General features: G+C 30.5%; 3 protein-coding genes, 2 long non-coding RNA genes and 1 pseudogene across 5 annotated transcripts; 3 read left to right on the top strand and 3 right to left on the bottom strand.

The window, feature by feature from the left end:
• Positions 1-10,590: 10,590 nt before the first annotated feature.
• LOC137822854 (uncharacterized) lies at positions 10,591-11,310 on the top strand. The gene is made up of 2 exons (XR_011083009.1): positions 10,591-10,890; positions 10,969-11,310. It is a non-coding gene; the product is annotated as an uncharacterized lncRNA (long non-coding RNA).
• Positions 11,311-17,758: 6,448 nt separating this feature from the next.
• Positions 17,759-38,836, top strand: LOC137822807 (isoamylase 3, chloroplastic-like; annotated as a pseudogene).
• Positions 38,837-40,023: 1,187 nt separating this feature from the next.
• LOC137821784 (uncharacterized) lies at positions 40,024-40,809 on the bottom strand. Its single transcript, XR_011082879.1, has 2 exons — positions 40,480-40,809; positions 40,024-40,387 (listed from the first exon to the last, which is right to left on the bottom strand). It is a non-coding gene; the product is annotated as an uncharacterized lncRNA (long non-coding RNA).
• Positions 40,810-46,578: 5,769 nt separating this feature from the next.
• Positions 46,579-49,350, bottom strand: LOC137822913 (probable LRR receptor-like serine/threonine-protein kinase At3g47570). Its single transcript, XM_068627938.1, has 2 exons — positions 47,265-49,350; positions 46,579-47,133 (listed from the first exon to the last, which is right to left on the bottom strand). The coding sequence occupies exons 1-2, from the start codon at positions 49,249-49,251 to the stop codon at positions 46,730-46,732; spliced, it is 2,391 nt and encodes a 796-aa protein (XP_068484039.1). The 5' UTR covers positions 49,252-49,350; the 3' UTR covers positions 46,579-46,729.
• Positions 49,351-57,604: 8,254 nt separating this feature from the next.
• On the top strand, positions 57,605-59,220 carry LOC137822908 (small heat shock protein, chloroplastic). The gene is made up of 2 exons (XM_068627933.1): positions 57,605-57,938; positions 58,638-59,220. The coding sequence occupies exons 1-2, from the start codon at positions 57,677-57,679 to the stop codon at positions 59,069-59,071; spliced, it is 696 nt and encodes a 231-aa protein (XP_068484034.1). The 5' UTR covers positions 57,605-57,676; the 3' UTR covers positions 59,072-59,220.
• Positions 59,221-60,217: 997 nt separating this feature from the next.
• LOC137822697 (uncharacterized) lies at positions 60,218-61,183 on the bottom strand. The gene has a single exon (XM_068627642.1). It carries the CDS (start codon positions 60,895-60,897, stop codon positions 60,439-60,441), a length of 459 nt encoding a protein of 152 aa, XP_068483743.1. The 5' UTR covers positions 60,898-61,183; the 3' UTR covers positions 60,218-60,438.
• Positions 61,184-72,089: the final 10,906 nt, after the last annotated feature.

The following is a 72,089-nucleotide window of genomic DNA, read 5'->3' as shown; positions in this document are numbered from 1 at the left end:
AGTTCAAAAAGTTAAAAATAAGAAGAATCTTATTGAAAAAAGAGAAAAAAAAATCTCAAACACAAAAAAAAAATGAAGAAAAGTGTGAATTTAAAAGAAAATGGTGATTATATAATATATATGTTTTTTATAATTGGATTGTATGTATGTTCTTCTTTAAGATGTGCATTTTGTTATCTGAAAAACCAATACTTTTTGGAAGCCCAACTTCATTCCAACCCTGGAAAAGATCTCAAGATTCATGTTTCTAATATGTTTGTGATGGGAAGATGAAATGAAAAGCAACCATGATTAGTTATGATTCAGTAAAAATAGAGAGAAACACTTACCTGTGAGCATATGAGAAGAAATTCATTGATGAATTCATTTATTTGTTTTGATTTGATCTTGGAAGTTGATTGTATCTATATTTTTTCTATATTTGAATTTGGAAGCATCATAAGTTTCTAATTTAATCTGTTGTTTAGTAAGCTTTTGATATTTAAATTCAAATACATTCATTTATTTTGCTTGAGGACAAACAAGATTCTAAGTTGGGGAGAGTGATAAGTGCTTAATTTCAGTACTATTTCATATCGAAATATAGACACTTACAAGTATTAGTTGTTAAAATACATATAAAATAATCTCTAATTTATGAATTTATACTTTTTTACATTTTTATGATCTTTATTTGAATAAGAGAATTTTATTCCCAAATTTGGTGTTAATCTAGGTTTCTAGGTAAGAATGGAGATTTGGACTAAAGAAGAATTTTATAAGCTAAAAGGAGAAAGCTGGAAGGCCTAGAGCATAAAAAGAGCAAGAAAGTCCAACTCTGCAGCGGAGTTTCTCACTCAAGCGAGCTCATTCTTGCTTGAGCGAGAATGCTCCAGTGAAGTTTTTCGGAAAACAACGCATTTCTCTCTCAAGCGAGATATTCTCGCTTGAGCAAGAATGCGTCAGACAAACTGGGTCATTTTTATGTTTTTATTAATAAGTCCATCAGTGCGAAGCATGAAGTCACCTAATCCTAGTAAATTAGGTTAAATAGGGCGTTAAGGGCTCAACCCTGGTGTGGTAGATTGAGAGGAAAACACCATTGAGTGACTTGTAACCCAATTGGGAGAATAGAAGGTGATAGAAGATGTGTGACTAATTCTACCCTGTGGATTTAGGAGTAATTTGTTCAAACTCTTATGTATTGGGGTGATCTTTGAACATAATATTTCGTTCTTGATTGATTATTGATATTGTTGTTTTGTTTCTAACTCTTGATCTAGAATCTTAAATCTAACTGAAAAATATTTTTAGTATTCTAACATAAACAACAATACTTAACATATTTGAGTGCTAGAAATAATAGACTTGAAATGTTAATTGCTATTAACGTCTGAGCGTGACTCTAAGTTGTTTTTATAAGTATGCGAGAAATCAATACTTAATAAACATTCTTAATAATTTTATATGCAAGAAATCGATATAAATAAATTTTATATGGACATCAATTTCAATCGAATAACTTAATGTTATCAGGCTAATCTAAATACAAAAGAGTGAGAAAGATGAAACTCAATCCCTATTTTTCCTCGTGAAATCAATATTCGTTTTTAGAGACAAATAATTACTTCTGACAACGCGATGCACTTACCGTAAAAAGTCATCAACAAGATAGGTCATTACATAATACACAAATATATAAAAGTATGTGTGTATATGTATTTTATTTATATGTCCAACAACTTAATCACATGTTCACTTGAGTTGAATGTAAAGAGAATACAATAACATACATTAATTTTTATTTATTTATTTAATCTCATAGAGAGCAAAAATATATATTATTATGATTTTTATACTTTTATTGATTTGATAATTTGAATTTTTTTATATATAAATCAATATCCAGGTATTATAATTGTTCTTGTATGGATTGAGAATGATACATATTTTCTGTTGTGTGAGCTCTCCTGCGTTCTTGATGAAAAATGTTCTTCAACGCCAAAGTCAGTACATAATATTTGGTTGTGAAGGGTAATGAATGTTATTAATTACGAACATTTTTATTCTTCTTGAGTGTTATTTATAAGGTCATAGGAACATCTTTGTGCTGGTGGACTTAGTTTGACACGAATTATCGAGGTATTATTTGTATTAGGAAGGAGTTTCATACACACAAATTATGTTAATCAGATAGTTAAGTCGCGGTTCAATTTAGTTTCCCAAAACGTACTCAGTTAAACTTCTGATAAGGTATCAATCATTAATGTTATGATGTCGATGTCTATGTACCATATAATAACTAAAAAACATTCTTAAAAAACTTAAAAAATTGATAAATTTCCACATTATAAAATAAATATATACGTTGTATTGTACATTTGCTTTCTTTTTATTAAATATAATATTATTTTTTTTCAAACTGAAAACACATAATTATATTTTTTGTTCTTAAATAGGATAGATGTATAAATTTGGTTCCTAAAGAGCTTTTACTCACACTTAGTATATTTTATCATCACAATCAAATACTTTAATTTTTTAATGATTACTATCAATCGTTAATTTTCATTCAACTAAAGGACATTGCAATTTTTAATTTGTGTCAAATCTTTTTAATTAATTCTAAATTTAAATTCGTTTTGTGTCAAATAGTTTTAATTTTTGTCTCAAATCACCAGTCATATACAAGCGTAAATATATAGTTATACAAAATAATATTTTTTAAAACACTTGTTTCTATAAATAAAAGGATTTATGTAAAATAAATTACTCAAATATTAATACTCACAATTAAATATATACTATAATTAAAAAAACACATTAAAATTTAAAAATAAAATATATTACATATAAATATAAAATTATTTAAAGTATATTAAGAAGGGGTTATTTGCATTCTAGAAAGGCTATAGAGTCGTATAACGGAATTTTCCATACTTTTGTTGTCATGCAATAAAATTTGGAAAAGGAACCTGCCACAACATTCTTTTCCACTGTCAAGGCTCGTCCAATCTTTACAATGACTAAATTTTTAAATCTATTTTCCAGATTGTATATATAGACTATTTTAGTTTTTAAATTCTTTGGAAATTACTCTTTTGACTTTTTGGAAATGCTATTTTTATCATATTTGACTTAAGGGAGAAGTAGAAAATACCATTTCACCAATTGAGTGATTATGTCATCTCTTGAGAGCCATAACATAGTTGTTCTTAGAAATTTCTAAAGTCATGAACCATGCTCATACTTATGCTTTGATTGACCACAAAGTTGTATGATTGTTATATCTTCAAAAGGAGAGAGAGTTTCCTTAACCTCTCTTTTGTTGAAGTTATAAGTTTTTGTTTGAGTTCCTCCAAATCACTTTAACATTCATATTATCGTTCTTGTGGCGATGAACAATGAAAGTAATAATTACATATCGTTTACGTGTTGTATGAGTGGCGAACCATCATATTTGAATGATATCTCTTTCCAGAATAACATTTATCAATTCATAAAGAATTTAACAACTAGAATAATACCTAAACTTACTCTAAATCACCCAACATATCATTTCTATTGAAAATCAACTCCAAGTAAATTACCATTATCATATACAAAAGTATACCTATCAACTTCCACATAAATATTAATCCAACTACTAATATTCATGCTAAACAATCATGCTATTAAATCATCCCTTATTTGAAGGTAACATATTTATTCAAAACAAATTCTTTGAATTTCTAAATTTTTATAGAACTTCATATACATCACTAAATATTAACTTCTACACTAATCACGAATGACATTTCTTCTTTACAAACACCCAAATGAAAAAAATATTCTTAATAAAATAAAAAAGAAAGACATATACTTCTATTCATAAAATTAGATCTTTCTATTATTTATCCTTTAATAATTTATCTGTATTAAAACTCGGGTCTTATGTTTAGAAACATATATTTATTATGATTTTATTTCTAATGTAATTTATATGTTTAAAAATATTCAATTATTATAAATTTCAGTAATGTAGAAAATATTGACCTTTTGTAATTTATAAGCTAAAATTCATGTTATTTAAAATGACAGTTATTTTTTATAAAATCTAAAATAACATTATATCCTTGTCATTGTATGATGTTTTTTTTTTTTATAAAAAATACCATTTTCTTTCAAATGGCGTTTGCAATTTGTTTCATGAGCTAGAAACTTTTACCTATCCATAATAAAACATTCTAATATATATAAAGTAGTAATAGTTTATAAAAATATGAATGTTCTGTTTATTTATTTATATATATATATATATCGCTACAAGAAAATCATCAAATAAAAACCAATTTTTAGAGACCAAAATAATTAGAGACCATTTTATAAACTAAAAAAATTGGTTTCTAAATTAGTTTCTATTATTGTGAAATAGTTTCTAAATTGGTATCTAATTAGCTACCAAAGTTTTAACTACCAATTATTTAGATTCTAAATTTAGTAGCAAAAACCTTAGTTGCTAATTAGATACTAATTTAGAAACAATTTAACAATAATAGAAACTAATTTATAAACAAATTTTATTTAGTCTTTAGAATGGTATCTAATTTAGTTACTATAACAACTAATTATTTTTTATCTTTAAAATTGGTTTCTATTTCACGATTTTCTTATTGTGATGTATATAAACTATGTTAAAAGTATCATTTTTGTTTACAATTCAAAAAGGCATACACTATTTCAAAAAAAATATTTTCATAACTCATCATTTTGTTCATGAGGAATTTATATAGAAATATAGGAGATTACAACATCATTTACAATTAAAAATCTTAACATAAAGAGTTTGTAGATTTATTTTTTTCTTATATTAATATTTTACTTAACTTTCTTAAAAATCTTAATATTTTTTTCTTATATTAAACTCAAGACTTAATTTTGACATACACAACTTCTCTTACTCAAACATCAAAGTGATTAGTTAAATGACAAAATTCATTTAAAGAGAGAATTGATACTCCTCTTTTAATGAAATCATTTTTATCCACACTTGAGTATCGACATCTTGCTTAAGCGACATATGATCACTTCACTCGCTTTAAGAAAGTTAACAAAACTCACAAACCGCTTCCAATTATACATAAATAACTATCTTTTCAATCCAAAATAGTTAATATTCCATAAACTAATCAATTTATTCAAATTTTAAACACTCAACTTCTTAAATGATACAATATTTAAATATTAATTTTCGACAACAAATCAAAATAACACCAACATACTTCAATCAAGTGAATAGCATCTCACAAACTCTATAAGATTTTACATTTATTAATTACATACTGTATAATATCACTTTAATTTGAAACACCCAACTTCTTAAATAATATAATATTTAAATATAAATTATAGATATCCACAAATCAAAACCAAATCAAAACAAGATCAAAATAATTCAACTCAAGTCAATAACATCTCACGTAAGACTTTAGATAAACTTTACATTTATCAATTAGATACTCATCATGTATATATAATATTACTGAGATCATTGATAATTCCTATAAAAATAATTCTCATTTCTTTATAAATACCTCATTAATCATATTCTAACAAATCTCAAAATTATATTATAAGATTTTTTATCTCAAAATTATATTATAAAGAGTTTTTTTAATCAGCAAGAGAATCCTAATTTATTCTTTAGAGAATCCTAATTTGTTCCTTTGAAGATTGATTAAAAAATTACACATGCACAAGGTGGGTGGGAGTGTTTAGGCGTGGGTGCTTATGTGTGTGTGCTTGTGATGCATGATTGCTTTAATAAACATAATTATATTTAATTATATACTATAATAAAAAACACATTAAAATTTGTAAATAAAATATATTACAAAAATATAAATATAAAATTGTTTAAAGTATATATTAAAAATGGTTATTTGCATTCTAGATATATAGACTATATATATATAGAGTCGTATAATGGAAGTTTCAATAGTTTTGTTGTCATGTACAATTTGGAAAAAAGGACCTGCCACAACATTATTTACCACCGTCTTAAGATGACTAAATTTTCAAATTATTTTTTAAATTGTATAGATTAATTTGATTTTTTTAATAAAAATTAGATATTAGTATGTAAAAAAAAGAAAATATGTAAAAAGAAAAATAAAATGGAGAACTAGATTAATAGACTAGACCTATTCCTATAGAATTTTAATAATAAATTAGATGAAAGTAGACTAATTTGGTTTTTAATTTTTTTGTAAAATATTCTTTTAACCTTTAGCAAATGCTCTATTTTTAATAAAAATAGTTGCTTTATGTAAAATAAAAGATAATATCTGTTTTTCAAAATTTTAAGTCTAAAACGTCAAACCCATATGCAGTCTAAAGATTAATTTCAGAATTTACACTAATGTAACTTTGTGTTCTTAGCTAGTACTTAAAAATAAAATAAAATTTATAAAAATTATTGAGAACATCTTTTCTTGGAATTCCCCTAAAGTTTGGGGTTTTAATTTTCTTCTCGTAAATTTTCAAATTAAATTTTACATAATGCATTGTGATTATAAGTTATAGTCACATTTAAATTGAAAAGATAAACTAACTATGTTGCTTTATTTTTCTTTTCACTAAACTTAAAATATCTTTATTTACAAACACGAAAGTTAATTTAATACTATTATAAAATTATTAAATTAAAATTAAAATAGTATTTAATTTAGTTAAGTAACTAATTATCTTTTATTTAATGATTTTCTTATAATATAAATATATATAATTAAACAAAGAATTGACCTTTTAAGATTTATATATGAAAACTAAAAGTGATCTAAGTATGTTTTTAAATAAAGTTTAATCATTGGTAAAATTGGTAGAAACTCTTTTTTATCAATAAAAATAATAATAATAATAAATGCTATATTTGTACAGTATATTTAAATTTATAATATAATCATATTCCATCCAGGTATTATTTTGTATTGTGCATTTATTATACTGACAACTTAACAAATGCAATAAAGTCACAACCTGACTTTTCAACTGTTTTACTGAGACCATTTCAGTCGACACGCAATCTAAAAGAATATTAGGCTACCTTTCAAGGTAGGTACTCGTGAGTATCCAACTAAATTTGTGTTTGGAAAATTTGTGTTTAGATTAGGCAGATTTGTGGGAATTTGAGTATGTATGAGAATTTGAGACTCTTGAGAATGTTTAGATGAAGTGATGAAGATTGGTAAAAATATCTATTAAAGTTTGTGAATAATTTTATAATTAGGTGAAAATTTATAAATTATTTTAAAAAGTGTAAAAATTATTTTAAAAAGTGTAAAAATGTAAGTTTATAAATTTATATTTATTATTAAAAAATATTTAAATAATAAATTATGATATTATAAAATAATAAATATTTATATAAATTCATTCTTTATAATTATATTTTATTATTAATAGTATAATTAAATATATTTGTTAATGTAATATTAATTTTTGTATATATAATAATATTAATATTAATAATGATAATAGTAATAAAATAATTTCTATATACATATATAATAATATTAATAATAATAATAATTATTATTATAAAAAAATCAATATATTTTAAAATTATTTTAATATATAAATATATTTATAAAATAAAATCGCAATTATTTATTACCTTTGATTTGGTCTGCATCGAAGAAGAAGAAGCTGCACCACTGGAAAATGAGAAGTGAATTGAAGTTGGTGGTACGAGAGAATTCACTACAAGAAAATCATGAAATAGAAACCAATTTTTAGAGACCAAAATAATTAGTTACAATAGGAACTAAAATAGAAACCATTTTAGAAACTAAAAGAAAAATTGGTTTCTAAATTAGTTTATATTATTTTCTATTATTGTTAAATAGTTTCTAAATTGGTATCTAATTAGAAACCAAAGTTTTAACTACCAAATATTTAGTTTCTAAATTTGGTATCTAAAACCTTGGTTGCTAATTAGATACAAATTTAGAAACTATTTAACAATAATAGAAAATAATAGAAACTAATTTAGAAACCAATTTTTTGTTTAGTTTCTAAAATGGTCTCTAATTTAGTTATTATTGCAACTAATTATTTTAGTCTCTAAAAATTGGTTTCTATTTCATGATTTTCTTGTAGTGATTCACAAAAGATACAAAATCGATTTTGGTTTAAACAAAATATACTTGGGAATAAAAACAATATGAAATAGAATCGATCCTACTCCAAATATAAAGAATGCAAAATCAATTTTCATTGTGTTTATACTTTTTTTTGGGATAAAATTGCTCTTCCCAAACCACAAAAACATAATGAAAGTAAGGTATATACGTAAAATAATGTTGGTTCTACTTTCCATCACCGCTAATCCTTGTACATAAGAGAAAAAATCAATATTCATGTTATCCGCTCGTCCATCCTCACCCACCCCCTTAACTCACTAGAACTAAACACGTTACTAACTCGTTCGTCTATCCGCACTCGAAAATCATATACGGAAGCAAACACTGCCTAAGGGTGTGTTTGGATTAAGGGAGAGATTGTGGGAGGAGTGAATGTGTGAAGATTTGAGAGGATGTGTGAGGATATGTGAGATTGTTTGGATTAAGGGATGTTATAATGGATTTGTGAGGATGATTTATTAAAATTTGTGAATGATGTGATGGTTGAAAGAGAATTATAATTTTTTTAAAGGTGTAAAATATAAATTTACAAATTTACCCTTGTGTTTTAAAATATTTGAATAATGAAATATGAAGTATTTTTTTTTAGATTTCAGTTTCAATTAAAAAATAAAATGATAATATTCACTTTTTAGATGGAAAATAATGAATATATGTAAAAATTGAAAATTGTTACATAGAAATAAATTATTGAAATATTCATAATTTTTAAAAATAAAGTATGAAATAATTTTGCATTAAATTTAAATAATAATAATAATTTTATAATAATTTATGAAAATAATAATAATTATTGTATTAATTTTTTATTATAATCTTATTTTTTTATTGGGTAATGTTTAATAATTTTATTTATATTCTTTTAATATTTTTTAAAATTATTTTATTTTATTTTTATTATATAATATAATATTATATTATATAATGAATATATTGTGTATATATAAGAAGATTAATAATAATAATAATTAAAATTATTATTATTATTATTAAAATTAATTATTATTAATTAAATTTTATTATTATTAATTAAGAATGGATTTTGCTTTTAGATCGAATGCATGAAAATTGATTCCACAACAAGTGGAGAATAGATTCTGCCTTCACAATAACTTCCTTTAGAATCGATTTTGCAAATCAACAATTACACACAACAAAATAGATTTTCCCTTCCTTATAACAGCTATGAGAATCGATTCTTCCTTCCTTATAACAACTATGATAATCGATTCTCCCTTCCTTATAACAACTATGATAATCGATTCTCCCTTCCTTATAACAACTATGATAATTGATTATCTCTCTGTTATAATAATTACAAAAATCGATTCTCCCTTCCCTGATATTTATTTCACTGACATGCTTTTCCTATGCTTTTTTCTTCCTCTTTCTTAACCTCATAACCTTCAACAAATCTAAGAACCTCTCATATGCATACACACCTGAAGAAATAAGGGTATTACATTAACTTTGAATGCATATACATGCACCCTCTCATTAGCGCTAATCCTCGCATATGAAGGAAGAAAGAAAAAAAAGACGCACTCCCTCATTCGTCTGCACACTCTCCTTCACATCAATTGATCCAAACATTCGAGTCACCCGCTCGCACATCCGCTTCAAAATTCGATCAGCGGATCCAAACAATGCATAAATGTCAAGAATATGATTTTGTGCCATGTTTAATTATTCTTGAAAGAGTGCCTGAATATTAATTTTTGTTTGAATTTTACTGATAGAAGGCTTAATTATTTTAAAATCTTGAATTTATTAAACTTTATTTATAAATATAAACTTTGATCCAAACCTTTTTTTTTTTTTATCAGCAAATAGCAATGAAATTAAATAAGACCACTTCAGGGGTGGTCCAACCCTTATACAACAAAACAGATTTTCTCAAAGAGCCTTTCCATCTACATATCAACCAAAAGACCTCCTACTCTCTTTCCCATCTCAATCAATAATAAAAGAAACCCAAGAAACAACCTTTTACATAAAAACTAAACAGAATACATACATACCAAGGGTTCAAGACACCAATCAGAGAATGAGAAATTAGCTGACGGTATCTTTGATGAGATCCATGACCAAACCTTAATCTGTGTTAGAGAGAAAATTTCAGTGTGATCAACCACTCCACCTTATACAACAAACCTTAAACCCTAAACCCTAAACTTTGATCCAAACCTACACAAAAGAAAAACGAGTGTCTTAAATAAAAGCATGTTCAGCTCGTGAAAAGTTCACCAAAACATGCTTTGACTAGCTTCACGAAAAGTCTTATGCATGATACTATGCTTTTTACTTCAAGTTCACATGCAACAACGTATGGCTCAACATTGATTTAGTCTTTCTGCATTTTTTCCACCTGTTGACTGCTACTCTGTCTATATTAGTTATCTTCCAATTGCAAGAGCTGTTTTAAGTTGTTGAATTAAATAATTAGTTGTAGCTATTAATCTATCTGATGGATCAACATATGATGAGGAATTAGGGTTTGGGGGAAGAAATAGTCAGAGACGGGATGATCACGTTTCTTAGAGATCATCACTATCTTCATCTCTATAAATACCAACTCTTTAAGTGATAAACTTCCATCCTCAAATAGATTTTGCTAAAATGGCCATCTATGGTGCCTCCAAGTTAATGACATTTGCTGTTGTTGCAGCAATAGTTTTACTCATGTTCTCTACGTTGGCAAGTGCTGACCAACCTGGTATTAAACTCGGTATGTTGCTGTTAGTTTCACAATATATCCTTATTCATTCATTTATTTATTTATATATTCGCCTTTTATACGGTGCAGGGAGAAAACTATTCCAAGATCTACCTCCTAGTTATGGTTCATATCCTGGTGGTGGAGGATATACCCCACCAAGCCCTCCTTATGGTAGTGGAGGATATACAAGACCATGAAGAAAGGGAGAAACCGATGCCGAAAAGTTCAATGTGCCTGAAATATTGCACATGTGTTATGGCATCGTTCTTTAATTCTACTATTTCATAAAGATATGATAGGAAAATAATATGCATGTCATGTTCATGTACTTAATTTCGGTGAATCATGTGTACTACTATGTCACCACTATTTAGTGGCTAGACCTGAATTGCCGCCAATAAAATTATATATACATATTCTCTGTGATAACTGTGTGTGTGGATACCAAAATGTTAACGCCTCGCGAAGATTGCATGCAGAAATCTCAGAGTGCCTCTACAGACAGTAGCTTAAATTACTTTTACTAGATATTATAAATTATGAAGTCGATTACACATTAAACACGATTTATTAGAAATTCATATATAAGCAAAGTTTACTTAGATTTTCTAAATATAACAGTTTTGTTAGATAAAAACGGGTTGCTTTTCTGAAGAAAAAAAAACTGAAACCACACTGAACAATCATGGGACAGAAATTGGTTGCGGCACCAAAGTTGCTCTTAATTGCGTAATATCTTCCATTAATTATCACCGTTAATAGATATGGTGTGAAGAACATAAATCCCCCTTCAAAATAGAATAAATTATATAAAAAGTTAGATAAGAAAGTAACAGGAGCTGACTTATAGATATAACACAAAAGTATGATCAAGAAGACGGAAGAAAGTTATGCCTAAGTTTATAAATACAACACAATCGGATAGTATTTTAGTGGCGAATGAAACTATAAAGGAGGTGAGAAGGAAGAAAAGATCTTGTATTATTATGAAGTACAACTATGAGAAAGTTTATGACTTAAAGTAAAATGAGAGTTCGTTTACTATATGATGGACAAACTTGACTTTTGTCCACAATGAATATCATGAATAAAAGGTTGTGTGGAGTCATCAAGAAGCTCACTTCTTGTCAATAGAAGTCCAAAACAAATTCAAACCATTGAAAGGGTTGAAACAGGGGAACTACTTGCACCGTTCTTATTTTTTATTGTTGTAAAAGGTTTGACAGTTCTAGTTAGGCAACCAGGGACCAAGCATGTTCTGAAAGGGGTCTTTGTGGGAGCTACCATGGTTATGGGAAACTCTGAAGAAAAAATATTATTTTATTTCACTGCTACTACTTCTCAAATGAGAAAAATCTTTCTAAATAGTCTTAACTTTTCAAATTCTCATTCTCTAATAACAGTTACATTATAGATTATATTTAAAATGATAGGATAAATGACATTTAAAAATAAAAATTAAAGATAATAATTGTTGACTCACCCATTCAAATTTTAAACAAAACTGATGATGATTTTAAGTTTAATACTACCATAAACTTGCTATTATTTGCTGATGATATCTTGTTTCTATGAGGCAAAGTGAAAAAATATCATGACTATAAAATGCACTATAATTAATGTTTTTCCAACTGACGTCAAGGTTTAGAACTAATTTTGCAAAGAATAAGTTAGGTGGGATAGATTCTAGATAGAAGTTTATTAGACACGTTCACTACCATCTTGAATTGTAGATTGATCTATTCCTTTCACATATTTGTGATTGCTAAGGGATATAAAACCCTAGAAGAAGCAAAATGTGAAAAATGGCAGGGGATAAATCATCCGAAAGATTGGCAAGGTGGAAAGGCATTAGTTATCTTCACCCTTTATTTCTTTAGAATGCCTAGTTTGGTTGAGAAGGACACCTGTGGAGTTAGGGTGGTGAAGGGAGAAAAATAGCATGAGTAAAGTGGAAGGTTATCTGCAAGCCTAAAGAAAATGAAGGGCTAGGGATAAAGGATATTAATTAACAACATATTGTATGCTTTGTATGGGGAAGAAGAGGAACAATTAGTCATCTATTTTGGGGTGTAATTAGTTAGATATGTTTGATCTCTCTGTAATAAGTGGACATGCATTGCTACAGTAGCATTATATCACCCTAAGCAATATCTAAATCACTTTTGTCTTTTAGATAAAAATAATAGAAGGAATCAATTGTGGATATGTATGTGATATATAAATAATGTAGTATTTAGGAATGCAAACGTGGATGAGGATGAAATATATGGGTTGACCCAAGTGAAAGCGGGAGATGGATGGAAAATTCAATTCAAATTCAAATATTTAGATTGAATTTTAAATTTTTCATATTTTTATAAAAAATTAATTAAATTTTAAATTTAAATCTATATTTTCTAAAAAAATCCAACATAATATTAATATAATAATTTGTAACAAAAAAAATTAATATTATATAAATATAAAAAAATATAATAAAATTACAATTTAATTATATAAAAAATTTAATAAATTTTTTATAAATATAAAAATACTTAGAATATAGAATATGTTACTGAGATGCTTTTGGAAAATTAAGAAAAAGTACACATTCAAGCATTCAGAATTCAGCTATTTTCAGTCTTTTTTTTTCTTTTGTTCATATCTCAACAATTGTAGAATCATTACCGCATTGCAAGTAACTTTTAGTGTATGTACACCTGCTAAAATAAAAATCTTAACAACTTTATCCAGATTGTCCCCATGAAAATGAATCAAATTCATTGGAAGATAATTTTTTTTGTCACATATCAGACACAAGAAAAAAATTGATAATTATGATTTATGAAACCTTGATCTGTCCAGAGTCAGAAATTCAGGAGAAAGGCAAGAACCTTCAAAGTTAGCCAAACACCAAGCTCGTCCAGGCAAAATATTAAAACACAAAAAGTCTTTGTTGTTCTTTTTTTGCAGACTCAGCAACTGATTTAGTAAAATCTGAACTTTTTAGAGTGAGTTCATGCTGAAAAACAGAATATCCACGGTTAATAACCAAAAAGAAATAATAAACTATGACTTGTAAATGAAATTGTGATTCTGACAAATAATTAAATATAGGAAGATGATAAGAGTGTAGAACACTATCATTCATTTCACAAAGAAAATACTCAATATTGCATTTAGTTACTACTTCAAACCAGTCAATTTCTTAAAAAAGAAAATAAGTTGAATCATTCATGGAATCATACCATCTCAAAACACAATGGAATTTATTAGGGTGCAGTGTTTTCAGATAGAGCATAGGGAGACCAACAACCATAATTTCAGGAACTGAAACCATAATAATTATAATTAATCCCTTAGAAAATAACAACAACAAACAAATTAAATACTTGCTATCTTGGTGCATTGTCTTGTCTCCACTCTAATCTTAAAATATTCCATGTATCATAAATGGAGAAATTATAAGAAAAACAACAAATGAAAAAAACACACAAATAAACTAAGAAAGAAGATAAGAAAAAACAGCATGAATGCTAAAAACAAATCAACTAAGAAAATAAATTCACATGATTTGGATATTTGCATATTCTTCACAAGACTTCATGCTTATAAGGACTAAAAAGTCCATTTTTGCAACTTGTATGCAACACCAACATTAAAAAAAAAATCAAAGAAAGGTTAACTTATTTACTTCTTGTGATTCAAAATCATTGGTGAATCATAACATCTCAACATCAAAAAAATCAAGTTGTGGTCATGAACCAAACACACCTCACATGTTAGCAACAACATATTCAACTTGTTGGGTTCACTCCAATATTTCTCACATTTCTTTTTCATTTTTCCAGCCATCTTATATGTAGCACTGCTTGCACTGTTGGACTTAAGCAAATGAATAATCACAGTCCAAATTTCTACCACCTCTAACATGTACATATTACTAGTAACATAAGAGGTACTGGAGATGCGCATAGTAACTTTTTACGAATACTCAAATATGGTAGAATAGATTCAACATACTCCCAATCTTCATAAGAAGGAAAACCAATTCCCTTTCCTAACTCATTAGCAAATTTTGTATTGTAAAACTCAAGCTCACCTAATGCCTTTTTATGTTTCAAAGCAACATCTAACATTAAATAAGTTTGTTAGAATTAGTGGCCTAAACAAGAGGGGGTGAATTGTTTTCATAAGATTTCGCAAAGTTTGAAAGTAGAGTGAAAAGTTTTGAAAAATCAACTGGATAAAGTTTCGTTTTAATGTTCTTTACAGAAATTCAACCGATTGTTTTCTCAAAACAACAAATTGTTTATACCAACAAAGAAAGAACAATGATTAAAACAGTGCAAAAGAGAAGGGATAGGGAGATTCGCACACAAAAGTTTATATTGGTTCACTCTTAACCAAGAGCTACATCAAATCCTCAGCTAAGCATTGAGAATTCACTATGTAATCAAACTTAGATTACAAAACACACACCAAGAGTGATGATGATCTTGAACCCCTCAAGAACACACACCACTCCTTGGCAACACCATAGTTTTCAAAAACACTTTTTTGAAACTACCTCACACAAGTGTTCAAAGAGAAGAGAATAGAATATACCTGGGCTTTACAAAGCTATAATACAAAAGTACACAAACACCCAATCCTATTTCACACACAAGTGATGATCCAAAGCTCTTGATTTCTTAATAAACATTTTTAATAATCATTCTTTCTTAGAGTCTTGAAAAGAATATCAAACAACCTTTATATAAACTCAATCAAGTGGTCAAAGTTGTTAGATTAGAAACCAAAAGCAGTTGAAAGCATTTAAAATAGTTTAAAACACATAACAAAATTTTGTTACAAAAACAACAAGTTGTTTTCCAAAACAACAAGTTGTTTTCCAAAACAACAAATTGAGATAATTTTTTTTAAGGATTTCACAAAAACAACAGGTTGTTTTATCGCAATAACCCATTGTTTCAGTTTGACAGAAAAGACAAAATAAAGGAAAGCTTTGAAAACCACTAAGTATCAAACAACTGATTGTTTTAACAATTTAACAGGTTGAAATTTCACAACCTTTTAGGAAACACATCTTTTCAAAAAGATAAAGAATCAACTGAGTTTGGATAAAAACAAAGAGTGAATTAACAAGTAAAAAACTACCAGACAACACACACATTGCAACGAGATCTTCAAGCTTTCCACATAGATTTGGAGGCATCAAAGCACCTAATTCAACAAAGTTGAATTCCACCTTGTTTCAACATCCAAATAGATGTGACCCTTATAATAAATGTTTTGTTTCTCAACACACTCTTTGAATTTCATAAATTTAGAAGGAGATGATCTAATATATTTCATTGTAGCACGAATTCTTAAAACAGAGTTGTCAATCTCTTTTAACCCACTACTCACAATTAAGTTCAAAATACGTGCACAACAACGCATATGGATATAGTCACCTTTCAAAACCAAGTTATTCCGAGATAATAATCTTTTCTTCAAGTGTTGAACTACTTTGTCATTTGATGTAGCATTATCTACTGTCAAGGTCAAAACACGATTCAAATTCCACTCATGCAAGCATGACTCAACAAATTTAGCCATGGGCACTCTTATGTATGACTTATTACTTGACGAAAATTCAAAATCTTCTGACAATGTTGAGAAAGAAACTTATTCAAATATACCTTTTTTGCATTCCATAATGATACAATATTATGTGATAAGGTATAACGTGATGGAATATTAAATCTTGGTTGCAAAGCATTTGAATACTTCCTAAAAGCAACACGCTCAACAAATCACGATGCACCTACTTTTTACCTCTTGTTTTTTTTCTTTATTAGGATTATAGATACAACCTATTAATTTTTGTACCCAAAATTTTTTTTGTATCCTCTACAATATGGCTACAAGAGTGTCCTCTATTAAACCTAACTCAACCCCATAAAACCGACTCATGAGGTGAGGTTTGCACCCACTTATATACAATGAAATGTCTTCATCTCTAGTCGATGTGAGATATCCAACACACCCCTCACACCGAGAATGACAGCTCGTGCGTGGGACAACATATTATGGATGGTCCGATAACGACCAAATAGCGGGTGACACGATAAACCCAATAAACACTCGCTAGGATAGGCTCGAAAATGGCTCTGATACCATATTATAAAATAGAACATATCTGAACAAAAGAGAACAAAAATGAATGAAAGAGTAAAAGGAAGGCAAAAAATATAAGAATGAATATCTCTTTTATTATATTGAAACCAGAATGAATAGTCTAAATATATAGAAGCTGTACACTCATTCTAGGTCTAGCCAAAGAGAAGACACAATTAATATTAACATTTTTCTATAACGTCTCTATCCATATCCTTTAATAATTTGTAAGTTGTTTTTGCTGGAGAGACAAAATGTTTTGATTTAAATCGATTTTTCAGAGGTGGTGGAGAGAGTCGGAGGCGGTGGAGAGAGATTCAGAGGAGGAGGAGGAGAGAAAGTTGAAGGCGGTGAAGAGAATCAGAGACGGTGGAGAGAGAGTCGAAGGTGGTAGTGTGCTTTCGTAATTAATGACTATATTTAGTTTTTTTATTTTGATAGGCTGCTTTTGAGTTTGTATGATTTGCATTTGTAGCATAAACATTTATATTTGATCAACTGTTTGATTATTTACGAGACTTAGACACATCTCTTAAATTTGGGCGTATCCGTGTCGGACACACGTATCGTGTCGACACTCGTGTGTCAGTGTCGTATCCCTATCTATGCTACATATTATTAGTTTTAATCTTTTACTTTCTTTTAGAGTAAATATTTTATGTATAAAAAATATTGCATTTTATATAGCATGACCAACTTCTCAGTTCTCATCGTCATCATAATATCACAATCTCAATTCTCATAATGCTCCTCCAGCCATTACTTTTCGGTTCAAAAGTCGCATCTCAATCCACACTTTTCGCTTCGGTGTTTTCTGCCGGAAACAACGCCGGCCGCTGTTCGTTTACCGAAAATTCGTCCGTCCGTGACGTGAGGTACTCCGCTTTCAATTTTGCATCCACTAACTAGCAAGTGTTTTCAAGAATTGTCATTTGGTTTTATTGTTAGACCGGTGAGGCTTATGAAGCAAGCATCGGGAAGCATAACGAACAATGAACGTGGAGTTCTTAGTGAGGTACGTTATAATGCATTCTTGAAGTTTCTTGGACTGGTTTCTTATAGTTATTGTAAATTTTGATTGAAAATTTTGGCATAGGTTAGATAATCGATCGTCCCAAGCTTAGAACACCTGATGCTTATCGCCGTCGTGCTCAAGAAGGGGTTCTTCCGATATTTAAGTCATTAATATGCGATGAAAACTTTTAGGTTTAATTACCTTTTTCGTCCCTATATTTATAGTCAATAGTCAATTTGGTACAGTGGTTTTTAAAAAAATCAATTTGGTTCCTAAGTTTTTTAAAATGTATTTAAAAAGGTCATTTCCGTTAAATATCATCAAACGACGTTAAGTGGTGCTTATGTGGCAGACACGTGTAAGTTACGTCGATTATGCTTACATTACTTTTGTGAATACTGAATTAGGGTTTAGGTTATTCAAATTGGGGATTTCGAATTTCTGATACGAGGATTGCTCCCCTGGTTGGATTATGTGGTGCGCTTCCCTACTTCGATTCCATTCGGAGGTGTGCTCCCCTCATTCGATTCTGTGGTGCGATCGTGAGTTACGATGGTGAGCTGCGTTCCCATGGTCGATTTGGAGGAACGATTATGTGGTGCGGTCCAGAGGTGGTGAACGGGCAGCGATTGCGATACAGACCGTGGTGTCGTTTTGTGGTTGCTCCTTTATAAGGTTAGTAATTTTTTGACTTAGTTTCAGAGTGGTTCTGTTATGTTTTTTATTACTTTTAGAGAACATATGCAGGTTGTTTATGATGTAGGGTCCACCATGTGCAACATTTTTTTATGTGTGGTCCAACATTTGGTCTCTGACATAATTTTGTGATGTGTGGTCCAACGTTTGGTTTGTAATTTGTTTGTCATTTGTGGTCCGCCACAGAATCGAATGAGGGGGAGCACATCTCCGAATGGAATCGAAGCAGGGAAGCACACCACAGAATCTAACTAGGGGAGCAATCCTCGTATTAGAAACCCTAAATCAGAAATTCGAAATCCCCAATTTGAATAACCTAAATCCTAATTCAGTATTCATTAAAGTAATGTAAGCACTATCCACATAACTTATACGTGTTTAACGCCGTTTGGTGATATTTAACAGAAAAGACCATTTTGAATACATTTTATAAAACATAGGGACCAAATTGAATTTTTTAAAAACCACGGTAACAAATTGACTATAGACTATAAATATAGGGACGAAAAAGGTAATTAAACCAAACTTTTATTTCGTACAATAAATGTCAGAGAGCGTGATTGTAACACAACTGGAATTGGGAATGCAACTTGGTATTTAATGTATGGGTTTGTTTAGATAGATTTCTTTGTAAGCTTTCTAGGGATAAATAAAACGATTTTCTCCCAAAGCTAAAATTGGATCTGATACGTAATTTATAGAAGTTCTGTTATATTAGCTTCTCTAAAAGTTGATTTTAAAATTATACGTAAGCTATTTTATGTTTCCTTATTATTTTTTTCTCCAATGAATAATGACTATGAAAAAGTTTACCCAAACAAAATTTATGTATATAGTCTGTCCATGTGATATAAAAGAGAGCAAGGTTCACGGATAGGAAGTCTTTTTTAAATTTTGTTGACATTGAATAAGTTCAAATTTTAATTGTAGAAGCAAATAAGGTGGGATGAAATTGATGTAATTAAAGCAATATTGTATTTTCATAGGTTTAGTAGCCTGTCTAAATAGCACAACTTGAAAGATTATATATCGCATACCAAAAAGTTTTTCCTGAGTATCAAATAGAGCACTTCAACTATGATAAGTCCCACCTTGCATATCTACTTACAGGAAGAATCCTCCAAAGTGATGGAGAGCAGACCATCATGGAAAATTTTCCCAGGCCAGGCATTTCCATTGGGTGTATCAGAAGTTGACAGTGGCATCAATTTTTCTATATTTTCAACATGCAACTGCTGTCACACTTTGTTTAGTCCTTCCTGAGAGGTAAATTTAGATATTCTTTATGTAAGATGAAATTGGTACAAACTTTAAAATATTTGACAGAGTTGAGTATATATTTGAAAGATGTATTTTTGTTTAATTTGATTTTAGCTACGTGTAGGCATTCTTGTCATGATTATTTAGTTTCTAGCATTGACTATTTTTCATGTTTTGTATACTTCCTCAAAACTGTAATACATGGAGCTAGAGCTTTATCAATAAAGATTCAATTTCTCATTCATTTTGAGATCAATTTTGAAAGCTTAAAGCATTTAGGCTCAAGATTTTGATGTGTGTCACAAACAGTTTCACATGGTTATATTGATTGGGTTTCTTTTGTGAGGACCTCATAACACTGAAGCAACTTAAATAAATACTAAAACTTTGGATATTGTTCATACTACATGCTATCGGTGTTTTTATTGTAGCTTTGGTTTATGGGTGTTAAGGTTGTATATCTACAATAACCATTCATTGACCCTAATTTATTAACTTAGTCTTTTAGGTAGTCTTTATTGACAAAATGGTCTACAGTTAAAGCTTTCTTGCTCTCGGTCAATTAAAGATTTAGCTCCATCTTGTATAAGTCCAATTTTTGAGGATTTTCTTTTTCATTAAGGTCCTGACCTGATTAAATTTGGAAGAGGATGCAGACTGCTAAATCTTTCTAATATTTTTTTCATACTTTGTAGTTCATACTTCATACCTTTTGATCAATTTTGAAGACCAACATATCTCTTGCATGCATTATCGCTTCCATTATTTGGATTTCTCTTCTGGTCATGATTATATGTTTTTTTTTGGGGGTGGGGATCGGATGAAGTGCAAAGTGATTGTAACATAAATGTTCTTTGTATTGGTAAGATATATTTGCAATATTGCCTGAGTTATCCAGCCATTAAACTTTATGCTTTGACTCTAATTTTTAAAAAAACGATTAATATAGCCACAAAATTTATTGGCTTCCTTTTGTTTTGTACACTTATTTTGTTGTAGGGGAAGTATAGACACCATGAATGGTGGCATGATAGAAATGGTTTTGGATCCTGATTTGAACAAAACTGGGGACATTTGGCACATATGTATTGAGTTATATTATATAGACTACCTGGACTTTTGCCTTGCCTTGGTCTTCTATTGAAATTGTTGTTATAGATTCTAACTAGGGGTGTATATGAATATAGATTCAATCCAAATCCAAATAAATGGATTGGATTTAAAATCCATATTCACTTTAACTAGATCAAATATATTTGGATTTTTTAAAAATTCATTTAAAGTGGATTGAATCTAGATTAAATCCACTTTGTTAATTATATGAAATCTACTTTCTCAATTACATTAAATTTATTTTGATATGGATGCAGATCAACTCGGCTCTACATCGGTCCAGACCCAGACGGCTCGACATCAGCTTGGGCTTGGACGACTCGACATTGGCCTGGGCTCAGACGACTCGACATCGGTCCGGGCTCGGACGACTTGACATCGGCTTGGGCCCGGACAACTCAACATCGGTCCGGGCCCGAACAACTCTACATCGGTCCAACCCCGAATGACTCGACATCGGGACGGGCTCGCTCTGCTCGACATCGGCCCGGGCACGCTTGGCTCGACATCGGCCCGAGCCCGCTTGGTTCGACATCGGCCCGAACTCGCTCGACTCGACATCGGCTTGGACCGGTTGGCTTGACATCAGTCCGGGCCCGCTCGGCTCGAAATCGACCCGGGCCCGAACGACTCGATATCGGCCTATGCCCGTACGCCTCGATATCAGCCCAGGCTTGCTCGGCTCGACTCGACATCGGCCCGGGCTCGCTCTGCTCGATTTCGACCCAGGCGACTCGACATCGTCCCGGCTTTGCTTGGCTTGACTTTTTCCTAGGCCTGCTCGGCTCGACATGGGCCTTAGACTACTCGGCTCAATATGGATTCGGGCCCATTCGGCTCGACATCTGCCTGGACCCGCTCGACTCGACGTTAGCCCTGGCCTGGTCATCTAGATATCGGCCCGAGCCCGCTTGACTCAATATCGGACCTGAAAGATTATGCTTGGCATGGGCCAACTCGGCTTAATATCGACCCCGGTCGACTCGGGTCGATTTGGCCGAGGGTTGACTCGGCTTGACTTTGGCCCAAAATGACTTGGCTCGACTTTTGTTCGTACCAACTCAATTCGACTTGGACTCGGACGACTCAGCTCGACGTGGACTTGGGTCGACTTTGCTCAACCTGGGACTGAATTGTCTTGGCTCAACCTGGATCGGGCCAAGTCAAAATCCAACCCATAATGCAATTTGGATAATTAAAAAATGTATCCAATCTATATCTAATCCATATCCAATTAAATGGATTGGATTTAAAATCCAAAAATATGGATTTGGATTTGAGATAAATCCATTTAAATGGATCAAAACCAATATGATTTTGAATAATTATGGATTGGATTTTGTAATTTGAATTTTTTCTCACCTTTAATTCTAACAACTTCAAAAATACAACTCCTGCACAATTAGTGAGTAGCTTTCCAAATTGTTTAAATAAATAATACTGCTGCATATTTGATCATAAAATTAGTATATTTCTTTGCAATACCTTACATTGTTAATTTTTGTCAGAAATGTTGCGGTTAGCAGAAAAAAATCAACTTTATTGTTCTACTACCTGCCTTTTTCTAAAATATATTGTTAGTGAGGTGGGAATTGTATGGAGCATGTTTGTTTAGATAATCACCTCGGATTCCCACATGATTTACTTTAGTGTCAAGTGGTTATGTAGATTGTTTGAAGTTTTAAACGTAATTGGACTGTATGTATTAAATTCGTGGCTGTTATACCTTGATGACTGTATAGATGAAAACATCTATTAAAAAATTCTTATAAGTTTTTTACTTACTCCCTCGTAATTTTTATATTGAAATACGTATCTGTAGAATAAATTTGTTTAAGGAGGAAATAACCTGTTGAAAGAGGAAAACATCTGTCAACAATGTCTTTCATTGTTAAGGATCTCTTCACTGCCCCCTTGTTATAATTTTCCACTGTCATGTCTAATAAAGATTTTGTTCCTATTAAAAGACATGTCAACACGCTCATAGAAAACTTGATTTATTGATTTTTTTTTTGTGTCACTTAACTTGGTTGATCTTGAACTTGTGTGGTGATTATTGAGTTTTTGATTTTTTTATTGTAAATTAACCTTGCTATAATAACATCAAACTGATTCATGGTAGATCAGTTTTTGAATTTTTTTCATGTACTCATAAGGGTTAAATAATGTAGTTCTCTGGCATAAATAAATAAATCTACATCAAACTTTTCTTATTTAACCTAGTACAAAGTTTAGATAATGGCATCATCTTTTCCAAAGCTAAGAACCAACTAAGATACAAACCCATTGGCTTTACATTTTTATTTCTTGAATTGTCTAAGTTCAATTGCTCCAATTGCAGAGTTGGTACGCGTTTCTAGGTGACACATAATTTTGTTCCCAGAAACTCCCAGAAATTATTAGGTTTGTTAGTGTTAGATATTTGCTATTAATTGCTAATGAGAGATTTGGTTGGGCTATAAGATACATGTTGCTTTTAAATATCAGAGAAGTTTAGAGAGATTTATCTTGTCATTTGGAAAGGATTGGAGTCTTAAAAGAATTGGGAGAGGTTAGCCCTGAGTACTACTGTAAGAGAATAATACAGTTGTATCTAGCTATATTACATGAGAGTTGCACTCTTGTACTGGAGAATAATAAACGTTTTTAGGTGGTAAATAATTTTTTTCCCAGAAACTCCCATAAATTATTAGGTCTATTAGTGTTAGATATTTGCTATTAATTGCTAATGAGAGATTTGGTTGGGCTATAAGATATTAGAAGATATAAGGCATGTTGCCTTTAAATAATCAGAGAAGTTGAGAGAGCTTTGTCTTGTCATTTGGAAAGGATTGGACTCTTAAAAGAGTTGGTTAGCCCTGAGTACTACTGTATGAGAATAATGCATATGTATCTAGCTATATTACATAAGAGTTGCACACTTGTACTGGAGAATAATAAACTTTTCTATAACTCCATCTAGTTTCTTTATTTTCTTCTGATGTGACCTAGTTCAATCAGAAGTTGACTAAAATAAGCATTCAAGTATATTTTCAACTTTTAATGGCAGGATCTTCCTCGAAGCAATGTTCTATACGGATATCGCATAGATGGACCTCAAGACTGGAGTAAGGGGCATCGATTTGACAGCAGCATTGTGCTTGTTGATCCTTATGCAAAACTAGTTGAAGGTCGAAGATATTTTGGGGATATTAGCACAAAGTTGTCTAAGTTTCTTGGCACATATGATTTTGACAGCTTGCCTTTCGATTGGGGAGAAAATTACAAGCTTCCAAATATTTCCGAGGTATTTTCCCTGCACAAATGCCTGTCATTGTTTGTAAGTGATATTTATTACAAAAATTTTGCTAGATCAAGGCTTTGTACAAGCTGATTTATGCATAACTATGTCTGCAGCTCGCATTCTACCTTTGTTTTGCGTGCTATTAGACCTGATGTACAACTCTTCATTTGAGTGAGAATATATTTCTGGTTGAATGAAGTCTAATGTTTACTTCCATTTTCATTATTTTTGTTGCTGCTAATGCAGAAAGATCTTGTTATATATGAGATGAATGTCCGTGCATTTACAATTGATGAATCTAGTGGTTTGGATAGCAACATCCGTGGTAGCTATCTTGGTGTGATTGAAAAGGTAATATTTGTGTTATAATTAAGAATAATATGAAGAAGCATCACTTTTATGCATGAGTATAAATTTTTTAAAGTTGTATTTCCTTCCGAAGTGTTTGTCCAAAATGTATCAAAGAGTAGCAGTTTTTGAACCTAATGAAATCCTTGTGTCATGAATTGGAGCAAAACAAGTTTTGCTTTGCCTCCAACAGAAATTCAGTGTTAAAGTATAAACAACTGGGAAAAAAATGTTTTACTGACTAAAGTGGGGATTTGAATATTGGGATTACATTACTTTCGTAATGTAATGTTGAAGTTCTGTAGTACATTTAAACCCTCGATGAAATAACATTAACTTTTTGCTAAAGGTAATAGAAGGTACCTCCTTCTCCCATCTCTAGATTGATGTAAGAAAGTTCCAATCCTTTTAATCTTACTTTGTCAGGGATATATAACTCAACTCAAATCCAAAGGATAGGATAGACTTTCCAAGGAGGACTAAGCTATATTGGGCTTATCGAATATTTCTTTGATATGTCATAAGAATACATGGCACAACAACTCTTTATTCACAGTAAATTTATTCTCTTTCTTTATTTAAACTTATTTTATTGCTTGTCTGGTAGATTCCACACCTTCTAGAGCTTGGTATCAATGCAGTAGAATTGCTGCCTGTCTTTGAGTTTCATGAGTTGGAATTCCAGAGGCGTCCAAATCCCAGAGATCACATGGTAATCGATAAAAGTATTTTGTTTTGTTTTTTTTTTTACTCAAAGTTAATTTATATGCAATTATTGTATGCAATATTTGACGATATTGTACCTAATTATATGCAATTAATTTAATAATTATAGAATCTCATTATTAGTATCCTATCTAATTAGATTTGTAATTTGGGAGAGAGAAATTCCCTATACATGACTGATGTAATATACACATAACAGAATAATAAATCTTTTCTTCTTACCAATTTTTTATCATTTTCTTATATGGTATCAGAGCACCGATCTTGGTGCCCTGACAGCCTCTCCATTTTTATCCCCTAAATAAAAAATCATGTCTGGCAAAGAAGGCACCAGTAACGAGTCCGATAGAAACCTCGTACAACACTTCAGTGCCGAACAAATTCAGCAATTGGCAAAGATTATTTACTCGCTCAACAATAACGGTAAAAGTGACACGTTTGTGAGCTCTGCAGGTCTGCTTGCCCATAACTCCTCTTCTAATTCTGCTTTTACGAAACCATGGATTTTGGATAGCGAAGCAACCCATCACATTGCATCTGATTCACAATTTTTCACACACACTTCATCATCATTTATTTGAAATGTTAATCTGCCCACAGGCTCAACTGCGCCCATCTCATCTACAGGCACAATTAAATTCAATGACAAAATCACTCTCAAAGATGTTCTTTGTGTTCCTTTTTTTAATTTAAATCTCATGTCCATTAGTAAGATAACCAATTCACTAAATTGTTGTGTCGTTTTTACTCTGTTGCGTTTTAGAGGACTTGGCTACGGGGAGGATGATTGGCTCGGGTAAACAACACACAGGCTTATACTACATGTCCCCTCTTCCAAACCAAGCCCACACATCTCAAATATCGACCGATCCTAATTTATGGCATAAGCGCCTTGGACATTCTTCTCCAGCGTGTCTACAACTTGTATCTTCCCTACTACCTATCTCTATCAGTAAAAATCTCATTCCCATTCATAATCATTGTAGTATTTGTCCCAAAGCTAAACAGACAAGGCTACCCTTTCCTTTAAGCACAATAAAATCTCATTCTCCATTTAATCTATTGCATTGTGACATTTGGGGTCCTCATAAAACCCCAACTCATTTTGGAAAACGTTTTTTTCTCACTATAGTCGATGACTATACTAGATGTACTTGGCTATTTCTTATGAATCACAAATCTGAAACCCAACATCTCTTAGAGTCATTCATTACATTTGCACAAAATCAATTTCAGGCATCTATTAAAACCATCCGTGTTGACAACGGATTGGAATTTATTTCAATGTATGATTTTTTTTCTCAAAAAAGGTATTGAATGTCAACGCACTTGCGTTTACACTCCTCGACAAAATGGGGTAGTAGAACGCAAACATAGACATGTTTTAAACACAGCACGAGCCCTCCTATTTCAGTCCAATTTACCATTAGAATTTTGGGGAGAATGCGTTTTAACCGCCACATATATCATTAATCGCTTTACTAAAAAATAAATCACCTTTTGAGCTACTATATAATCAACCACCTTCACTTTCTCACCTAAAAACTTTTGGTTGCCTTTGCTACGCAACTGTTGTTTCACCTAAGCAAAAATTTGATCCGCGTGCCCGACAATGCATCTTCATTGGTTATCCTCACAGTCAAAAAACATATAAATTATTTGATATAGATGCAGACACTTTTTTTACAAGTCGGGATGTCATCTTCCATGAAAGTGTTTTCCCATTCTGCCAACCGTCACAGACACAATCCTCACCTCCATTACAAGGTATTTTGCCCACTATTGACATTGACTTACCCACTCCTGTCCAACATTCACTCGATCAACCTTCTTCTCTTACTCATCACAATGCACCTGAACCTCCATCAAACCAACCCTCTTCTCCTACTCGTCACAATGCACCTGAACCTCCATCAAACCAACCTTCTTCTCTTACTCGTCATAATACACCTGAACCTCCAGTAGACCAACCTTCTTCTCCCATGCCAAGAAGTTTAGCACCCATTACCAAACCTTCTCCAACCGATCTTCCTGTTCGACGATCCAGTCGCACATCAACCCAACCTTCCTGGCTTCAAGACTACATAACGGGATCCCAAGCCAATCATTCGACCACTGCCCAAGACCGACCGAATGGAACCAGGTATCCTATGCATCATTTTCTTTCTAATTCACGATTTTCTTCTACACATAGTGCATATCTTGCTAACATCACAGCCACCAAAGAACCTCACACTTATGCTTAAGCTATCCTTGATCCAAATTGGCAAAAAGCAATGGACGAAGAGCTTTCCGCCTTGCAGCTAAATCAAACGTGGACCTTGACATCGTTACCCGCTGGACAAAAACCCATCGGATGCAAATGGGTCTATAAAATAAAGTACAACTCAGATGGTAGCGTTGACAGATATAAGGCGCGCCTTGTCGCAAAGGGGTACACTCAGATTGAAGGTGTCGACTATTCTGAAACTTTTTCACCAACAGCAAAATTAACAACTTTGAGGTGTCTCCTCACCATTGCAGCAGCCAGAAATTGGTTTACTCACCAGCTAGATGTGCAAAATGCCTTCTTACATGGCACATTGCATGAAATTATTTACATGGACTTGCCACCCGGACATCATCGACAGGGGAGAACATTGTATGTCGACTCAACAAATCCCTTTATGGTCTCAAACAAGCATCTCGAACATGGTTTTCAACATTTTCTCATGTGATTAAATCTGTAGGATTTCAACAGTCCAAGACAGATTACTCTCTATTCACAAGACAGAATAACTCATCATTTACTGCCCTTTTGATTTATGTGGATGATATTCTTCTGACAGGAAATGATTTGACAGAAATTCAGCGTGTTAAAGATGGTTTATTACAACAATTTCGCATTAAAGATCTTGGAGACCTAAAATATTTTCTAGGGATTGAATTTTCTCGTTTCAAAGTTGGTATTTATATGTCCCAAAGAAAATATGCGCTTGATATTTTGCAGGATACGGGACTCACAGGTGCTCGTCCAGACAAATTTCCAATGGAACAATACCAAAAACTCACACCAGACGATGGAGAGTTATTAAAGGATCCAGTCAAATACAGGCGACTCGTGGGACGACTGATATACCTCACGGTTACTCGGCCTGACATAGCATTTTCGGTTCGGACCCTAAGTCAATATATACAGGATCCACGGAAACCTCATTGGGATGCCGCAATTCGAGTCCTAAAGTACATCAAAGGATCACCAGGACAAGGATTGTTATTGCCATCCGAAAACAATCTGACATTGACAGCTTATTGCGACTCAGACTGGGGAGGTTGTCAGACAACTCGGAGATCAGTATCTGGATATTGCATTTTTCTCATGGAAGTCAAAAAAACAGACAAACGTATCAAGATCATCAGCGGAAGCAGAATACCGCGCAATGGCCAATACTTGTTTGGAGATAGTTTGGTTGCGATATCTGTTGCAGGATTTAAAGGTGCCATGTAACTTGCCAGCTCAACTTTTCTGTGACAATCAAGCGGCATTACATATAGCAGCAAACCCAGTATTTCATGAACGCACAAAACACATTGAGATAGACTGCCACATTGTGCGAGAAAAATTACAAGCTGGGATAATCAGTCCTTCATATGTACCGACACAGTATCAGCTCGCAATGTGGCAGTCTATCTCAATTATTGTATGCAATTATTGTATGCAATATTTGACGATATTTTACCCAATTATATGCAATTAATTTAATAATTATAGAATCTCATGATTAGTATCCTACCTAATTAAATTGTAATTTGGGAGAGAGAAACTCCCTATATATTTCCTATACATGACTAATGTAATATACACATAAGAGAATAAGAAACATCTTTTCTTCTTACCATTTTTTATCATTTTCTTATATAATCAAAGTTAATATTTGAAGCTCTTCCTTATGTACTGTGTATTCTCAATAAATAAATAAAAGTAAGGGGCTTCTGTCCTGCTGTTTTTATACATGATCTCTGAAGAAACTCAGTGCATGATAACTGAATATATATTGGAAGCACAAATTTATTTTGATATTCAGAGTTAATGTGCAAATCTTTAAAGACCAACTATGTTTGGGATATGTATATTTCTTTACTAAGTGGCTGTTATTATATCATATATGACTCTAATGGTTGTATTTTTGCTTTCCAAGATTAATACATGGGGTTATTCTACAATAAATTTCTTTTCTCCTATGGGTCGCTATGCTAGTGCTGGTGGAGGATCAGTTAATGCTTCTCGAGAGTTCAAAGAAATGGTTAAAGGCTTACATTCTTCTGGTATAGAGGTAGTAATGTTAATATTACAGTATCACAACTTTCAGTAGAACTCTGCTTGATATTTTTATTTCCTGGTTTTGTCTTATTTTATATTATCCTAAGTCTTATATATACCTCTTGACTCTTTCCCTAAATATTATCCATACACAGGTTATTTTGGATGTGGTCTATAATCATACTAATGAGGCTGATGATGCCAATCCTTACACTACCTCGTTTCGTGGCATAGATAATAAGGTAATTTCAATTTGCAACTATTGTTTTGACCGATTGTGTTACTTGCATGTTGGAATACTTGAATTAAAATTAACTCTTACAGTCCGATTTTAACTATCTTATGCATTAGTTAGTCCTATACACAGTCTACTTCAGAGATATTATTTTTAAGTTAACAATAATTGGTAATAATCCACAATAACATAAGCTATGTATATAGGTTAAACATAAAAAGAGGTATAAAAAGACAAGAAGTTTTGTTTTTAATCAGCAAAAAAAAGAAGAAAAAAAGTAATTTAAAAGGAGATAGATTATTCAGTTTCCTAAGAAAGTTTTCAGGTATAATGCCAATTTTCTCTCATTATATAATTCTATTCCTGGGGCGTTTCTCTCTCAAGTACTTATTTAGCTTTGAGGTCATCTATTCACCAACAAAATTGTTCTGTGATGTTAGTTATAGAATGTTAAAAAATGATTTGCTTTTTCTTTATGAAAACTTTCTTCATTTCTACAGGTTTATTACATGCTGGACAATAATGGGCAATTGCTGAACTTCTCTGGCTGTGGTAATTTTATATTTTGTTCTAACCCTTAAGATTCTATCCTTTTAGCTTTATTCATACAAATTTACAACTGCATACACCTATTTTTAAGTTATACTATTGAATATATTTTGTTATTTTTTCTATTTTAATTTGATCAGACTTGTCAATTTGACTCATGACCCACCAATCAACTCCAACCCACCCTTAAAATAACCTCCTTTTTACTGATCCACCCTATAAGTGAGTTGAAAAAAGGCCCAACCTTCATATAAAGTGTGTTAGGTTCAGGGTTAAAGGGGGTTTAGTCCACTAGAGAGGCTACAACAAGGGAAATAGTAGACATCATAATATTAATTTTCAATTGTTGACTGTAAAACTGTGTCATTGAGACATTTCAACTTTGAATGTACACTAGAAATTGGACAAAATCCAGTCAAAATTTGGGAGAGCCACTACTTATGCTTGGAGCATGAGTAGTGATTTTCATTTGGATTTCTCAATTTTTAAGTAAATATTTTTTGGAACTCTTATTTTTAAAGAATATTATTTAGTGGTCCACGTGTTGGCTCTTGTCCAAAGGGCTTGTGGCCATTTTGATCCTATGGGCTGTTTTGGCCCTGATCCACATGGATTAGGGCCAACCCCTGTTGACTGGACTCAATTGACATGTCTAAATTTGATATTGTATATGCATGTGTTGGCACTTGCTCTCCCTTAATGGGTAGAAAATCAGCCAACAATGAGTTTGAAGAACTGTTTTTGTGAACAAAATGGGCTACATTCATATGATATGGTGTAACAAAGTACAATGGCTATTGGTACGGTAGTATAACATACACAAGCAGGAAACAAAAACACATTATTGACAAATGGCTGTAATAGATAGCACGTAATGAATGCTATTCATGGACTGTCAAGCTGTCCCCAAATTTCCTATGGCCACTTGCTAAGGTTCAGGTTTGGACCCATGGTTTTGAATAATTCAGGCATAAAACCATACAAATTGCACATTTTATACCAGGGAAAATTTGAAGCAATTTGGTGCAAATTGCAGTCGAAGACTTCTCAAAGGGGAAAAAAGCAAGGCAAAAGAACTAATGCATTTCAAAGTAAATATTTTTTTAAAACAAGAGTATTTTCTTCGCTAATCCTAATACTCACATTTTTATTATGCTTTAGAAAGTGGATTTAGGCTTAACATAATTCTACAAAATTGATTTGTAAGAGATTCGTATCTATTTATATACTATAATTTGATAATTTTTTAGTTGATGATCTTAAATACATTTCTTTATATTGAAGATTGAACATATCAAGTGCAATACTAGATATTTATAGATAGTTCGAAAATAGACAGTATGATAAACCCAACAAACCTCCCTAGGATAAATTTGTAATTTAATTTGACTAAATTTCTAGTTGATTTTGAAATCTTCATCACTTAATCTTACAAAAATAATATATTTTGAGAGAAAACTAACACGAGGGACAAATGCTAAGAAAAAAAAATGAAGAGGACAGATCATAAATACTCTTACAAAGTTGTGTAGATATGTAATAGTGATAGATTGTGCCTTCAGGTCAAGTCTAGGCTTACCTGTAAAGTGGTCTATGCCCAATGTTTGGGCTGGGACTGGAGTGTGTTAATTTCAAAGCTAGGCATGTTGGGGTAAGCCCACTAAGCATGCAGGTTGTCGAACTCCAGAATCCACAATTATCATTACAAGAAATCTACTGGAAAGGAACCACAATTTTAACCAAATTGGACTACTTTTTGTTAATATATTTAATTTTCTATTTTAAATTATTGGGCTTTGTTTGTTTGATCCAACTTTTCTTTTGTTTCAGCTAGGTCTTAATCTTTTTCTTATATATACACCATGTATTTTACTCTCTAATATACAAGTGAATAAAAGTTTTTTTTATATTTATTTTTCTCTACAATTAGGGTTCATCAAAACCTCTCTTTCTTCATTACGATTACGTGCGATTACGTACGCTACACTAAAGCATTACATCAGACAAGAAATATTCATCTTCATTTACTATAATATGGTATTAGAGTCATTTCGACCCTATCCTAGCGAGTATTTGTTGGGTTTATCAGGCCACTCGTTATTGGGCCGTTATCGGACCACCCATAACATATATCTTCAAGCACAAGTTGGTAGCCTCGGCGTGAGGGGTGTGTTGGAGATCTCACATCGACTAGAGATTAGAATCTTTCATAGTATATAAGTGGGTGTAAACCTCATCTCATTGAGCCGGTTTTATGGGGTTGAGTTAGGCTTAAAGTCCACTTCTTAACATGGTATCAGAGTCGGTTTTTTTTTTTTTTCTGTTCTTTCTTAAAATCTTGATTGGTTTTAAAAATCTTTTAGGCAATGTTTAATAAAAACCCCAGTCTTCATAGTCTTAATAGTAGTCACTTTGTTTTCGCAAAGTGGGTTTTCCTTCTGGTAATGTTAAAACCTCAAAGTTTTCATTTACTAGAAAAGTCTGCACTTTTTGTAATCGTCTTGACCACACTGTTGACACCTGTTATAAAAAGCATGGGTTCCCTTCTGGCTACAAATTCACCAATTGGACATCCCAAGCCAATAATATGATTACTACTGACACTTTTTCTGAGCTTTTTCCTAAAGAACAGGATGTAAAGGGGATTCAACTTACATCACAGCCGTGTCAATTCCTTACCAACATTTTGCGTCAGCAAAACCTTGAGGATCCTGCCCCTCACACTCAAATTAATCAAGTCGGCACCATCTCTACGGATGAAATCCCCAATATTGAGCATTATTCAACAGGTAAGTTTCTCTCTTCACTATCTTCTATAAAAGAATCTTGGATTATTGATTCTGGTGCCACTGATCATGTTTGTCACAATTTGAACGTTTTTACTACTTATACTAAAATTAAACTTGTCTTAATTAGTCTTCCAAATGGCCAAACTGTTTATGCCACATATTCTCGTTTAGTACGTTTTTCTGATAAGTTTTATTTGTCTGATGTGTTATACGTGTCTCATTTTCAATTAAACTTAATATCTATTTCTAAACTCACACACCAACTTAAATGCACTTTAACTTTCACTTCAGTCCACTGCATTATACAAGACAATCTCACTCAAGAGAGGATTGGTACAGTTAAAGTCACTGCTGGCTTGTACCTTGTCACTACCTTGCTTGCTTCTAGTCATTCTAAACCGCATTGTTTTGCTCCTTTTATTAATTGTAATATCACAGACAAAACACTATGGCATTATAAACTAGGACACCCTTCACATGAAAGATTACATGTCTTAAGCAAACAATACTCTTTTATTACTGTTGATACTCATCATGTATGTGACACTTGTAGTCGTGCAAAACAGAGAAAACTTCCTTTCACTTTAAGTAATATTGTTACCTCTGCTATTTTTGATCTTGTACACTTTGATATTTGGGGACCATGTTCCATAATTTTTATGCAAACTTTTCGTTATTTCTTGACTATTGTTGATGATTACTCGCGTTATACTTGGGTTATTCTGCTGCATAACAAATCTGAAGTGCGTCAGCACATCATTAACTTCACTGTTTTCGTTCAAAATCATTTCAAAACTAATATCAAAATGATTCGTACTGACAATGGTGTTGAGTTTGCTATGTCAAATTTTTATGCTTCAAAGGGAATTATACATAAAAAATCTTGTGTTGAAACGCCACAACAAAATGGCATTGTAGAACGTAAACATCAACACATACTAAATGTAATCCGGGCTTTACTTTTTCAAGCAAATCTTCCTCCTATTTTTTGGGAATTTGCTGTAAATCTTGTTGTTTTCTTAATAAATGTTAGTCTTACTACATTACTTAATAACATCACTCCTCATGAAAAGTTGTTTGGAAAATCATATGACATTTCCTTTCTAAAAGTGTTTGGTTGTCTCTGTTATGCTAGTACCATTACTGCACATAGGAAAAAAAATTAGATGATAGATCTATCAAAGGTATTTTTCTTGGCTTCCCGCAAAATACAAAAGGTTATATTATATTAAATTTAAAGTTTCATAGCATAGAGATATCAAGACATGTAATCTTTCATGAAAACCACTTTCCATATAATTGGACAGTGACTTGCCTAAAGACCCTAACACTTTATCTCTCACTATTTCTAATGCATATAATTCTGTTTTTGATTTTTTTTTCTGATACTGCACCTCCTGTCGAGCCATGTGCCTCTACTCCTGCACCCAATACTGTTCCTCCACCAGCCTCATTATACTATGATCTTCCAACAAATAGTGCCTCTGCTCCTGCATCCAACATTGCACCTCCATTAGAATTATCACCGCCTGCATCTCCAGGAAGCATCTCACCCCAATTTCCAAGAAGATCAGCTCGTCCTCACTGACAACCTGCCTATCTTGCAGATTTCCACACTGCAATCAACACTGTAAGTAGTAGATATCCTATTCATAATTACTTGTCTTACAATTCCTTATCTTTCAATTTTAGAAATGTTATTTCCTCTATCAATTCTCATCCTGAACCTCGGACATATAACGAAGCCTCCAAACATTCTTCTTGGCAATCTGCCATGCAAGATGAGCTTCAAGCTCTTGCTGCTAACAATACTTGGCAACTTACCCCTCTCCCTCCAGGAAAGAAAACTATTGGTTGTAAATGGGTATATAAAATCAAATACCATTCTGATGGCACTGTTGAGCGCCACAAAGCTAGAGTTGTTGCCAAAGGGTTTACCCAACTTGAAGGACTTGATTTCTTAGACACTTTTGCACCTGTTGCTAAACTCACTACCCTCCGCCTTCTGCTTGCTATTGCCACTGCCAACAATTGGATTTTAAAACAACTTGATGTCAATAATGTATTTCTCCATGGTGATCTCCATGAAGAGGTATGCATGACCCCCCCACCTGGCCTCTCTCTTCCTTCTCCCCGCATGTTTGCAAGCTTCAACGGTCTTTGTATGGCCTTCGTCAAGCTGGTCGACAATGGTACGCCAAACTTTCTACTTTTCTTTTATCAAATAATTACTCTATTTCTGTTGCTGATCACTCTCTTTTTCTTAAATATAATAATGATAAACTCACTGTTATTCTTGTTTATGTTGATGACTTGGTCTTAACTGATGATGACACGGAGAAAATCAATACAATTGCATCCCTTCACCATCACTTCAAGATAAAAAAATTTAGGTAATCTTACTTACTTTTTGGGACTGGAAATTGCTCGCAACAGTACTGGTCTTCATTTAAGTCAACGCAAGTATACTCTTGATCTCCTTCAAGAAATTGGCATGCTTGACTCTGTATCTGTGGCCACTCCTATGACTCACACCTCCCGTCTCTCTCACGACCAAGGCTCATCTTTTGATGCTGATGCCACTTCTCAATACAGAAGACTCCAACACGCGACCAAACATTGTCTTCCCTGTTCACAATTTAAGCCAATTCATATCTGCACCCACAACTCATCATCAACAAGTTGTCTCACGTCTTTTGCGTTACCTCAAGGGCACCCCAGGTGAAGGACTATATTTTTCTCACACTAGTTCACTTCACCTTTTTGGTTTTAGTGACTCTGACTGGGCAACATGTCCTACCACAAGCAAATCTGTCACTGGATATTCCATCTACTTAGGAGACTCCCTAATATCATGGAAATCAAAAAAGCAGCCAACTATCTCCCGCAGCTCCCTTTGAAGCCGAGTATAGAGCCCTTGCCACCACCACATGTGAGTTACAATGGTTGTCTTACCTCCTTCAGGATTTACATCTTCCTCTCTCCCATCCTGCAACCCTGTACTGTGACAACAAATTTGCCCTTTAAATAGCTTCCAATCAAGTTTTTCATGAACGAACCAAATACATCGAAATTGATTGCCACCTAGTTCGTGAAAAACTTAACCTGGTCTCCTCAAACTACTACCCATTACTTCTGCAATGCAAGTTGCTGACATATTCATCAAGCCCCTTGTTTCCACACAATTCTCTACTCTCAAATCCAAGTTGGGCCTGACAAATATCTACTCCCCAACTTGAGGGGTGTTAATATATTTAATTTTCTATTTTAAATTATTGGGCTTTGTTTGTTTGGCCCAACTTTCCTTTTGTTTCAGCTAGGTCTTAATCTTTTTCTTATATATACCCCATGTATTTTACTCTCTAATATACAAGTGAATAAAAGTTTCTTTTATATTTATTTTTCTCTACAATTAGGGTTCATCAAAACCTCTCTTTCTTCATTACGAGTACGTGCGATTACGTACGCTACATTAAAGCATCACATCAGACAAGGAATATTCATCTTCATTTACTATAATACTTTTGTTAATGCGCGGTGTGAGGGACGTACCTTCACTTTCACCTACACATGACCTTTTTGAAAATCAAGATACCTGAAGCTATGTAGTATTATTCCTTTATTAACCTTCGATGGAACCTTAATTGTGCAACACTAGGGTACTCTTAAATTTTATAAAAACTTCCAAACTATTTCTTATTTTTCACATCATTCACTAACCAATCTATTATGTGGAGTTGTACCTTTTTATCTGAGGACATTTAATATGCAATACTTTCTTTTAATTTTAGTATATTGATGTCAATATTAAAGACTTCTCACTTCAATTGAATGTTTATCCTCATGAAATACATTAAACTGAATTATATTTACGTTGTTAGTGAGATCTAGTGATATTTCGTAATATGTCGTGACATCTCACTATATCTCGTAATATGTCGTGAGATCTCGTCATAACTCGCGATATCTTGCGACATCTCGTCATATCTCGTGATATCTCATCATATCTCGCGAAATCTCGCGATATCTCGTCATATCTCATGATTTTCTTCTACACATAGTGCATATCTTGCTAACATCACAGCCACCAAAGAACCTCGCACTTATGCTCAAGCTATCCTTGATCCAAATTGGCAAAAAGCAATGGACGAAGAGTTTTCTGTCTTGTAGCTAAATCAAACGTGGACCTTGACACCATTACCCGCTGGACAGAAACTCATTGGATGCAAATGGGTATATAAAATAAAGTACAACTTAGATGGTAGCGTCGATAGATATAAGGCACGCCTTGTCGCAAATGGTACACTCAGATTGAAGAGATTGAAGGTGTTGATTATTCTGAAATTTTTTCATCAACAACAAAATTAACAACTCTGAGGTGTCTCCTCACCATGGCAGCAACCAGAAATTGGTTTACTCAGTAGCTAGATGTGCAAAATGTCTTTTTACATGGCACATTGCATGAAATTATTTACATGGACTTGCCACCCGAGCATCATCAACAGGAAACATTGTATGTCGACTCAACAAATCCCTTTATGGTCTCAAACAAACATCTCGGACATGATTTTCAACATTTTCTCATGTGATTAAATCTGTACGATTTCAACCGTCCAAGACATTACTCTTATTCACAAGACAGAATAACTCATCATTTATTGCTGGATGATATTCTTTTGACGGAAAATGATTTGACAGAAATTCAGTATGTTAAAGGTTGTCTATTACAACAATTTCGCATTAAAGATCTTGGAGACCTAAAATATTTTTTAGGGATTGAATTTTTTTGTTCCAAAGTTGGTATTTACATCTCTAAAAAAAAAATATGCGCTTTATATTTTGCAGGATACAGGACTCACATGTGCTCCTCCAAACAAATTTCCAATAGAACAATACCTAAAACTCACACCAGACGATGGAGAGTTATTAAAGGATCCAGTCAAATACAGACAACTCGTGGGACAGTTAATATACCTCACGGTTAGATGCCGCGCTGCAATTCAAGTCCTAAAGTACATCAAAGGATCTCCAGGACAATGATCGTTAGGGGAGGTTGTCAGACAACTCGGATATCAGTATCTAGGTATTGCATTTTTCTGGGTTCTTCTATTATCTTAAGGAAGTAAAAAAAAACAGACAAACGTATCAAGATCATCAGCAGAAGCAGAATACCGCGCAATGTTAAATACTTGTCATGTAACTTGCCAACTCAATTTTTCTGTGACAATCAAACGACATTACATATAACAGCAAACTCGTATTTCATGAACGCACAAAACACATTGAAATAAACTGCTACATTGTGCGAGAAAAATTAAAAGTTGGGATAATCCATCCTTCTTATGTTACGAAGGCCCTGGACAAGGAACGATTTTTTGACGCTACGACACAGTTGTGGGTTCATGATCTTCACCTACCAACTACTTGGGAGTATTAAGGAAATAATAATTATCAAATTATATGTAATTATTGTATGCAATATTGTACTCAATTATATGCACAATTAATTTAATTAATTTAATAATGATAGAATCTCATGATTAGTATTTTATCTAATATTGTAATTTGGGGAGAGAAACTTCTTATATATTTACTATACATGAAAAAGTGATGTAATATACTATAATCTTTATCATTTTCTTATAGGATGACGTCCAGATTTTGAATAAGGGGTAATCGTAGACTTTGACGTCTTTACAAGAATAGTGGAACTCGATTTCTTCAATCCTCTCTTTTTCCATCATCTTGGTTTCGAGTTCTTTACGATCTTTTCGGTTGAAGATCAAGGCGTAAATTCACATTCAAGACAGAAAATAAAATGTATATAATTTTTGAAATTTAGATAGTGAAGTTTTACAAAACTGAAAACTTAATTATAAAATTCACTAAATTGAAAGTTCAAAATTCCCGAAATAGAAAGTTGATCGACAAAATTTACAAAAGCGCAAGAGTTTAATTTGGCAGCAGATAGAATGATAAAATTAGGAAAAGTATAAAAGTTTAACGATAAAATATGCAACTATGTTTTTTTTTTAATTTTTTTTTATTTTGCATAAACTAAAAAATTAAAAACAAAAACAGTTTAATCTAATAAGTGATATATTTCAAGTAATCCAGTAATTCAAAATAGATTAATTCAGCAAGCATATTCAGAAATGAGTAATTGAATTATTTAGTTTTAAAATAACTTATAAATTACAAAAAAAATGTAATTAATAAAAAAAAATCATCTTTTCTATTATAATGTTTTTGAGTGGATCAGAAGGTGTCAGAAATCCTACAACTTAATGGGACATGAATTGAACGGGTCAAACACAGTTTAATATTATCTACTAAATAATTGCACTGGTAATGACTTCTGCGTGAAATTATCTACTAAATATGTGGTTCTGCAAACTAGTTCTCTTGCCAAGATGTGCGACCATTCTTCCAAAACCAAAAATAAATCCGATAGCTACTGATCACTGTGTTATTATTCGCCCAAAAATCTACGTTGAGGATAACTATGATTCAATTACCAAATGACAACTTATTGCTTCAAAAACTCACTGTCTCACCTAACATAGGAGTTAATAAATCCTGATTTGATGAACATATTCATTCCAACTAGCAATAAAGAGCATATTTTTTTTATCGCAACAAGTTTCTCTGACATAATTGTGCAGTGTTTTGCTATCAGCGTTTAGAGAAGGAAACGAGAATGGGAATTTTATTGGCTGAATAGAGATCTGGCCACTACGTGGTTGCCAGATAACACTAATACACACAGAGTTGGGGGAAATTTTCAGTATCCAAGGCATACCTATTATTATTGCAATTACATAGATGTAATGACTTATATGCTTAAAAGTAATTTTACAACTGGTATGAAATCACATAAATGAAAACGATGGCAACATCTCCAATAGTTGGATGTAGATTGGGTGTTGGGTATTCATTATTTTCCCCTCCGTGGCGGGGGTTAATATCCTCTACGGCCGGACAGAGGGACGCGTTAAGCGAACAGGCAAGGGGGAGCCGCCGCCACATTGGAAAAGTTTTCGCCCTGCACCAGTAAAAAGTGAACAAATAAATAATAAGAACATTCTTAACCTTCTTAAACTTCTTAGTATTGTAGTAAAATTAACAGTAACGTACCAGGTTTAATGTCAGGTTGGGCAGCAGCTCCCAGGTCGAAGGAGATGAGCAGTAAAAGAATTGCTAAAAGAGCAGGAAAAGACATGAGTTTGGAGAAAGCAAGGAAAGCCATTTTTGTGTGTGGCTAATTGGAAGTTTGAGAATTGGAAGGTTTAATAATGAGAAGAGGTATTTTTGAAGATGATAGAGAGACGCGTGAAAATCCCGTCGCTGACTAGGTCTTCACCCTACAGCACTGGACACAGTATTGGAGAAAATAAAACTCGTTAGGTGGTGTGTCACATCGAATCAAATTACTATAAATTCTAAACAAATAGCCAAGTCTGGCATACAACTAAACAAAAATAAAGTAAGAACTTTAATGTGTGGTTTTTCTAACTTTACTGCTAAAGTCAGAGTCAAGAGTCAATAATAAGGTGGCTTGCACTTTGAAGAACAGTTCCTAAAAACTAGTTATAAACAAAAAAATTTCTTCAATTTAACCAAAATATACGTCGGTTAACTAAATTTAATAAGTTTCTTGGATGTTTTTTCAATGCTTTTAGCCAAATTTTGAAAGCTTAATCACAACATTAGTTAAAATGTTAGAAACTACGACGATTCAAGTAATAACTCTTGTCGTATGTCAGTTTTTTTATATTATAATTATTTTGTGTATAATTCACAAACCTATAAACAGTATCACCAGACAAATTCAGATAGACATATGAATTTTGATATTGCAAACAAATTAACATTATGCACAAGTACTTAAATGCGTAATAAATATCTCAAACTAATTGTCATCAAAGTTTGAAAATTAATAAAAGTTTAAAGAATTTTTTGAAAAAATATTTTTTTTTTATAAAAAGTCAAATTTTGGGGAAAACTTGGTGCATTTTTTTTTTTAATTTCGCAGAGATTGGAGCAGTACATATTGTGAACATTATGAAAAAATTCAATTGAATTTTGTTTTTAATTTAAAAATATTTCATGGTCTTTGAAGGAATGTCTGGAAGTGGAACAAATTCAACTAGGAACAATTTAAGTGCATCTTCATTTATTAAAAGTAGAAGTAAAAATGCTTCAAGAAATAAATCGGATATTGGATGGAAGCATGAGATAGATATTAATGGAAATGGTAAAAAGGTGAAATATAATTATTATTCAAAGACTATATGAGTGGAAGAATATTTAGATTCAAGCATCATCTTTCTAGAACTAAGGAGAACTCTAAAACTTGTGCTTTTTTTTAAGAATAAATAAAAAATTTGATGATAAAATTGTTGTAGAAGATAAGCAAGCTTCATTAAAGAAAAGAAAGTTAAATATAATTGATGAAGATCATGAAGAAAGTGAGGGAAAAGAACATATTACACCAGTTCCTCTATCAAAGTTATCGCTCCTCTTATGGTGGTCCTAAAATTAATGGACTCAAATATGAAGCATGCAATATTTTCATATATGACAAGATGGATTGTGCAAATGAGAAGATTAAGAGCAATTTTAATTTAAGAAAAGGTAAAAATTCTATAGCTTTTATCTTTCAAAATTTAATTACTTATTTGCGAAATTATTTCTAATATATGATAGTTGGTATTGTATGAAAATATTTGAAAAATAATTGATGCAAGATGGAACAATCAACTTCATAGACCTTTGCATGCAGCTACATATTATCTCAATCCCCACTTTCGTTATGAACTTGAGTTTAGAGTTGATAATTCTGAGGTGAAAGAATGATTGTATACGTCCATGAAAAGATTGGTTAAGGATGTTGCTGAAAGAAAAATTAATTTGCAACTTGTTGAATTCCATTATGCTAGTGCTAGAGGACTTTTTGTTATGCTAGAGTCGTAGGTAAATCTAGTTTTACCTACATTTGTAACTAAATTTTACATTATCCACAAATTTTACTCACGAATCTATATCCAAAAATAAATTCAATATTATAATAAATTATTAATATAAATATTTTTATTAACAATATTAATATTAAGAATATAAATAATCTTAATAGTTTTAAAATTTTTAATAATATAAATAATATTAATCATAATAATTATATACATAATATTAAAAATATTATTATAATATAAAAAATCATAATTAATATTCATAAATAACAATAATAAATAATAACCATTACTAATAATAGGTATACATACCATTAACATTATAAAATTAATAATATTAATAATAATATTATTGTTAATGATATTAATAATAATAATATTGTTAATGATATTAATAATATTATTAATTATCTTAATAGTATTAATTATATTGATAATATAAATAATAATAATAATATTAATGATATCAACAATATTAATAATATAAATAATATTAATAATATTAATAATATTAATGATTTTAATAATATTAATAATAATATTACTATTATTTATAATATTAATACTATTAATAAGATTAATACTATTTATAATATTAATAATATTTAATAATATTTACAATATTTACAATTATTTTCAATGAGTTCTTGTACTGAATGTGACAAGCATTAGAGTTAAAGGTAAGAACACAAGATAAATTATCAATCAATTTTGTTATTGAAAGAAGATTAAAATTGAAACAAGGAATATATAGAACATTGTCTATGACATGATTTTGATTGAGAAAAATAGTTCTAGAATAATTGGCAATGAATTGATTTCCATTTGGTAATTTGACATAAATAGGATTAATTTGATGATATAAAGTGAAATGAGTTAAGGATGAACAAATGTGGTCAATATCACCACTATCAAGCCAAGAACTGAAGGAAGAAAGAAATTTATTATCAGATTGTGTTGTCATGTTGGAAGGAATAATAGAGACTTGATTAGATATATTGCCACTGGACTTGGACTATTGCAAGAGAGCTAACAATGTTTGATACTGCTCAGGAGTAAAACCAATTTGTTGAGACTACAGTTTTGTCTTTGAACCTTCAATATTCTACTCATTATTATTAAAATTTGTATTATGAAAAAATACATTAGTATGACTCTAATCATGGTTCTGATTTTTAAACTTGAAATGAGGTGGAAAGTCATGTTTTATAGCATATATCAATGGTATGTCCTGTTTTTCCATAATGACTGCAAATTTTGAGAGTATGTCCTCTTCCGTATCCAGCGCCTCTACCATAGGTTGTAGCATTTTTTTATAACCTTTACTAGTAGCAATCATTGTCTTGGATTGATCATCATAAATTTGTCTCTCTTGTTGTGTAACAAGAGAACAAACTCTATTCAAGGATGACAAAGAATTATCTCATGAACTAACATGATAAGGTGAACAAAAATCTTGTGAGGGATCAACAACTTCACCCATGGATAAATGTAGCAACCAGAGCTCTGATCAGAGCTCTAATACCATATTATAAAATAGAACATAGATGAACACATAAGAGAATAGAGATGAACAAAAGAGTAAAAGGAAGGCAAAGGATGTGAGAATGAATATCTCTTCTATTCTTCAATTGAAAACAAAATAAATAGTCTATATACAAGCAGTACACTCATCTAGGTCTAGCTAAAGAGAGAGAATGGAAAACAAAGAGTCAATCAATCATGACTATAATCAAAACAGACAAAGACAAAATAAAGGTCATTCACCTCTTTAAAGTGAAAGAACTGAGAATTAGAAAAGACACAATTATTATTAGCATTTTTCTATAACTCTTGTATCCATATCCTTTAATATAATTGCATCTAACTTCCTATACACAAGTCATGAATAATACTTACCAAGCTCAATGCAATGTCCAAGTGTAATTTGAGGTAATTGCACTTTGAGCTAAAGACCAATTCATTTTCTTTTGGAATGATTTTTCTTTGAACTTTTAGATATTCCAATAGTTCAAAATTTCACACATTTTTCTTGGAACTCTTTACCCTTGTTTTGCTAATTTTTCATAAAGGCGCTTTCTTACTTTTGACTTGTAGACCTTTCTAATCTACCACTCATCATGATGGGGTCCAAGTCACTCTAGTCTAGAAAAATGAAGAACACATAATTTAATTTGATCATATTGAAGAATGACTAAATTGTAATACCTTCTAATTAATAATTTAACTCACCTTAAATTCAGTTTACCATCTAAGTTGGGCTTCTTCATAATGATGGTAGGGAGCCCTAAATTGTGACCTAATTGCCTGTTTAATCGCCTCAATAACATGATGATTAGGTGTCCATCTACAAAATATACAAACCAAAATGTTAAGCATTATATTTTTAAGCATGAAATATGAATAAGATAGTAAGCTTAACCTTTACCCATTGGTCGTATGATGATCTTTCCACTAGCTTCACATAGCACCTCCTTAGTAGGAAGATCATAATCGGAAGTAGCAGGGGTGAGATGGACTCAACATCATGCATTGAGGAGCATGGGTAATGCGCACTAACGAGGCAAGGGTGGATTGCACTGGGGGCCCAAGTTGAGTGCAGATTCAAAGTAGTAATGATATGCACTAATGGAGTAGGGGTGGTCTGGACTGAAGGCGCATAAGTGTGTTGTACTGTGCAATCCAAGTTTGGTGGACTATCAAAGCATAATAGGACTGAACTAGTGGACCAAGTGTGGGATGTAATAGTTGAGGAGTGGTTTCATGAGATGATACCATAGATCTATGATAGGGTGATAACCAAGACAGAGACCAAATAAAGTTACAACATTGCACAATATGTTCCCCAACAACAATACGAGGAACTGAAGTCCAAATTGTCTTTGTCGTTGTAGTCATGTTCTTAATCAACTTTGTTTGAGTGGTCGACATCTTTTTTATACTCATCAAACATTGGTTCGATGTCATTACGATCAAGTATTTCAAGAAGGAGGAAGTCAACTAGGTCTTCTACAAGTTCAATTTTTATTATTGGTAACACATTAGGCGTTTCATGAGCTTAATATGACAATTCATTTTGCATGTTGTCAATTTCAACATGACCTCGGACTTTTGTTGTGAATCTAACCATCTAATGGACTGGAAATCAAAGCAAACCTAAAATTGATATTGCAATTGAGACAAACTGAAATTGAAAGGAATTAAATGCATGAATTGAAATGTAAAAGCAAAAATTAAAAGGAATTGCAGTAAATGAAAGAAATTTTCATTTGAGAAATTCTAAACGTCAAACAGAAACCATGGTCAAGTTATCTTCAACCTTAAATGCAAGAAACTCATATTTGAATTCCTTGTTTAATATAGAAAACACACAACAATCAATTTGTATATTCAAAGAAAACAATTCTTAATCAAGAACTTAATTCTTAAAGAATCAAGAAAAAAAATTGAACAAAACAATCGTCTAACACCATTTGTGACTTTAGGAAACACTGAACTAGACAACACTTATATAATTGTTGCTTAAACATAGAAAATTCAATGATTTTACAAGTGTGGTTTAAGGACTACCAAATACCACATTTGTAAAACCGTTGTTTATTTATACCACATTTTTTAAGTGTTGTCTTTAGAATGTGTGAACTAAACAATAAAAGTGTGGTCTAAAAGTGGCCACAAACATATAAATGTGACCTAAAAGTGGAAAATGTAACCATTTTATAAATGTGATTTATAAATCACTATAGACCATATTTTCGGACCATGAATAAAGAAATATGGCCTAAAGTTTACAATAAAAAGTGTTGCCTAAACATTGACAAAAAGTGTTGCCTATTCTACTAGTCTAAGGCAATAAAAAAAATGTTACCTATTCTACTAGTCTAAGGTAACAGGCAAACAAGTGTTGCCTATTCCACTAGTCTACAAATCGAAATTCAAAGCAAACTTTGGTTCTAAAATCAAAATCCAAATTATTATTAATATTTTTATTATTATATTAATTATAATAATAATCATCATCATAACAATAATAATCGTAATATGACAACAAATTTGACTAGTATAGTGGTTATATTATTATGTTTACTAATGGAATTTGAGTTTGATTCCTTCTAACAAACAAATGGTTAATAATAATAATGATAATAATAAGAAATACAAATACTCCTTGAAAATTTGTGGTCAAACCAGAAATTAAATTGCATAAAACTATAAAAAAAAACTAAATATCTAAAAAAGAATCATAATTAAGATAAAAAGGTAATTCACTCTGAAGTCTGTGTCCAGATGTTGGTTTATTGTACTAGTAATTAAAATGTGTGAACAATTAAAGTCAAGTCCATTATTAGAACTTAATATAGAAGCTATAGAAATGCATCAAGGTAAATGTAGGTTGGTGGTCCAGCCTTATTATCTCAAAAAGGCAGCATAGAGTGGTTAATGGCTTGCAATTTTGATAAGGCCTCTCTCATGCTCCATCGTTCTTTGGGTTGATAAGCTGTGCAACTCAGACCAACTCTTATCACATCAGCGATGCACTCCTCAGCTTTACGCATCCAATGTGTGTTGCTGTCAAAGCCACTGCTGTGATCATCACTGTTTGAGCTTTGTTTTGAATATCCATAATCCTCAATCAGCCTTCTAGCACCACCCATCATCACTACTTCATTCTCATCCATAGCTGAGACAAATTTGCTGAGGCTTAATCCTTCTTTGAACATTTCATCAGTTGGTCTTTTTCCTGTGAACATCTCTAGCACTAGGATCCCAAAACTGTACACATCGCCCTCGGTTGAAGCCTTGCTTCCAAAACCATATTCTGAAACATATCACCCTATTCATATAAGTGCGTGTATCTCACTTATGCACAAATAGCAAGTAAAAGGAAACTACAAAAAAAAAAAAAAAAACTCGATTATTCTTTATAGAAAGCAAAGTGTTAATGTGTACCTGGGGCAATGTAGCCAATTGATCCTTTCAGTGCTAGAGTGCTACTCTGCTTCTCTGATGTGTTTCGAGACAGAAACCTTGCCAATCCAAAATCTACAACATGTGCAGTCATGTTTTCATCTAGAAGGACATTGGCAGGTTTCAGATCACAATGAGCTATTGGTGAATGACAGTCATGGTGCAAGTACTCCACAGCTGAAGCAACATCAATGGCAATGCTCAATCTTTGCATCAAGGTTAGAATGGATCCTGACTCTTCATCTCCTGTGTGTATTTTCAAGTCCAAGTTTCCATTGGGCATGAATTGCATGACAAGGGCCTTAAATTCCTCCCCATTATAATCAAGGCTGGAGCAAGAAGTGATAACCTTCACCAAGTTCCGATGCCTAACATTTTTCAAAGCTTCACATTCCGCATTAAAACTCTTAGACGCTTTGCTTTGTTGCAGGTCCAGGACTTTGACAGCAAGGGTGGCGGTTTCCCCAGCGCTTAAGCTGAACACACCCTTGTACACAGAGCCAAAAACTCCTTTTCCAATTAAGTTTTCAGCTGCAAAATTGTCTGTAGCTCTCCGAATGTCACCGTAAGTTATATTTTGAGGCAACCCCCTGAAAGGTTCAGATGACACACTGGTTTTCCTCTCCTTTCTTTCCTTCTTTATTGTCCAAAACAGAAAGAGCATTGAAATGAACAAAGCAGTAGCACCAACTACTGCAAGTATGATAGGGAGTAAGATTTTTCTTTTCTTTTTTCCAACAACACACCGGAGTACTCCCGAATTTTGCACAATTTCCTTGTTAAGGCTACATAGTTGATTGTTACCTCGAAGATCAAATTTGGTAAGGTTCGTAAACAGACCTTTCACAGGAACCTCCCCTTCCAAATGGTTGAAAGACAAATTTAATTTCTGTAGATAATGGAGGTTTTCTAAACTTACCGGAATAGGGCCAACGAGATTGTTTGATGATAAATCCAAGGTCTCAAGTTGTGTCATGGTGCCGACCTCGGGAGGAAGCGAACCATGCAAGGAATTTCCTGCTAAATTCAAGGATGTTAAATAAGAAAGCTGAAAGATCTCCTTTGGTATGGTCCCTCTAAGCCTATTCATTCTCAAGTCAAGAGAAAATAACACCTTGCATTGTCTAATACTTGTGGGAATTCTTCCCGAGAACTGATTATTTCCCATTGCAAGGGTATACAGATTTGTTATATTGCAAAAAATGTCTGAAATTTGCCCGGACAATCTGTTCCCGTGTATGTCAATATTCTGCAGCCTCTGTAGAGCTCCCATTTCTGATGGTAACTCTCCACTGAAAAAATTATTTTCAAAGGACAAGGAGAGGAGATTTTGAAATTTCTTAATTCCTGGTGGAATGTTGCCGGTTAACCAGTTATGTCCAACATGGAATAGTTTGAGATCGCTAGACATATTCACTAAAGAGCTTGGAAGCTCCCCAGAGAAGTAGTTGTCTGAAAGTGCTAGGTAGGAAAGACTAGAGAGATTACCGAGTTCAGTTGGAATCTCACCCTCAAAGCGATTCCTTGCCAGGACAAGACTCTTCATAGAAAAGAGGTTACCTAATGATGGAGGTACTTTACCTGTGAGCTTATTGTTTGACAAGTCTAAATTTTGTAGACGTTGGAGATGACCCAACTCGTGGGGAATTTCACCATGAAGATTGTTGCCGGAAAGGTCGAGCGAATTAAGGTAAGTGAGGTTGGAAAGCCGAGCAGGTAGTTTGCCAGAAAGGTGAAGTTCTGATAGAGCGAGATATTGGACCCTCTCTCCAACTTCGGAGCAGGTGACACCGTTCCAGATGCAGGGATTGGAACCTGAAGTCCAACTAGACAGGTAATTCTTTGGATCTCTCAATTGGGATTTGAAAGAAAGAAGGGCATCTCTGTCTGAATCAATGTTGCATAGGATGTCATGAAAATGAGGAAGGAGGAAACATAAGATCAAAATGAATCGAATGAAGCCCATCATGGTTACCTGCAACTCAAGGAGTATGCAAATATTTCATAACTCCATTTTTCCTGCACATGTTTAGTGGCTGCATCTTATTTCTTCCAAGCCACTTGTACTATTATTTTTATGTGCTTCAATCTTTCTTGTACAATAATCTGTCAGCTTATTTTATTTATTGATTGATTGATTAAATTATTTAATTTATATTTTAATTAAATATTTTAATATTAAAAAATAGTTCTCCTTTGATTATTTTTGAAAAAGAAAAATAACTCATTGACCACATTCTTTTTCAAGAACTGAGGTTTTGTCTACCTGTTTATTTTATATAATCATTGCACAATTAATTTGAATTTGAGTACTTATATATGGAAAACCACAACAATTTTATAACTATAATTTTTTAAGTGAAAAAAAATATTGCAGTACTCTCTCTCCAAACATAACTTATAGTCGTATATTTTTTTTGCTCTCATCATTTATGCTTCGTTATTAAGTTGTAATTTCTTTAAATTTTAAATAATATTTTTTTTATTTACACACTTATTATCTCACTTAAAATATCATATTTTATTATTAAAAAAGTTTTTCGTATGCTTATTTACAAAACCTTAATTGTCAAGAGATATTTTTCAAACAATTGCCTAACAATTCTTTTTAATGATAAAATATTATATTTGGATGATAATAATAAATATAAATAAAAATTTAAAATAAAATAATAATATATTTTGTTGTATATTAAGTATATGAAATGATAATCGTGCAATATAATGACTCTCCTTAGAAAACAAGTTTAAAAAACAAGTTAGATGTCCGTTTATTTCTTTCAATATTTTTTCTACAGTCATGGACGCCGAGTTGTCAACTAGGACTACATCCACATGAAAAAAAAATGCACATAAGAAAATAATTTTCGAACGCTTAACTGTTAACATAAATTTAGAGAAAGAAAGAAATTATTATAATAAATAATATAGTATTGTAATAAGATAAAGAAATAAATAAATTTCAAAAAAAATATTTTATAAAAGAACGAGGAATGTAACATGCAATAGAAAACAAAAAATATACTAATTATATATACAAATTATATTTCAATATATATATATATATATAACATTTATAATTTTTTATTAATTATTAATATTAAATTTATATTATAATAAAATAAATAATAAATTAATTTTAATTTTAATTATTAATATGTATTTTTATTGATATTTAATATTAATTTTTTAATTTAAGTTTATTTTAATTCTAATCTATATTTCTAAATTCTTTTATATTTTTTAAATTTTATTATATTTATCAAATTTGTAAACTTACATTTTATACATTTTAAAAAAATTTAAAAATCTTTCACAATCATCACAACACTTACAAATTTTATAATATTATTTTACAAATTCACTTTAACATACTCTAATCCAAATAACTCTATTTTTCTCTTTAATCCTCACGCATTCATTCATCAATCCAAACAATCATTTTCTTAATCCAAACACATATCTCGCAGACAACATTATCCGGTTTTGTATGTTATAATAATCACTTTTGACTTTAACACACCAAGATCTCCTCTTTTGTTCCTCTTGAGTACCTAACCCTATGGACTACACTCACTAGACACCTTTATGCTTTGTTTGGATTAGATAGTGGATTTGAAAGGAAAGTGTAAAGAAAGTTAGGTGTTTGGATTAAGGTAAATAAAATGGAAAATTTATTAAAGTTTGTGAATGATGTGATTGGCATGATTGAAATTATATTTTTTTAATTGATAAAAATTTAAGTTTACAAATTTATTCTTATATTTAAAAATTATTAAATATGTAAACATGAGATATTTTTGTGTAAATTTTAGTTAATTAAAATTTTATAAATACATATTTTTTTATAAAACCAAATCAAAATTAAAATTATTTTTTATTATTGTTATAATATTATTATTTAATAAAATTATTTTAATTATTACAAAAAATATAATTTATATTTATATTTATTATTATTGTTTATAATTTATTTTTATTTTTTTTAAAAATGTAATGCAAAAACTAAATTTTAAAAATGTAAACAAAATTAAAATAAATTGTAAATTAAAATAAATAAATAAATAAATTATTATAAATTTTAATATATAAAAATTTAAACTTTAAAATGATAATAAATTAATTTAAATTTTAATATCAAATAAAGTACTTTATTTTAATATTTAATTAAAATAAAACATTAACATTTATTCATTATTTTAATTATTTATTTATAAAATGTAATTATTAATAAAAGTAAATTATATTATAAAGATTAATTTATTAAAAATAGTATTATTATTTTTCAACTTTACCTTAAACAAACAAACAGTACCTTAAACCTAGTTTTTTTCTTTAGGCTTTGTAAGTGTGGCATAGTGACTGTTTTCTTGCATAAAGTTTTTCTCTTCCTTTGTCTTGAACATTATTTATTGATTTAGACTAGTTAAAATATGAACACCACTGACCAAGCCACTATATTTTGCTGCATCCAAGTCGATTTAGTATTATAAGCAATCAATAAGTGGTCATCTCTAATCTTAACCCCATCAATACCTAGTAAACTAGGTAAGACAGATGTGTCATTAATGCACAACATAGACAAGTAGCAAAAGAATAGACAAGTAGCAAAAGAATGAAGGGATACTTGCTAATAAAAAAAAAATGAAGGGATACTAAGGGTGTAGTAAAAAACTTCAAATATGATCAACTTAGTAAAGTTTTTACTATTCAGTTAAAATTATTGTCATAATTATGCAGAGTATGATCAACTTACTAAAGTTTTTACTATTCAGTTAAAATTATTGTCATAATTATGCAGCAGAACATTGAAAGCAAAATTATTTTAACATTTTGTATTTTGCTTATATTTTTATTAAGGAGTTTTTATTTTTTTTTAATTTTTTTTATTATAAATATTAGTATTTGTTGTGGGTGTAAGGTGAAGTTGAGTGTGATATCATGAACTTATTTTCTATTATCTGTGTAGTTAAATTAATGGAAAAAAAAAAGGAGAGAAACGTAAAGAGTGTGAGGGAGAGCAAGAAGATGAACTGTAGAGCACGTGAGTGAAGTTGACCTTTCATTTAACTATTATTGTTTTGTGAATATTTTATTTATTAATTTCTATTCAACTTGTCTCTAGAGAGGCTCATGATTTTTTTCTTTGGTATTGATTTGTGGATGTGTTGACATGGTTGCATATGTTTCTCCTGCTGGCTGTGCTTTGAATCCAAAGATTAAAAAAAATAGAGATAACTTTTTAATTCTTTGAGCAAGCAGGATCACATGTTACATGTTTTGCAGAGGAGCATGCATGTCCAAAACAAAAGTTTTCCGTAACTTTGGTGAGTCAGGTAAGAAAACTAGTTAAAATTCATAACTTTCAGGGCTTTTTGAGCAATGCAAGTGTGTCCATTGTTCTGTTTTCTGTTTGAGAGATGTTCTTCTTGTTATCCACTTCCAGAGGGGTATCATGGTGGTGACTCCTTTTCAGATTTTTCTTGTCTTTGGATCATTCCAAGAATGAAGAATGAAAAACTACTATAATTTAAACTTTTCTCTCATTATTTCAGCTTATGTTAATAAAACATAGGACACTTTTTTATATCATAATAAATTTAAGAGAATAGTTTGATGTTTTCATTCACTTTTTCCTTTGCCTTTCACGTTGTTGAGAAAAAATATTACAAGATGGGTATGAGAAATATTTTTTCAGTGGAATGATTTTCATATAACATTTGACTTCACATGAATATAAATAATTATGATATATAAAAATGGATAAAATATATTTGTTTTATCGTAAATATTCAAGAAACTTCGATTCTCATAATCCAACGAAAACGATTTTATTTTATTTATAGTAAAATGTTGTTTTAATTCACGAAACTTTGGATTCTCACTCCAATGACATAAATTTTATAAATCCCAAACGATTGGAGAAGAATAAAGAAAAGCAAGAAGGTAAAAAGGAAAATCTCTTTTTATTTCTATTGTATATATATTTGTATATGTGCATTTTTTTTCTCAATATATAATCTTTGTTTTTTATTTTATTTTATTGTTTATTTAGTGTCGATTAATTTTAAATACAAAAAATAATCATTTACTTTATGTTGATTTAGCTGATACTACATTTTCATTTTGTATAAGGTTAACGTCACATTAACTGACTCTAGTTGTGTCTCCTTTTACTGTGATTCTAATGTAATAACGTCCATTAAGTGGTTTTTTGACCATCATGGGTTTTTTGTTTTTTTTTTTGCTTTTTACCAAAATGGGATCTATTTAAAAAAAATTACAAATTTGGGCAAGTCGTGCCAATTTGGCACGACTTCATATGCACAACTCGTCCCAATTTGACACGACTCTGCCATGTCATATTGAAGTCGTGCCAACTTGACACGACTTCTGCCACGTCATAATTTTTTTTTTTTTTTTTAAAATTTTATTGTTTATATATTGGTAGTAAGTTATGAAATGTTAAAAATTAATTTGATGCATAATTTTCTAAGAGTGTTAGTTTTAAGGAACAAAAAATTGGATAATCGTGTATGGGTCATGTTTGACGGTAATGTAATACAATAACTTAATTATTTGATTAATTGAAAAATGAAGAAAATTGTTATTGAATTTGGAAATAAATAGATAAATGAAAATTTATTGTATTTGAAAAATAAATAGAGAATTATTGTTTTGAATTTGTAAAATAAATAGCTTGAGAGTGAATGATTTTACATAACACGTAATGATGAGAAAAGATTAATTAGAACTAAACAAATTAGTAAGATTCATTACAAAATATAAAATAAAAATATAAAGTTAAACTAGAAGTAAATTATTTATGGGAAGACGTGCCACAATGTGGTCTTCGTATTTGTCGTTGAGGTCTTCGTGGAGGATGATGATCAAGATATCAAATTAATTTTTAACATTACATAACTTACTACCCAATATATAAATAATAAAATTTTAAAAATAAAATAAAAATATGATGTGGCAGAATTCAGTATGACATGACAGAATCGTGTCAAATTGGGACGAGTTATGCATATGAAGTCATGCCAAACTGGCACGACTTGCCCCAAATTTGTAATTTTTTTTAAACGGACCCTATTTTGGTAAAAAGTAAAAAAAATAGTCCCATGATGATAAAAAAAACCCCATTAAGTTAGTGTCCATTCATGTTGGGACGCCAAAACAACGCTTTTGACCATTTAATGTTTGTTTCTTCCTCCTTGCGTGTCTTTGACTGACACTATCACTCTTTATTTTTATTTTTGTTATTGTATATCACACTTACAACAAAGAGTTGTTCCCCTTTTTTATAGGGTTTTACCAAAAACTTAAAACTAAAACAACAAACTGGATATATAATTGTATATGTGTGGATATGTTTGTTACTTTCTCAATATAACCTTTGTTAGATTTATTTTATTTTATTGTGTATTTAGTGTCGGCTTAATCTTCTATAGATTTTAAATAAATAAAAAATCATTTACTTTATGCCGGTTTAGCCGATGCTACACTTTAATTTTGCATAAGGTTAACGTCACATTCACTGATTCTAGTTGCGTCTCCTTTTACCGTGACTCTAACGTAATAACGTTCATTAAGTTAGTGTTCATTCATATTGGGATGACAAAACGACGCTTTTGACCATTTAGTGTTTGTTTTTTTCTCCTTCCATATCTTTGATTGACATTATTACCATTATATTTTTGTATGTGACTTTCTAAAAACAAATACTCACAAATATAATCATTTTATCTTATACCCGTAAAATGTAGATTTTATTATAAATAATATTTATAAAAAATACCCATTTAAAATAATTTAAAAAGTTGTGATTAATCCTTTTTAAAATATATAATATTTTTTTTTAAAAAGATAATTTTATAAGATTGAATTAGAGACAAATTTTACTTTCTTAAAATAATATTTAAAATCTATCATAATCTTATTAATTAAATTTTATTAGAGAATCTATAAATATATTTATATATATATATATTTTACATTCGAGACATCAATCTTCCAAGTAAAAAAAATGAAATAAATTAAGATTAACTAAATGTAAATTAAACAAACTCATCATATTCTTTTTTAATTCCCAAGTTCATTAGAAATTTAATAATTAACTCCAATCATAAATCGACAAAGGAATAAACAAATGCATAAGAAAGGAAGCATGAAGCGAAACAACTTTTTGATATTTATTTTGTATTAGGAATTAAGCCCAGACTTACGTTACATTGACGAGCAAAAGTAAGATAAACAAAGAAGAAGGCAAAAGAAGAAACTTAATTTATTTTTTCGGATGAGTAATTTTTTTATAATCACTTTCAGATCAAAATTTGTTAGTCAGTTATATTATCAAATACAAAATCCAATAAAATTAGCTAATTATTAAAAATGGCTTTGGCATGTAAAAGAACATAACTGCTTTCTTAGCGGCTGAACCCAATAACGCTTGGCCCAGACAACAACTCTTATTCGACAACTTCTTCCTGCACCTCTACAATCCAGAAATCAAAATAAAATGTGTTATGGAAAACATGTTCTAGAATGATTTTTTATCTTCTGGATTTTCTATTTTGGAAATATTTTTTGTTTACGGAACCACTAGTCTGGAAACACCAAAACTGTAAAGAGTAATTTCGGTATTTTTGAAGAATATAGAGGTGCAAGAAGAAAAATGTAGAGGTGTAGGAAGAAACACTCATCTTATTCTCTTTCTTGTATCTTCATAGTTTCTTGTGGCAACTTATATTTTTAAAAGTTTTAAAAATATTTTTACTGGTATTTTTTATTTTAAAATGAATGTTTTGAAATTTTTTTCAAGATTCTTTAATTCATAATAATTTTTTAAAAAAATACATTTCGGATTATGAAAATTAAAAGATACTTTTAGATTATAGAATATAAAAGGTATTTTCGAATTATAGAATATGAAAGAAGAATTATAAAATCTAGAAAGTGTAGATTTGAAAATAATTTTACATTCTAGAAGGTGTAAATAAAAAAATACATTTTTTAATTTTAGAATTTGAAATGTAAATTTTAATAACAATATAACTTTTTCCGTCGGACCCATAGGATGTCCAATAAGAGGTGCAGGAAGAAACGACCCTGATTTTGTCAGCCTTGTGTTCTTCTCGTTGCCAACATTATTTGCTTTTCTGATTCCTTTTTATTTGGGAAATTTCTTTCTATACCTCCAATGCTTTCTCCTGCACCAACTAAATATTAAAATCCCTACTTTATCCTTATTATAAGAAGGTTTATGTAGTCTGAAATAGACTTCGGGATCTAAGTCATTTTTAAATGAGTGGTGATACTTTAACACTTCATATAATAAAATACATAATTTTACACATTAATAAATTTTTATTTTAATTATATTGATTTTATTTTTTAATTTAAAATATTATTATATTTTTATAATTTTTTGTCAAATGTGTGGTTTACTTTTTGAGTGTCAAAATAAACTTTTTCCTTCCAAATTATATAATTTAAGAGTCATCTCTACAAACAATGAATTTTATGGATTATACAATCTTAAAATAATTTTCTTCAAAAAATAATGATTTTTAGATTATATCATAGACTTTCAAACACTTTCTTTTTAAGAATGTATTTTATAGAAAAATAATAATGGAATTGTACAGTTCGAAAACTATTTTTTCCAAAATATACTTTCAGATATAATTTAAAATTTTCCAAATAACATAATTTAGAAGAAACAACGTCGAATCATGGAGAATGAAGAAAATAAATACAATCTGAGATGTCCAAAGTTAATTTTATCTTTTACACGGCAAAAGAATCCCCTTTTCTTATACTTTTTGCTATTTTTATTTTTAGGCAAAAGACATTATAATTAAAAGAAAGAAAAAAGAAAAAAAATAAAAGGATGATGTATTTTGTGTTTTTCTCGCTTTTATTTTATTTTTTACAGGTTTCTTCTAAATTTTTCTTCAAATATAAATAAAAAGTAAAAGAAAAAGCCCTCCATTCCATTTAATTTTTTTATTTTGACTGAAAAAGCAAGCTCCATAGAAGTTGGCAAGTGTTGAACAAGTAAACGAGGTAAGAAAGTAATAGATTCTGAAAATTTACCAAACAAGTATTCTCCTTTTAGTTAACTTATTATTTTTTCTGAATTCTAAAAAATAAATCAAAGGGTGAAATAATTTTTGAAGAGCATTCCCGAAGGTGGTAGTAGTGAGATAAAAACAAACATAGCGAGGTTGTCCAATTGTTGGGTCCAGAACTTTCACACTTCCTCTCAAACTCTCAAGACCCTTCTCCACTCTCTATATATTCAACAATTCCCACATCTCACACTCACACTCATCAACATCAACACTCATCAACACCTCCCATTTCCTTTCCTTTCTCCATTCCCAATGGCTCAAACACTGTCAACTTCATCACTTCTACTGTCACCAAAAACAGGGTACTCTGTTAAACCCAAGAACAATGGTGTTGCACCTTGCATGGCCTCTTTTCCGTCGAGGAAAGGGTTTCCTAGGCTACAAAGGATGAGAGCTCAGGCTTCTGGTGATAATAAAGACCACTCTCTGGAAGTACAACATGTTAACAAGGGTGACCAAGCGACTGCGGTTGAGAGAAAGCCACCTAGAACTGCCTTCGACATTTCACCTTTTGGTAAGATTTTCATTCTTATTCGCACAAATGTAGTATCCACAATTGCTCATGCTCATGCATCATTCTATTAATTCAAATTTTTCAACTTGGACTCTAAGGTTCTTAAGTTCATTAATCTGCTGATTGCAGACCTCCAATACAACTTAATTAAACATGGTGTTTCTAACTTTTTTGCGAAATTCTGAACCCCACTAACAGGGCAAAAATTCTTTTACATTATCAACCAATATAATTGAGTTTATTAAGTCAAATAGAGATTTTGATATATCATTATAAAAGTTAAATTTGTGAAGTCTTAGTATAGTTATTTGAAAGTAATTTATTTATTATGATAATGTATTCAGCTCTGATTGTGATTCTGTCGTTGGTGATGACACTTAACATATGTTGTAGTGGTTGCTATTGTCATCTGTTTCACCATTGCTATTAGTTTTTCATATTCCTTTATTTTTCCTCCCTCTTAATATTGTAGTTTAAGATAAAGTTTGGCATCATAAAGAATAAAGAAAGAAACCAAAACCGGTTCGCGATAGACACTTAACTTGCCTACAGATATTGGTATAATCCTTTTGGTTTGATTCTGTTGTACACTTTCGACAGAAACAGAATGAAATTTACCAGTGAAAAATCTTCAGAAATCTGAACTTGCTTGCAGCATAGTTAAACATGTACACTGACATGTAGTGTGGCCTTTTGCAGGTCTCTTGGACCCGTGGTCACCCATGAGGAGTATGCGCCAGATTTTGGATACGATGGACCGAATTTTCGAAGATAGCATGACATTCCCCGGAAGAAATGTGGGAGGAGGGGAGATTCGTGCCCCTTGGGACATCAAAGATGAAGAACATGAGATCAGAATGAGGTTTGACATGCCAGGTGTTTCTAAGGAAAATGTTAAGGTATCAGTGGAGGACGATGTGCTTGTCATAAATGGTGGTCACAAGAGTGAACAAGAACAAGGTGGTGATGACTCCTGGTCAAGCAGGAGCTACAGTTCCTATGACACCCGTTTGAAGCTTCCAGATAACTGCGAGAAGGACAAGGTTAAGGCAGAGTTGAAAAATGGCGTGCTTTATATCACCATTCCTAAGACCAAGGTTGAACGCAAGGTTATTGATGTGGAAGTTCATTGAGAAGCCTAGGCTTTGTGCATTACAACACTGTATTTTACCATGGTCTTACTTCTTTTTTTTAACATATATACCCATTATACGGGTAAAATATGTGGTATTAAGGGTGTAAAAAAGTTGAAATAAATTGCTGTTGTAAAATTTTCTAGCAATGTGAGTTTCCTCCTCTACTAATTCATCAGATGAAAAATCTGTTTCGCTTTGTAACATCAAATTGGTCATAAGCCCCAAAAATATGTGAAAGGAAACTAATCCTTAACATGTGTATATCTTAATTAAGACTTTAATTACCTAACCTTCCAATTCCAAGTTATGAAAAAAGTGGGAACTAGAGATCTCATCCTAAAAGTTTAACGAGAAATTTAAACGTGAGTGTGAGTTCCACTTTAGGAAAGTTAACAAGATAATGTAAGTATAAATTTCACATTAGAAAAAGTTGAACAACACAATTTTGAGTTCACCGGGAGGATCACACTCTCAATTCTAAGATTTTCCTAGAAGATTCAATGGGAAGTTTTTTCCTCGAAATTTCAATCTTGTTGATTATGACAACACAACAGAGAAAAAATAAATTTATTGTTTTAAGATTTTGTGTCAGTCTCTTATCTAGGTTTTATTCAAGGTTAATTGTTATTGTTGTTTCATTGTTGTTAAACCTACTTTGTGGATTTCCTTTCAAAAGATCCATATCTAGTATTAAATAAAGCTGATAGTTCGTTTTGATGATTTATTTAGACAAATACGTGGTGAAAAATATATTTTTTACATTGAATTTCTTTATTTCATATAAACTTGTTCCGTTGTTGAGGTAAAACAATTATAAAAATAAATGACACTATTGAGGTATTCGTGTTTAGAGTGTTTTTGCTTAAGGAAGAATATACTAGCATAGAAGGGATTGAGAGATTATTAGAAATCAAAATGTGAGTTTGAATTATATATTTAATGAAATTGAGAAAGTTGAATAAGATAGAAGAAAAGGTTTATAAATTTATTGTATTAAGGTTATAGATTAGAGATTGTGTAAGTGTCTTATAGATTTAGGTCTCTTTGTTATTAAATTTCCCTCTTGACATCTCAAAAACCCACCAAAATCTATATCAATGCAAAGGCAAAGGGAATGCAAATTTAGAAACTACTCATAAATACTTTTCTATGCTAGGTTCTCTGTCTGTCTTTATATATTTCATATCTATCAGTTTTTACAACCAAACTTCCTTAAAAAAAAGGTAAAGCATAAAGCATTACAACAACGGCCAGAAGTCCCCTGAGTACAACAGAAAGAAACTGCAATAACCAAGGAAGAAAGGAAATGAAAGGTGAAACAGCCAGAAAATTAAGAGAAATAGCAAGGATTTCTATGTTGTATGTTACTCATTCTCTTCGGGTATAGTGTCCAATTTGGGTTTCCTATTGTTTGGAAACTGAACACCAACCGTTTGAACCTCGGATAGTATATCCTCTACGGATATCTGTTTGTTCACCAACAGCTCAAGTTGCTGCTTCGTTATGATAACTTTGATCCTCTTTATCCCACCATCTGTCTCAACGTTCCTTAAAGATGCAAGATTTGGAGGGGAATTCAAAGAAGGAAGCAAGTAGTACAATCTCCCTGCCTTCAATTCGTGATCAGGTGAGAGAGGTTCTGTGACTTTCTCTGAAACAGCAACACCAGAAGCTGGATAGTTTGTCAAGATATCTTTGACATGGATCGGGGTGCTAAACTCTAGTATCTTCCCATCTGGTTTAGCTACCCTCACAATTTTAACCTTTTTTGCCATGATACAAGACCCTGAACTGGGTTTACAAAAAACAAGACAATTGCCCATTTTATTGTAAGGGGTGTATAAATCAGGTGGTTGAAGACTAAAAGCGAAGTTGTTAGAGAAAGCTATAAAGATAGTTGCATGGAACTATGAAGATGTGTGTGAGAGAGAAAGCAGGGGAAGGGAGAGGGAGTTTGAGTGAGAAATGTGAGTTTTGCGGGTCTGAAAGGAAAGCATGTGAGATATATAGCGAGGTGGGAATCTTAAAAAAATGGAGGGGTTTGTTTCGTGTGGAGTGGAGCAGAAAGGTGAGTTTCCGTTGAGAAGGAAAGTTGTGGATTAGGGCGAGAAAGTAAGTATAAGTATGTAAAATAGGTTTTGTGTTGAGAATGGAAAATGAAAGATTTGTCAACACGCATGCAGCATAGGACGGTTAGTGGAAAGTGGGGGAATATTGCATTGCTCATTTAACTATCTTTTCAGCCCTCCAGACCCCAACTGATGAAGCAACTATTCTCCTATACATGCATAGCATATGATTCTGCCATACACTCCATGTCATCAATGCACTTCAAAAATTATGCAAGTGGCCTCATTTCATTGGGTGGGCATGCAGCTATAGCCTTAGCTTTGGGACCAAACTACCATGTCCTAATTAGGTGGGGAAGACAAAAATCTACTATAACCAGATATAAGCGAGAGTGGTATTTTTGTTCCTTTTATAATCAAGTGCAAGAAAAAATCTTACTTTGGTTAGACCCTTTCTTTAACCACTTAACACAATAGCATATTGAAAATTCAAACTTTATCAGTTGATTTTTGCTGTTGTAATACTTCCAACAACATATGTTTGTTTACTTTTATTAAAATTGCATCATCTCATGGTTTAGGTGACGTCCAAGACAATTTTTAAAGCAAGAATTGCTACTTGCTCTGCGGTTCCAATTGTTTGATACTGATGGAAATGAAGGCACAACAGAACCCCATTCTTCCTTTGGCTTTCGGTAGGAAGGATAGGAGAGATTGGATGGTTGAATGAAGAGAGATTATACTAAAATCTGTGAGTGGGTCATGCAGGGGTGGTGACGCAACAAATGCAGTTTATATATGTATGGTTCAGGTACAATAGGGAACAAAAGTTTAAGGTTGGGTGTACTTTGATTCGTGTCTCTGTTTATAATTGGTTCTAGAAAAATATAAATTAGTTAACCTCTCCCAACTGCTAACTGCTATTTGGCTGTTTCTCTTACAGTGCTCAATAAATAATATCAGTCTGCATAGATAATACCTTTCATGCTCATAATGCCTACTATTAAATGTAACAGTAGCCATATATATGAATGGATCGTTATTACATCTTTTCCAAATAATTTTGTTTTTTTAGTCTAACTGATATTTCTCACATGCTTTCGGTGAGACTCGTTACATGCTCAGAGGGCTGAGGTTGCTTCAATGCACTAGAAGCTTTGTTTATCTTGTGGAAAGACAAAAGAGGCAAACTTTTAGAAAGTCACCTTATATTGTCTAAAGCTTAATACTTAAAATATTGTAACTAGTCACATTCATATTTTACTTTTCTCTTATTCAACATACAATTCAGAATTTACCTCTCTATCTAACAATTCATTGAAAATACCTCTACTATATGCAACATCCATTAAAATTAAAAGTTAAGTACATGGATGTTTCCTCTATTCTAACTACCTTGATTAAAAAACACTTAATAATTAAATAATGAGAGATTATTGTAACTTAATTAATGATCTCACATTAAAATTTTGAAAATGTAGTTGTTTCTTTCTAAATTATTGAGTGAAGTGCACTGTTGGATCCACTGTATCATTCTGTTCAATTACAAATGTCCTGATGAAAAATAAGAGTTCACATACTAGATAATCAACTTACTACATGTATTTTGATGTTCGACTTATTACTTTCTAATATTTAATTTATGTATAAAATAACTTCTTTAATGATTATCTATGACTGAAACCGTGGTTGTATAAAAGTTTAAATGAGAAAAATTATAATCTTTAATGATTTTAGCTTAGTTAAAGATGAGTCAAATCCTTTTTTTGTTCACACTAGAGGTGTCTGTCTTCCATATTGTAAGTTCTTTTTATAAGCTATTGTAAATTGAAATTTTCACATTAAATTTGATGTGCATGTTCAAATTTAAAATTTTATTTAAACCATCTTTTTAACAGAAGTATACTACATTGGGTATGAAGAAGCATAGTGTACACACACAAAACCATTACTTCTAGAAACAACTATTGCAGACTTACAAGAAGAGATGATGAGTCTCACCTATTTTATTTCATGAAAGAAAGGAGTAACTAATAAAAATGTTTTTATTAAAATAAAATATTAGTGTATAAGTATCATCGTGTAAAGAGCCATATAATTTTATTTAGAAATAGGGAAGTAGATTAATCCGACGAATCGACCCGTGAATCTGCTATCATTTAAGTATGAAACACTAATTTTTTCAACCTAGTCAGTATTATCCAACCTGTTTAACCCGACAATTTGACTAATTATAAATATAACCAGATGGACTTTCTACCTTTATTTTTGTATACTTTTAAATAAAAATTAGTGGTTATTAATATTTTATATATAATTTTATTTTTAATAATTTCTTATACATTATCTTATTTATTGATATTTATTTATTTATTTATTTTGTTACATTAAATTTTCTTTTAGTAGAATAGTAAAGTAATAGTTACCAATTTCAATGGAGATAACTTAGAGGGATAAATCCACCTAAGGCTCGGGTCCATTTGTTTATTTCAAAGCGGAGAAAGTCACGTAAACATTATTTAATGCAAATAAATTCAAAACTTTCTTTGCAAATATGCGTAGGAAGTTGTATATTTTTATATTTTTTAATTAATTAACCTTAATTTACTTTTTTATCTTTTTTATTTTAAACTTAAATTATTTTTATTTTTATTTAAAATATAATTAAAATTTAAATATAAAAAAACATAATCAAAATTATAAAAAAAAATTATTATAAAAACATAATTAATCATATTATATATAATAAATTATAAATATAAATAATAATAATAAAAATAAAAATGTATTTTAATAATTAAAAAATAAATTTATATAATAATTATATTAATTAAAAAAAGGAAAGATAAAATAATAATATTATTTAATATAAAAATAATTTTTTATCAAATATTTATGATTATAAATATTTAAATAATATTTTAATTAAAAATAATTATAATTTATAAATAAATATATCAAATTAATTTTTAACCACTTTTAAATATAAAGATAAAATATAAATTTATATTTTTATTAATTAAAAATATATAATTTCAATCACATCTATCACATCTTTCACTCTATTTACCTAATCCAAACAACCTATCTTTTTTACACTTTCCTTCAATCATCTCAAATTTACTTTCTTTTTTCCACTCCTTAATCCTAATACACCGCTCCCATGGGTCAAAATGGCACCCCTAGTTTTGTTCGGTTCCTAAGTATGCATTTGCTAGTAGGTGAGATAGGAGCGAATAAACAAAGAGAGTTGCCTTTAACGTCATTGTCAGAGTGGCTGAAAAGATGAGACAAAGATCTTCTAAATCCACAGAGTCCCTTTTATTATTATTACTTTTCTTAGTTGTTGAATTCCAACTTACTAACTCCATTCTTTTAAAATGTTTTCCCCTCCCTCATCACTTGCACATCAAACAAACAGACCTAACCCCATCAAAGTTAAACTCCAATTATTTTTCAGACAAGAATTAAACCCAATAACTATTGGATTAAGAAAAACAACTTATTCCCCTAATTCTTTTTGTCATTTTTTCTCTCCATAGTTTAACATTCTTACAATGTAAAAGAAAAAGGTGAGATCAAATTTTAAGGAGATCACTTTACACTAAAAGTGAATTTTATTGTTCCACCGTAATTTCTTCATGTTAAATTTTGTTATAATTGGATATCAACAGAAACATAATCAAATTACTCATATTGCTGTATATTTTAAAAAATATGTTAATTGAGTTTTTTATCAATATAAACACTTATGGAAGAGCAGTAGGTGTTTATAAATTTGGTAACTTCTTTATTGACGGTTATGAGTCTTTTGGATTAATCATTTAACTCTTATTCATTATTTCATATTAGGCACATTGATTAGATTGTTCATGATAGTTATTGATGACAATAAAAGTTCAGTTAGGAAAGACATGCAGTCATCCCGAGTTCTTTGACATTCCAGATCGAGTTCTTTGACATTCTGAACCTTAAGGTGGGTAGGTGAATCAATAATAAAATTTAAAATACTTATGAAAATTATATATATATATATAATTTGGAATTAATGTAAATAAATTTCACTTGTAGTTATTATATCGACTAAATTATATATTATTTTTTAAATATTTTTTTTTCATTATTGATAAATAGTTTTTAAATTAGTATTTAATTAGTTATCAATGTTTTAATCAATTACAATTAAAACTTTTGTAGCTAATTAAATTACTATTTATCAGTAATAAAAACTAATTTAGATATAACAACTAGTTATTTTTTGTCTATAAAATTTTATCCAATTTAGTCAATATAACAACTAATTATTTTTTGTCTATAAAATTATTATTTTTTTAATAATTTTTTACTCTAAACATAAAGTTAAAAATTATTATTATTAAAAATTGAATTATTTTTGTAGTTTAATATGTTGATAACATCTCTGATCCCTCTCTTTAGTCAGAAGACCTCTACTAATATTCTTCTTTACTCTCCCCTTAACTCCCTTACATTATATGACATAACTCTCACGGTCCACCTTAAGTATATATCTTCCTCTTTTTCCTCCTTGTTACCTGTTTCAATTCTTTTGTATCTCAATTTTGAAACAATTGAATCGAAGTAGCACCTGATAGAAAAAGTTATCAAAATTGAAGTAAGATGATGAATAAAGTTTATATAAGGATTTTGAGATTTGAGAGTTACGATATATTTATGTATTACAAAGTTATGTTTTCATTAATTTAATTATGAAAATTGATATTTAGAAATACTATTGTAGTAAAAAAAAGTCATATTTTTATCAATTGAAAAAATATTCGTGAAATATGGTACATGGTTCGTGAATAACTAGTTGAAATAGAAAAAGGATGACTTTATTTATTATTTTAAAATTAAAGTAGTTTTCGTAAAAAAAATCTTGAAGCAATTGCTGTTAAAAAAATCAAAGTAATTATCTCTGAACAATTGAAAATACTCTCATTGACGCTTAAAAAGAATCACCACTATCGATCTACGATTTTATTAGAAAAAATATATTAAAACTATAAATCAGTTACAGTTGGAATGTGACTTATTGTGTGTTTGAATCGGGAGGGGATATAGGGATTTGAGGGAGTGAATGTGTGAGGATTTAAGAAGAAAATGCGATGAAAGTAGTGTATTTAGATTAAGATAAGTTAGAGTGGAGGTGTGAAGAAAATATATTGAAATTTGTGAGTGATATGATGATTGTGAGAAATTTTGATTTTTTTTAAAGATGTAAAATGTAAGAGTACAAATTTACTCTTATCTTTAAAAATATTTGAATAATGAAATATGAAGTATTTCTCTATAAATTTGAATTAATTAAAATTTTGTAATTATTTTCAATACCATTGAATAATTATTTTTTAAAAAAACACAAGTTTTTTTATCATTAAACATGAAATTTTTTCATAAAAATAATAAATTTGTGAGTGACATGAGAAATGTGATTGAAATTTTAATTTTTTTTAATTAAGAAAAGATTAAGATTTACAAATTTATTTTTATATTTTAAAAACTAATTAATTTATTTATACATAAATAATTATATAACTTTTTATTATTATAATTTTATTTTTATTATTAATAATAAATAATTATTATTAAAATTATTATTAATAAATAGAGTAAAGTAAAATAAATTATTAATAATAATACTATTTAATAATTTTATTTAATTGATATTTATTATCATTATTTTAAAAAATTATTTTATTAATAATATCATTAAATATTTGTGTTATTTAAATTTACTAATAATTAATATTATATTTAGATAATTTTAATAATATTTAATATTATTTTATTTGTATTATATTATGTTATATATATTAACTATGCAATGAAAAAAATAAGCAATATGTCACTTTCATACAAAGATAAAAATGAGAAAAACACACGTGACACAAATGAGAAAAACACACCTCCTTACGTGAAGGTTCTTTGTAACCTAAGAAAAAGTATGGAAAACACTGTTTATGGTGATCCTCCATTCCTCTTTTGTGCACATCAGTGGATCCAAACAAGACACTTTCATCCATGTGAGCAGTACTTCCCTTGAAGCAAACAATCCTACAAGCTTGTTTGGATTAAGGGATCCACTGTTCCTACAGACAGAAATGAGAATGCAACCCCTATTTGGATAAGCAGATGAAGAAGGGTGAGAGAACGAGAAAGTGAGTGATAGACTAAAAGTTATTCCTCATAATTACATAAAAATGAGGAAGGTAAAAAAAGTCACATAAAAATATTATATACTTATAAAAATAAAAAATAATTATATTACAAAGTTTATAGATAATTAATTTTATGTAGCATATAATCAATTTGTATATAAATTTTGTAACATAATTGATTATATATATTATACATATGTTAGCTTAATCGATTATGTTAGGTTATACATATACCATTACATATATAAATTTTATAATAATTATTAATTATAATAATTTAATTTAATTATTTATAATATAATAATAATATTATAAATATATTTACATATTATAAAAATAAAAATAATTCATATTAATAATATAAATATTTAAATATTAAAATAAAAATAATATTTAGAATTAATTTATAAAATAATAATATTAAATAAAATAAATTTTTAAAATAATGATGATGAATATAAATTAAAAAATTAGTAATAATTAAAGAAAATTATTATTTTATTTTATTTTATTTTTATCAAATATTTAATAATATTATTAATAATAATAAAATTATAATATAATAAAATTAAATATAGTTATTTATATAAAATAAATAATTTTATATAATACTATTATTATTAATCATAATAAATAAATAAATTATTTTTTAAAATATAAGAATAAATTTGTAAAAATATAAGAAACTTGTAATTTTTAAAAATATATTTAAATAGAATAATATATTAAATTTTAATTAAATCAAATGTACACAAAAATATTTTATATTTCATTATTCAAATATTTTTAAAGACAAAAATAAATTTGTAAACTTAGATTTTATACTTTTAAAAATAATTCAAAATATTTTCGCAACCATTACATCACTCAAGTACTTTAATAAAATTTTCTCATACATCCATTTTATCATACTCCAATCCAAACATTTTTAATTTTTTTTTCATATTTTCTTCTCAAATCCTCACACTTTCACTCATTTTACACTCTAAACTTTCCACTCCCCAATACAAAACATTAAAATAAAATTGTACTCTAAAAATAACGAGTTACTACAATCTTTTCTACATTTCATTTTAATAATTTATATGCTTTTATCTTTTTATTCCACTGTATTTTATTGTTTCAACAATTTACTTAAGGTATTTGATTACTTTCTTTTGCTTTCCCTATATATTTTATTTTTAATCATTTACTGTACTCATTTCACCTAATTCTTTTGTTACTTTTCTGCACTTTCCATCTTTTATTATTTTTATATTAAAATTTGATATATTTTGCATAATCTTAAATGAATTCCATAATAATTTAATTTATAAACATTAACTACATAAATTCATAGCCAAATGATCTATCATAGAGGATATACATGCACTCCTTAATTATATTATATATTTCATCTCTCTTTTATTGTGTTATTTTATTTTATTTTTTATCATTTTATTTTCATTCACTCTACCAAAGATCGTGAAAATATCATTATTCTTTAGTTACAGTACCCAAATTTTCAATGGCCTCTTGGTTGGGATCCCAAGTTGAAAAGGAGAAACATAAAACTGAGGAGTGTTTGGCCATTATGTTTGTTGAAAGAACACTCTGGTGCTGCCTTCATCGAGGATCATGGTCCACTCTCAATAATGCATAGTAAGGTCATTCATTGCTTGCGAAATTCATATAAGATTTCCAAATAAAATAATCTTCAGTTGCTTTCGAAGAGCATGATCGTCTATGTAACCATTTTTCTTGGGGAATGAGTTTGTGTGTCCTTTATAGGAGCAAAATTTCAACACGCTTCTTTCTTTGTGTTTGCTTTTTCTCTTCTACGTATCATTACATTAGACTCTTCCTCAGCAAGTTGTGTTCTAATGCAATGGGTTGTTGGGGACAAAAGGAGATGGCGTCGAACCATACCACATGAATACAACAAGACAAAATGAGAAGGCCAATTAAAACCTTTATGCTTAAGAGACAAACCACATTGGATGTTAATTACATGTTTTTCTCCTTTCTCGTGTTCATAAGGTTTGTGTGTTGTATCACGTTATGTGAGAGATTTTCGATTCGACTTTTGGAGGGCGGGGAATAAAGGTTAAGATTATGACGTTAAAAGGTTAAGATTATAACGTCTATAAATGTGTAAGGAAATGCTTATTTTTGTAAATCTTAAATTAACTAAATATTAGATCAATTTATGGTATATAAGTGGAAACAATATTCACCTTAGATGTTGATTTTTTGAGAATTAGTTAGGTTTAAACTCACTTATTTATATGATACAAGAGTCTATTATAGTGAGATTTGACGAACCTATCGTATCACCACTATTGGGTTGGGTCGATATCAGACCACTCGTGGATATCTAGATCCATGCACAAGATGTACATGTCTCAGCATGAGGGAGGTGTGTTGAAAAATCTCACATCGACTAATATTAGGTCAATTTATAATATATAAGCAGGGATAATCATCACCTTACAAGCAAATTTTATGAGGATGAGACAAGATTAAACTCATTTATTTATATGTGATGAAAGAAGCAGAAAATATAAATTGTATTATTCGTTCAAAGAAAGAGAACTATTATACAACTAAAAACGGTTAATCATTTAACTAAAAACAGTTAATCATTTTACATGCAGTTGCATGTATTATATACATTACGTAACATTTTTCCTTAAACTTATGGTTGGATTAACCACAACCATAAGTTTATGCCTAAGTTTAGTAAAAGGCGATCTAGAAACATGTTTTGTTAAAGATCTGCAACTTATTATATGGCTAGAATATAGATATGGTGTAAACGTTTTTGTTGCACATGATCACGAATGAAGTAAAAGTCAATTTAAAAGTGTTTGGATTTTGAATAGATGATTGGATTTGCAACAAGGAGAACAACTCCAAGGTTATCATAATATACCTTGAGAGTTCTAAAACAAACATAAAAAAAATGTATTCATAGTATTTTAGCAACACTGCGATACTCAACCTCAATGTAATTGTGCAAAATAGCCTTAGCCTTCTATTTGTGTAAAGCCCGAAAAACAATATTAGAACCAATATAAATACAAAATCTAGTTGTGGATTTCCAATCATCAAGATCATTTTCGGCATAGTTGAAAGAGAGAAAATGTTAATAATATTAATATTTATTAATAATATGAATCTCATACTAATAATATTAAAAATATTATTATAATATCAATATTATTAGTAATATGAATAATATTAATAAATAATATGAATGATATTGTTCTCAGCGGCTGACCTCGATCGGACTTAGAAATGAGCTTCAGGCTGAAGCGACTTTGCTGGGGTGTTGAACCGAGTTGAAGACGCTTTGTGACAAGGGGGGCTCCACCTGTTAATCACACTCCGATGATCAAGTCAGTGAGAGCATTCAAACTATAAATCCGTATCAGTCTAGGGTTCAAAAAAACTTACCTTCACTCGGGGCCTTAAACCCCTTTTATAGACATCCTTTCAACGATTTTTCATTAACCAGAATATTGTTTCAACAACAAAAATATAATCTCAACAACAAGAATATAATTTCAATGGTAAGAACATTTTGTTAACGTGCTCCTTTATTTTCGGGTGCAATGTCACATCATTCCTAACAACTTTTATTTGTATTTAAAAGGTATGTACACTTTTAATAATTCAATTGCTCCTTCTGTTATTTTTACTTTCATGATATTTTTTCGTATAGACTACCCAACATTTGGGTCGACCTCGTAATGTGTCATTGGGGGTTTCAAGCCATCGTCTGAGTCGTGGCCTAAGATAAGCCAACTTACAAGATAGGATTAGCAAATCACGAAACCTACCAAAGAAGAGCTTTCAATCGCATATTGCGTCCATACTAGTACCTTTTGTTGTACCTACTTAGGCCCCTACATGTCCCAAGCCGAGTTGGGTATTTCGCACATAATCTATCCAACCGAGCTTACTACACTTAAGTGCTTGGGTTGAGTACCCGAGCACGTTCGACCAATACTGATATTAATAAATAATATGAATTATATTAGTACTATTAATAATATTAATATTATTAATAATAATATTAAATAATTAATAATATTAAGAATGTTAATGATATTAAAAATATTAATCATAAAAATAATACTAATAATATTAATAATTATAATAATAATAATAAGTATAATCATAATAAGAATAATAACAATCATAATATGATAATAAAACTTGTCTGATGTAGTGATTAGAGGTTCTTTGTTTACTCAAGGGACTTGGGTTCGAGTTCTTCTAACTTTAGTTACCCACAAACATATCATCCGTAGGTAAATTACTTACGCCTAGGTTACCTATGAATTTTTTTCGTGGATAATGTTGAGTTACTTATCCATAGGTAAATTCATTTTTTTAGTGATTCATAAATTAAGGGGAAACTCGCGATGTGTTAGCATGTATATTGGAGTGATTATTGATCATACTTGCGCCGACAATTCAGTTTTTCTTTTACCATTCTTATCACAAATTTAACACTGAGGATGTAAATTATGCCAAGAAGAAGAAGAGGAATTCCAAGAATTGTGATTATGTTGTTTTTGTCCAAAAAAATCTTGAATTCTTGTTTGCATAGTTGGAGCGAAAAAGACCCACGTCCTTCATGATTTTGTGAGCCAATGTAACGAGTGCAACGTGGTATTGGTTATTGGAAAACCATGACCATGCAGCAATATTAGCTTGAAAAAAATGTGTTCAGTGTTTTATGCTTTTTGATTTGTTCTTCTTATGCTCGCAAAAAGT

This window comes from Phaseolus vulgaris, chromosome 9 (assembly GCF_000499845.2).
Source record: "Phaseolus vulgaris cultivar G19833 chromosome 9, P. vulgaris v2.0, whole genome shotgun sequence".
Lineage (NCBI taxonomy): Eukaryota > Viridiplantae > Streptophyta > Magnoliopsida > Fabales > Fabaceae > Phaseolus > Phaseolus vulgaris.
Note: the sequence above shows the minus strand (reverse complement) of the source record. Positions and strands in the feature narration are given on the sequence as shown.

Excerpts from the sequence above, each read along its gene's own strand:
- LOC137822913 (XM_068627938.1), bottom strand. The coding sequence starts at position 49,251 with ATGATGGGCTTCATTCGATTCATTTTGATCTTATGTTTCCTCCTTCCT. Across the intron at positions 47,134-47,264 it reads AATTGGCTACATTGCCCCAG|AATATGGTTTTGGAAGCAAG; the intron begins GTACACATTAAC and ends GATATGTTTCAG.
- LOC137822908 (XM_068627933.1), top strand. The coding sequence starts at position 57,677 with ATGGCTCAAACACTGTCAACTTCATCACTTCTACTGTCACCAAAAACA. Across the intron at positions 57,939-58,637 it reads CTTCGACATTTCACCTTTTG|GTCTCTTGGACCCGTGGTCA; the intron begins GTAAGATTTTCA and ends GGCCTTTTGCAG.
- LOC137822697 (XM_068627642.1), bottom strand. The coding sequence starts at position 60,897 with ATGGGCAATTGTCTTGTTTTTTGTAAACCCAGTTCAGGGTCTTGTATC.